Source organism: Peromyscus maniculatus, chromosome 4 (assembly GCF_049852395.1).
Source record: "Peromyscus maniculatus bairdii isolate BWxNUB_F1_BW_parent chromosome 4, HU_Pman_BW_mat_3.1, whole genome shotgun sequence".
Classification (NCBI taxonomy): domain Eukaryota; kingdom Metazoa; phylum Chordata; class Mammalia; order Rodentia; family Cricetidae; genus Peromyscus; species Peromyscus maniculatus.
Genome location: NC_134855.1, coordinates 63,732,188 through 63,804,276, shown reverse-complemented (window position 1 = coordinate 63,804,276; position 72,089 = coordinate 63,732,188). Strand labels below are relative to the sequence as shown.

Below are 72,089 nucleotides of genomic sequence, written 5' to 3'. Positions count from 1 at the left end.
GGACTCAGGGATGACTTGAACAAGACCCAGCTCTTTAGTGGGTTGTCACCACACTCTATGGGGACCAGGGCTAACAGCCTGAGGAGACTCAGAGCCTGGTACTAGGGCTTTTGTATGAGGTCCAAAAGCCTACCAAAAACAATAAAACTCACACTCAGGAATGACATCTCCTTTGTAAGAAGGGGCTAGGAATGGGTCACATAGTATCATAAGAGCACAGAGAAGCTGTGGGATTACAGGCAGCTTCAAGAGGGAGGATGAAAAGGAAAGGGAGAGGAAAGGGTCATGATAGCCCAGTCAGGTCTAAGAAAGCTTCAAGACTGCAGCTCTGAGGGTGAGGGAATGGGGTCAGTGAAGAGGTCCAGTCATAGCCTTAAAGAACATGGATAAGGTACCCTACGCCTCCAAGAGTACCAGAGGGGTGCTAGACACTCAGTCACTTCTTAGTACTTAGAGAAGTCTTTCCATGAATCAAAGGGGAAACTTGACCTAATTTCTGCTGGTGTCTGATATGCCAGGCAATCTGTGCACTAAAAGGTGAATATGTTGCTCGCAGACTGGAAATGAGGGATTGTGGTGGTATTTTATTTGTGCTTTAATAAATAAAGCTTGCCTGGAGATCAGAGGAAAAAGCCAGCCACAACACAGAAGTTATGCAATGTTAGCACACACTTTTAATCCTATCACTTGGCACGCAGGATCTCTGTGTGTTCAAGGCCACACTGGAAACAGAGCCAGGTGTGGTGGCACATGCCTTAAATTCCAACACTAGTTAACCATGGCGGTCTGGAGGTCTGTACTGACAGACAGGAAGTGTCCAAGCTGGGCAGAAAGAGGAAGTGATGTAGTTGGGCGGAGAGAGCAAATCACATGGCAGAAATGCAAGACATATAGACATGGGTAGACAGGAAGTCACAGCATTTAGAAGCTGCTGAGTTGGTGAAGTAAGGTTAGCTGTGGCTTTCTCTGTTTCCCTGATCTCTCCCAGGCTTTCACCCCTATATCTGACTCTGTGTTTTTTAATAAGACCTTTTAGAATTTCATCTACAAGGCATAGGATACCAGTGAGGCTCAGATGCCCAGGGGGAGCACAGTCACCAGGAGAGCTTATTTAAGCGAGTGGACTAATGTAAGGGTTTTTCTTGCACAAGAGCATGTTGGCATTTGGGTGCAAAGTAACCCCACAAAGTCACACCATGAAAAACAAACAACTTAAGAGATATATTGGAGAGAAACACAGTATGGTTTCTGCCTCTGTGTGGGAGCCCACAACTGACTCAGTTTCCCAGTTTGAATCTGAAGTCTATTCTGAATCAATAGCATTCAAACTTGCTTGCTTCAGGGCTGTGAGAAAGTCCTGATTAGCTCACAGGAAGGAACATACTATCTAGCTAGATGTAGGCTGCTGATGTCAGCAGGATAGATAATGGTTGAATGCCTGTGCTGTGTATTGTTCTACCTCTGTCCTTCAGGACTGTATATAAGCTGGTTGAGAAATAAACTCAGGACTGTGGGGCATTGACTGGCAGTTCTCTCAACTCTTTTCTGTCTTTTTCATTGTCTCTTCAATCCTCACACCTCCACCCAGATACCCAGTCGACCATCCGTGGGCTCCTACAGATGGCCCCTGACTGTGAGGCCTGAGCACAGGAGATTTCTGTGATGGAACACCATAGAAGAAAAAAGGAGTTCACTCCAGAAAAGTGGAAGCTATGATAAGTACAACTCTAGAGTAAAAGTGATAAGTGTAAATAAAAAAGCAAACCCAGGGTAAGAAAAAAAATGTGAATAAGTGTAAAAAATAAGTACGGGCCAAACAAATAGAAAACAAAGGTTTGTATATTTACTTAAAGATACCTTAAAGGCTAGAGGTACTAAAGTAGGATGTAAGCAACTGTGTAAATTTTTAGAATTTGTAAAGAAGATTTGTCCCTGGTTTCCTGAGCAGAGTACTTTGGACACAAATATTTGGAGACATACTGGAGTTACAATACAGTAGTATTATGATAAGCATGGTCCAGAAAAACTTCCAACAGATATTTTTAGTCTCTGGACACTCATATGGTACAGTCTAGATCTTTTTCCTAACAGACAGATGTTACCTAAATCAATAAAAAATAAATCTTCTGCTCCACCAGAGGAGCTGCTTAATATAGAAGCCTCTAAAAAGTCATCTGATGAGGATAATCAGTCAGATGCTGATGATGAAACAGAATTAAAAGTAAAAGCTGCAAAAATTTCTTCTCCACTTTTGACTATGAATGTTGAACAGTAAACAAGTAAAAAATTTAAGGAGGAGAAGGCAGGATTGATAGAATTAGAAGCTCCTTTGAGTAAAAAGTTAGAAACACTTCAAGTTTTCTCTTTGAAAAGAAGCATTCTTCTTCCTACAGTGATAGCAGGTTTAGACCATTCTAAAGATCCAACTATTAAGGTAAATAAACTTCCTATGATTGCACTGGTCCAGAAGCCTCAAGGCTCTTGGCAAACTTTAGCTATTAGTCCATTATAAGCTAGCAAAAGGAAGCAACTAATAAAGGAGAGAATATTAATGGATTTAAGATGTTTCCAGTTATGGAACAACAGGATGTTCAAGGAAACGTAGTCAGAGGGCATATGCTTACTCCTTTTAAGCAACTGAAGGAGTTAAAGTGTGCTTGTTCTCAATATGGCCCATCAGCACCCTTCAATAAAGCCATCTTAGAGGCTATGCCAACTGAATCCTTGCCTCCTGGAGATTGGAAACAGTTAGTTAAAGCTTGACTATCTGTAGGAGATTACTTATCATGGAAAACAGAATTCCATGAGCAGTATGAAAGTATGGCTAACATTAACAGAGCTCAACTGATTCTTATTATTTTTGAGAGTTAGCAGGTAAAGATGATTATAGAGATGTGGATAATCAGTTAAATTTTAACGTGGCAGTGTATGCTCGTCAGTTCTGCAGCAAAGAATGCTTAAAATAAATTGCCTAGCACTGGAAAGCAAATGGGAGATTTATAAAAAATAAGACAGGGACCTGATGAATTATTTCAAGATTTCATTTCCAGACTAATGACAGCAGCAGAAAGGATATTCGAGGATAATGAAGCTGGACTTTTGCTTGTAAAACAACCGGCTTATGAGAATGCTAATGCAGTTTGTCAAGCTGTCGTAAGACCATTTAGAAAGAAAGGAGATATTTCTGCTTATATTTGGCCATGCTCTGATATTGGTCCTTTTTATACTCAAGGGCTGGCTATGGCTGATGCAATGCAGGGAAAGACAGTTAAAGATGTGCTTTTTCAGCAAAGACAGCAGGCTCTTGATAAAAGGAGGATTGCTAGACTACCTGGAAGTTGTTTCAGGTGTGGTCAGATGGGACATCAGATTAGGCAATGCCCCAATAAGGGAAAAAACAATGGAACCTAGATTATGCCCTAGATGCAAGAAAGGGAAACACTGTGCAAATGAATGTAAGTCAATAAAAGATGTGCATGGAATTCTCTGTCGGGAATGGGCAAAAGAGCCAGCCTCAGGCCCTGAGACAATGTTATGGGGCACTCCAACAGTTCATTCCTCAACAAGAAAATCCATCCAGGACCTCTACAGAGCAACCCAAGGCAGCAGAAGATTGTACTTCAATTCCTCCTCCTACACAGTATTGACTCCAGAAATGGGAGTTCAAGCCCTGCCTGTAGGTGTTTATGGGCCTCTGCCAAAAGGCACTGGTGGTCTTTTGCTTAGAAGAAGTAGTAAAACTATGCAAGACATTTTTGTTCCTCCAGATGTCATAGATGCTGATTTTGAAGGGGAAATTAAAGTAATGACTCATTCACCCAGTGGAATTTCTGTTATAAAGATAGGACAGGGACTTGCTCAATTGATTTTTCTTCCACAATTGTAAACAAAAATTCAAGCTCTATGAGAAAAAATCAGAAGCAGGATTTGGTTCTTCTGATGCTTATTGGTTACAAGCTATAGACCCACTATGTCCAGAAATAATTTTATTTATAAATGGAAAAAGTTTGGCTGTGGATCTCTGTCTCTACCTCCATCAGTCATTGGAGAAAAGCTCTGTGATAACAGGGTATTCACCAATCTGATCACTGGGGCAAGCCAGTTCAGTTCAAGCACCCTGTCCACTATTTCTAGTAGTCTAAACTGAGGTAATCCTTGGGGATTCCTGGCAACTTCCCTAGCACTGGGTTTCTCTTTATCCCCATGAAATCTCCCTCCATCATGGTATCTTTCTCATTCCTTTACTACTCCATGCCTGTTCCAGCTTGACCATCCCACAGCCAAACACCAAGCAGAGCTCCAGGAGTCCAGTTGGAGAGAAAGAGGAATTCTATGACCAAGTGCATCAGGATCATGATGGGGAAACCTGCAGAGATGACCAAACCAAATTTGTGGAACTCATGAAACATTGGATCAATGGCTGTGTAGCATTCATGGGACTGGACTAGGCCCTCTGCATGGCAAGACAATTGTGTAGCTTGATTTGTTGGGGTGAGGCTGGCAGTAGAATCAGAATCCATCCCTGGTTCATGAGGGGGCTTTTTGGAGCCCACTACCTATGATGGGACACCTCATGCAGCCTTGAGGCAGTAGGAAGGGCTTGGTCTTGTGTCTACTGGATATGCCTCTCTGTGGGAGGCCTTGCCTTCTTGTGGAGGGGAATGGGGAGTTAGTAGGGGGGAAAGACTGGGGGAGAGCGGGAGGAGGGAAGAGGGGGATCTCTGATTAGTGTGTAAAATGAAATCCAAAAAAAACAATAAAAATAAAAATAAAAATAAATAAATGGAAAAAGGTTTTCTGGACACATCTGTGGATGTGTCTATAATTACTGCTAATCAATGGCCATCTGCCTGGCCTAAACAACAAACCATGACACAATTGCAAGGAACTGTCAGTCTCAGAATCCTGAACAAAGTAGTAATGAATTAATATGGAAAGATGAGGAGGGAAATGAAGGAAACTTCCGACCTTACATTGTTCCTCAACTGCTTGTAAATTTGTGGGGAAGAGATGTTATGAGTCGGAAAGGAATTTATTTGTGTAGTACTAATGAAGTAGTCACCAATCAAATGTTTCATCAAAGGTTATTGCCAGATCAAGTCTTATAAAAAAAGAAATGATGGATGTGTATCTCCTTTGCTTCATAGCAAAGGCCTGATAGAGCTGGATTAGGGTATTTTTAAAAGGGGTCATTGAACAGGCTGTACCCCACGCAGACCCTTTAATTTGGAAATCTGATGATCCTGTATGGGTGGATCAATGGCCCCTAACAGAAGAAAAGATACTAGCAGCCCAGCAGTTATTACATGAATATCTGGATAATGGTCATAAAGAGCCTTCTAATTCTCCTTGGAATTCTCCTATTTTTGTTATAAAAAAATAAGTCAGGTAAATGGAGATTATTACAAGATCTTAGAAAAGTGAATGAGTGAATGAAACTATGCAATTGATGGGTGCTTTGCAACCTGAATTGCCCACCCCTATGGCAATACCTAGTAATACATAGAAGATTATATTGGATTTAAAAGATTGTCTTTATACAATTTTTTTGGCTCCTCAGGATTGTAAAAGATTTCTTTCAATTTCCCTCTGTAAACTTTAAGGAACCAATGAAAAGATTTCATTGGATAGTTTTACCTCAAGAAATGGCTAATAGCTTGACATTATGTCAAAAGTTTGTAGCTCAAGCTACACAACAAGTTAGGACTCAGTTTTTACAAGTTTATATTATTCATTATATGGATATAAGGATGCTTGTAAGGATAAGGGAATTTCATTAGCTACCTACGGCCAAATACAACAAGATTTGGCTCAAGTAGGATTAATTATAGCCCCTGAAAAGGTTCAAAGAGAGCCACCTTTCCAGTATTGGGGATATATATTCCAAGGAATTAAACCCTCAGAAATTGAAATAAGAAAAGAAGAGTTAGAAATGTTGAATGATTTTCAAAAGTTATTAGGAGACATTCAATGATTATGATCTTATTTAAAGTTATCTACTTGTGATTTAGAACCTTTGAATGATATTTTAAAAGGAGATAGTAATCTTAATTCCCCTAGACAGTTAACTGAAGAAGGAAGACAGGTTCTTTCACAGGTTGAGAATGCTATTCAGTATCAACAGGTACATTATATTGATTATGATCAACCTTGGCAAGCATATATCCTGCTCACTAGACTTGCTCCTACAGCAGCAGTATTATGGCAAAATGGTCCCCTTTTGTGGTTACATCTTCCTGCTTTTCCAGTAAAAGTATTATATCCATATTATGAAGCTGTAGCATGTCTAGTGCACAAGAGTCAAGTTGAATCCGGAAGATATTTTGGCAAAGAGCCTGAAACTATTAGTGTGCCATTCACTTGACAATGTATTAATTGGTTATTTCAAATTAATGATTCTTGGGCAATTGCTTTTGCTCAATTCTTGAGTCAAATTGATAATCATTATCCTGCTAACCAATTATTATAGTTTGCTCAGATCCATTATTCTATTTTTCCTAAAGTAGTAATGCATACTCCTGTGAAAGATGCTGCTTTGGATTTTACTTATGGCTCTTCTATTGGGAAAGCAGCTTATGTGATTAATTGTAAAGGATATGTAGTTCAAACTACTCCTGCCTCAACTCAAGTGGTCAAACTGAGAGCTGTTGCAATGGCTTTTCAAGTTTTGAAAGATAATTTCTTTAATTTATATACAGATATCCAATATATTTATATAGCTCTTCAATTTATAGAAACCCTTCTTATATTAAAACTACTAATAAGCAAATAAACACGTTATTTCAAAAAATTCAGGATGTCATTCATCTAAGAAAATTGCCATACTTTACGAGACATATTAGAAAACATTCAGATCTTCCTGGTCCTTCGGCTGAAGGTAATGCTTTAGCTGATAAATTTACTCAGTTGATCATTTTATCTTAAGTTGAGCTTGCTCAGTGATCACATGCTTTGCATCATCAAAATAGTAAAAGCTTAAGAAAATAATTTGGTTTAACAAAAGAAACTGCTTATCAAATTGTTAAGAAATGTGCTATGTGTCCTCAATATTTGACTGTACCTTACCTTGGAGTAAATTCTCATGGTCTTCTTCCTAATCATTTATGCCAAATGGATGTCACTCATACTATAGAATTTGGAAAATTGAAATATCTGCATGTGACAATTGAAGGCCACTGCTCAAACTGGTGAGGCCATCAAGTGTGTAATTGCTCATTGCCTGAAATGTTTCTCCTATATGGGGATACCAAAAGTTATTAAAACTGATAATGGATCCAGATATGTTAGTAAAATGTTTTATCAATTTTGTTCTCAATGGCAAATTGAACATAAAACACATATTCCCTATAATACTCAAGGACAAAGTATCATTGAAAGAGCTCATGGCAGCCTCAAAATACATCTTTAAAAATTTTTTTAAAAGGTGAATTATACCCTCAATCTTCACATAATGTACTGATTCAGGCCTTATTTGTTTTAAATAGTTTAGATGTGGATGCTGCTGGAAAATCTGCAGCTGATCAATTCTGGCATGAAGACACCACCACAAAATTTGCTCAAGTTAAATGGAAAGACCCTTGTACTGGTTTATGGAAGGGCTCTGATCCAGTTTAATATGGGGATGAGGGCATGTTTGTGTATTTTCACAGGACAAAAATGAAGCTCGTTGGTTGATTTAAAGATTAATGCAGTGTATGGAAATATGGAAAGGCTCTGACTCTGTTTAATATGAGTACAAGGGCATGTTTGTGTTTTTTCACAGGATGAAAATGAAGCTTGTTGGTTGATTGAATGATTAGTGCAGTGTATGGAGCAGAAAGATGCTGATCCTTTTGTTGCTAATGATCATCTAGAGATGCCACAGACCTTTTGGGTCTATGTTCCTTGTCCACTAATTTTACATCCTGCAACTTAGGAAGGAAAATAAATTGTGGTTGCAGTTAATGATACCAGGCTTTTAGATAGACCTGCCACCCAAGAGTTCCAGACTGCTCACAATTTTTCTTGTATTGGATATGGTAGAGGTATTCCTGTGTGTTTTGCAAAAAAAAATATTACTTTGGAGGCATGTCTCAGAGTGTTTCCAAAATAAGTATTGGACATCATAAACAATGTACACATTATACAATATATATTGCTTCCTTAAGGTAAGTGGATACGCAATATTTCACTCCCTCAATGATTTCTTCCATGCACAAAAGAACTGTAAGAGTCTAACACAACTTTGTTATTGAGACGATGTATTGGCATTGTTCCTTTAAAGTATAACATCACAGGTACACAAGAGTATTTTCTTGATTGGTCCAAAAATCAGGAGGATTATAAAGACTTCTATCCTGTGTTTACAGCAGAATCTTGGGGCCAAAGACTGTCGGCTGGAATTAGATATTCCAGTACTGGATCTCTACAAACTTATGTTTGGAGACTCGTTGCCACCATGGAAACAGTGGCAGGACATTCTAATTGCTTGAAACCTGTTTGTTCTTTGAAAGGAACTATTTTAACGTGTGTTAAAATGTCCTGTGTTCTTTTAGTTGGTGAAGCAAATATTTTTATGAATGTTTCTATGTTTAATGTATCATGTCTTAATTGCATTTTAACTAATTGTATTTCTCAAATGGATAACCATACTCATATAATAGTGTTAAAAGAGCCTTCTTTTGTAATATTATCAGTATATATGAGTGATCCATTGTTTGATAATAAAGGATTATAAGTGATTGAAAAAATCAAGAAAGTTTTAAGTAGACAAAATCATGTTTCTGGATTTATTATAGCAGAAATTGCAGCTCTTTTCACTATGCTTGCTACTACTACTGTTGCTTCAGTGGATTTGTCCCAATCCATTAAACAGCAGGGTTTGTTAATCAATTATCAGTGATGGTTTCTATGACATTAGAGACTCAAGAAGATATAGATGTGAGAATGGAACATAACTTGAATGCTTTATATGATGTGGTGCAATTTTTTGAAGGTGAACTCCAAATCCTAAAAACTTGAGTACATTTGAAATGTCATGCTAATTATGAATGGATTTGTATTACATCTTCTGTGTATTATAAAAGTGCTACTGAATGGGAAAGAGTTAAGTCACATCTTAAAGGAATTTGGCATGATTCTAATGAATCCTTAGATTTGGCCAAATTACATCAAGAGATTACAAAAATTTAAAAAAGGCTAAATTGGATTTTGATGCAGCTAAAACACCTGATGATATTTTAGAACAATTCAAAAAGGCTATTTCATCAAGGACATCATTTACTTCACTCTTAGGTAGTGTTGTACTTATTGGAGCATGTGTCTAAGCAGGCATAATCTGTTTGCCTATGATTTTCAAGCTGGTTGTGAACTAGTTATGGAGATTGGGTTTGGGTCTCCACAGAGTAAAACTCCACACATTCCTCTGACTTGATACCAGAGGCTGGTAGCCAAAGACAGGTACGTTTTCTTTGCCTCCTTTCACCCTAAGACAGAACGTGAATGATGGAATTCATGCTCCCATGATGGGTAAGATTGGAGTGTGGTAAGGAATGATCTAAGACAGGCTAAGACCTAAGAGAGACTTAGTGGAGTCTTAAATAAATAAAAAGGAGGAATTGTGGGAACACATAACTGACTCAGTTTCCCAGTTTGAATCTGAAGTCTATTCAAATAATTACTGCAGCAGCTTTGGCCTGAGGATTTTTCTTGGGTACTCTGACCATTAAGAGTTAATAATACAAGCCGGGCGGTGGTGGCGCACGCCTTTAATCCCAGCACTCAGGAGGCAGAGGCAGGCGGATCTCTGTGAGTTCGAGGCCAGCCTGGGCTACCAAGTGAGTCCCAGGAAAGGCGCAAAGCTACACAGAGAAACCCTGTCTCGAAAAACCAAAAAAAAAAAAAAGAGTTAATAATACACTGCTTGGGACATGGCAAAATGCTCAGGGTAGCTTGAAGATCTTATTTTGGTCTAGTACCCTTGAAGCAACCAGAGCTACCAGCCTGAGAACAGGCTGTCATTTGCCCCCAGAGTCTTAAAAATAGGATAATAGGGTAAATGAATAAAAATGATAACTCTGTTTATTAATGATGTCAAAAATTGAGGGAAAAGGATTGTAAATAATAAATCTGTTCTGTCAAAGTTTATTAATGATGACTAAAATATGAGCAAAAGGAAATGAAATACATGTCCAAAACCAAAAATGATAAGATCTATGTTTTAGAACATCATGAATGTATCCCTGCTTACTAAATTCTGTATAAATAAAGAAGCACTCTGGCTGTTAGTCAGGCTGCAAGATTCTCCCTGCCACCATGGCTTGGCTCACTTCCGTCCCTCATGAACTCCTTACATCCTCTGCAGGGATATGCTCACGATAGGGGATGTCTCCCTGCATACTGATACCCAGAACACAGACCTGCAGAGGTAATCTACTTGCAGTAAGGACTAGACTTCACCCAAAGGGTTTCTTGAGACCCCTGGATAATAAATAGACCAGGAGCTAGAATGGGGTGAAAAGTTAAGAACTATAAATAAGTCATGGGTGTAGCTTGATTTTTTCGCCTTGCCCACAGTCAGGACAAATCTCTGTCACCCGCCAGTCCCACAGCCGCTCAGACCCAACCAAGTAAACACAGACACTTATATTGCTTTCAAACCGTATGGCCGTGGCAGGCTTCCTGCTAACTGTCCTTATCTTGCTAACTGTGCTTTTATCTTAAATTGGTCCATTTCCATACATCTATACCTTGCCATGTGGCTGGTGGCTTACTGGCGTCTTCACATGCTGCTGGTCATGGCGGCGGCTGCAGTGTCTCTGGTCATGGCGGCGGCTGCAGCATCTCTGGTCATGGCAGCAGCTGCAGCCTCTCTGGTCATTGCGGCGGCTGCAGCGTCTCCTTCTGCCTTTCTGTCCTTTTAAATCTCCTCTCTGTTAGTCCCGCTTATCTTTCCTGCCTAGCCACGGCCGATCAGGTTTTATTTATTAACCAATCAGAGCAACTTGACATACAGACCATCCCCCAGCACAGCCAAGTGCAGACCATCTCAAACACCTGCACTCAGGCCCATGGTCCTAATCATCCTCTATACGGACCTGCTGGGTAACGCCACAAAGAACCTGAGAATGGGCTCCCACAGGACCTACAGAACATCCCACAGCACATGGGCCTTAAAGAGTTTAAGAAAAAAGATTCTTTATAGGTATAAAACAGAACTTTTAAAAAGCTACGAGCCATAATAAGCCTAAATAAAAAAGATTCATTATAGATATAGTACAACATACTAAAAAGAAAAAAAAAAGAAAAGGGAAAAAAAAGGATTGAGATCCTTTTTCCCTGGCCCCAGAGAGTTAAGTTTTGACTCCCTCAGATAGAAAAGTCTAATACATGCCAACACTGTAAATTCCTTTCAAGCTCTGTACTTCTGGAGGCTAGCTCTCCAGGCATCAATACATAGTACATTAGGAACAGAGATATTGAAAGGACAATCAAGAAGACTGTCCAGGTTAAAGTCACAGCTCTTCTTGGAGACTGTCTAAGATGGAAGCACCTCCTGAGGATTTTCCAAAAAGAAGAGGCAACTACCTAATTCTCACCCCAGCTAGGACCTCACTAATGATGCTGCAGATTCAATATAATAAAAGTGTTGGTAAGAGAAGTGAGAAGCAGAAGTATAAAAATGGGACAGACTAATTCCTCTGAGAGAGAAATGTATATTGATATCCTTAAAAGGTCAAAAAAAGAAAATAAAAATATTAAAATTCAAGAACACAGTTTGTCAGAATTTTTACAATTTGTGCAAGACTAGTCCTTGGTTTCCAGATCATGGAACTTTGGATTTATAAGTTTGGAAAAAAGTAGTAAAATGGATCATAAAAGTTTAAATAAATAATCAGTGGTTTTAAGAATGAGATTTGAGATGTGAAAGTTAAAATTATGATATATAGGTCAAGGAAAATAAATGATACAAGGTATGCAGGTTTAAGTTAAGTCTAACGTTGTGAAGTAAGTTGTTAAGGTTTGAGTATGTGAATTTTAGGTCTGAAAATATAGTTTAAAATATGAACATGTAAGTATGTTGTGAGGGTTCAGGTAAGTGATACATGGGTCTGAGTAAGTACTCTACTGAAGAAAGTTTTTGTGAGGTCTGAGAAGTATAGGCTTAAGGTATGGGCATATGTGAAGGCTTAGATATAAAGAATGTTTTATGCAAGTTATAAAGGTCTGAGGAATGAAAGGCTTAAGCAATGATAAAAGAAATTGATTTGAGGTGTGTAAAATAATGAAAAATGTTTCAGATTTCTTTCTCTTGGTACTCTCCTGTTATATTGAGATTTAAAAAGTTCAGAGTTTTAACATTAAAATTTAACATTAAAATTTTAACAATAAAATTCTGATAAGCTATCAGTTGAGCTCTGGTAAACACTGACTAGTATTAACCTAGTCTAAAATTCAAGATTTTAAGTTCCCTTTGGCTGTTTCTAAGTATAAAGTTAAAAATGTTTCTCATTATGTTAAAATCATCTGTCTAATCTATATACATCAAGACTTCTGGAAAAACTTATGTTAATGCTTTTAACCAAAATCAGTTTTAGGTTTCCAAACTTCTGGAAAACAATTGTTAATGCTTTAAATCAAAATCGTGTTTTACGTTTCCATACTGCTGTTCTACTATCCAGAGCAGTATGTTATTTTACAATAGACACTGGATCCTCTAATTGTTCTGGGGAGGAGTGACAAGGAATGACTGGACCACATTTGACATGGGGGACTGTGAGAGGCACCCCCCAAGGCGTTTCTGGATGGTAAAGTGTTGCCTTGTTTGTTTCTTGTTGATCTGTATTCATTGGTCCAATGTTGTCCTTTGCCACAACTTCTAGGTAATCCAGAAGGTTAGGGCCTTTTATTTGGGTCATCCCTAGGGAAAAAAAAAAAAAAAAAAAAAAAAAAAAAAAAAAAAAAACATTGTTTCTAGGAATGCTCTGTCTACAATTTCTTCATAGATGGCCTGGTTTACCACAATTAAAACACTGACATTTTGATGTCTCATTAGACCTTTGGAAATCCCCTCTCCTACCCAAGTCTCATCATCATAGTTAAGAGACTAAATATTGACTGTGTATTGGATCTCTCTATTTGACCTTTGAAAGCCCAATTATCTTTTTACATTCTAATTGGGCATTTTCAAAAGCCAAAGATTCAATTAGTATTCATCTAACTTCTGGAACTAATCTCATTCTATTTACAGCTTTAGTCAATCTCTGCAAAAAGTCAGTGAAGGGTTCTTTTGAGTCTTGTATAACTTTAGTATGTGACTGAGTTCTTTTTCCTGATTCTTGAATTTTGTACCAAACATTTAAGACTGCTATTTGGCATAGGAACTAGGTGTGTTCATCAAATATAGCATGACTATTTGCATCAGCATAACAGCCCCTGACAAGTATTTGATCTTGGGAAATCTCAAAACCTTTAATTTTATTTTGTTTTTCAAGGGCCCTAGCTTCTCTCAACCAGCTTTTTGATTCTAACTGAGGATCATATTCTCATACTGCTGAGACTAGTTGATTCCAGTCGTTTGGAGTGATTCTGTTTCAAGAGGACCACATACTCAACATTTGCCTCACATATACTGAATGCATACCATAGGAAACTATTGCTTCCTTAATATTTTTTAAATCTTCAGGACATATAGATTGCCATTTTCAGTCTGCATATCCTTTGGGATAATTGTTATTTGCTGGTCTTTCATAAACAGTAACAGGATAAATCACGGTAGGTGTGCTAACAACCCTGGGCAGGTCATCTCTAATTTTGTAATGTAAAGGTGAGGTTTACTGCCCTCTAACTTCTGTCTGTAACTGAATGTTCTTTTTATCAGTCGTAATAAGTTGTTCTAAGGCTTGGAATCTATTAGTAGTTGTCTTTTGTAGGGTCTGAACCTCCAGAGCAGTGAGGACATCTAGAGCCTTCATTAAATCAGTTAGTTTCTTGTTCTCATCATTTGTATATACTTCTAAAGCTTTTACATTATCTGTCAAGGCTGCTTTGTCTTCCATGGTGACAAACTGTCTGGCTTGCAAATTACCTTCCAAAGCTAGTGTTCTTTCTGCAAATTTTTCATGACCATTTTGCAAAGTCATTATGATTTTAGTCAGTTTCTTGTCTTTGACGTTGTGATCAAACCACCTTTTAAAGGATAAGTTATAAATTGCCAGACTAATAACATTTATAGCTAAAACTGTGCCCATCCTAGTTAGGTTCCTTATTTCTCTTAGCATCCCATCCACAGCAGAAATGAGCAGGTTTCTAATTGCCTACATCATATTTCCTGCCATTGGTGTGGAAACAGTATACAAATTGTAAACTTTATATTCATTTATTTATCAATCTAAAGTTTAAAGTTATCAAATAATTGACCTCAGTTAAAAATCCTCGGAAGATTGTCATAAATGTAATAATCTTGGTTGACCTGCAGATAGACTTGATATTCGGATGGTTGGTTCATGCAAAGATTTTAGGATGTGGGCCACCAGGCAGTGGGATCGGGACCTGTCCCTAGTTCATGAGTCGGCTTTTTGAAACCTAGTGCCTATGCTGAGACACTTTGCACAGCCTTGTTGCAAGGTGAAGGGGCTTGGACCTGTCTGAGCTGAATGTATGAGGCTCTGCTGACTCTCCATGGGAGACCTTGCCTTGGAGGAGGTAGGAATGGGGGTGGGTTTGGGGAGGGGACTGGGGGTTGGGAGGAGGGAGGACAGAGGAATCTGTGGTTGGTATAAATAAATAATGAGGTTCCGTCAGTAGGTGTGGTAATTGTGGCACCAAAGTAGGTTGGCTCAAGCTAACTCAGGTCTGACTCAGGCTCTAGGAGTCGACTATCCTATGAGTTAAAGACCCACCCAGGCCAGCCCCCAACCTGGTACATGTGAATAATAGCTGGTGCTCAAAAGGCTGGACCACTGTTAAAACAGGGTTGGGGGGACACTGGGGAGCACTACCACATGTAGCTTGAAAGCCTGCGGGATGCACCTGGCCCACCTGGCAGTATGTGCTGGGCCGAGGCAGGAGGCAGGAACAGGGATGCTCCAGGACAATCTGTTGCAGGCACTATTCAAAGTCAGGAGCAGGGGTTTTAAAAATCTAAGTTTGGGTGTAAGTGAGCTGACCCCATATTATTTGAAATTCCCATGATGAAAATGGCATTTGCTAATCCAGCAAACTATAAATTTTAGTGTGCTCAAAAGCACTCCATCATTGTCAAATGAAATCTGTATGTACAATATAGCTCCTGATCTGGATTTAAAGTTCCAATTATATTAAATGCTCTAAAAAGCCGATGGTTCACATTCATGGCACGCGGCCTTCTGCCTCCCATTCTGAACAAATGACTCTATGGCACATTTGTTCTATAATATGAGTTAATATGATAAAATATATGTTCTTCTATGTTAAACATGACTTTTAGATTGCCAGAGGGTGGAATGGCACAATAGACAGCTCTATTAGGACCTAGTGGACACAGCCAAAAATTGTTTTCCAGCCTAACTTTATTGTTGCTTGAGAACTGGGTATAAGACTTAGTTGGTGCTTCTTACACATTTCTTCATTCTTATTTTTCCAAAAAGTCACTAGCCTTCCTTACCATTTTATTTTGGATGCATATAGTATATTTTATTTCACTGAGATACTGGTGGAGAAAACAACATTTTCAGAGAAATGTGTCCTGTGTCTTATTTCTAGAAGATTTAAATATACTTTTGAATTGATGTTGGAAAAAAAAGATTATTTGAGGCTATTTGGATGAACTACATTTAATTTTTTATGTGAGAAGTGTATGGGTTTCAGGAAAAGTGGGAATATCTTAGTTTGAGCATATTGTCTACTACTACATGTGGTTTACTATAGGATGTAATTGTGAGGTTGTTTTTAGGAAATTTTTAATTATATAAGGGTCTTAGATAAGAATTTCTGACATGTTGGTAAGTTCACTGTCAGGATTTTCTGCCTTTTACCATTTGACAAATTCATAACTTACTGTTTTGTTTCAGAACATAATGAGATTAAACAAAGCACTCAGCGATTGTGGAGACTGATGGGCCCATCTATGGAACACAAGTGAAGATAATGGCTCCCTCTCTCCCAGAATCTTCCACTAACCAATAAATAATTCAGTATTTAAAAGTGGACTAATGACTTGTTCCCTGATTAATTCTGATCAGAGAGCAGTCAGCTAAGTCTATAACAGTCATTACACTATTGCATCAGTGGGTACATCTTTCTTGTTAGGTTGGCATTGTAGTTTGTAGAGTTAACAGCAGTTTAAGAATGTTGATGCCAGTTAGGCAGTGATGGCACATGCCTTTAATCCCAGCACTTGGGAAGCAGAGGCAGTTGGATCTCTGTAGCAGGAATCTTAAAAGGTCTCATTAATTAAATCAAACCTAAGGCCAGTCAGTTATTGGGGTAAATGCTGGAAGATCAGAGAGGCAGAACAAGCCACAGCTACCTCACCTCACCAGTCCCTCAGTTGATCCTGTTTCCTCAGACTGGAAACCTCTGAGTCCTCATCCAGAATGAATCTCAGCTGAACTGCTGCTCCATAGCCTGAAAGCTTAACCAGCTAAAAGCTTTAAGTTTCTGGTTTTCACTCCTTACATACCTTTCTGCTTTCTGCCATCACTCCCTGGGATTAAAGGCTCACTTTCTGGGATTAAAGTCATGAGTCACCATGCTTGGCTGTATCCTTGAACACACAGAGATCCAGGTAGATCTCTGCTTCTGGAATGCTAGGATTAAAGGTGTGAGTGCCACCATTTTCTAGCCTCTGTATCTAGTGTCTCTTCTGCTCTCTGACCCCAGATAAGTTTATTAGGGTGCACAATATTTTGGGGAGCACAATACCACTACAGATCTCAGTGAGTTTGAGGCCAGCCTGCTTTAAAAATCAAGACCCAGGACATCCAGGGCTGTTACACAGAGAAACAAACAAAACCAAAAATAACAACAACAAAAAAGTTGATGCCTATTCTTCCTTATTAGCCTACACATAGAAATTTCTAGCACTGATTAAGCTAGCAAGTAGAGAGAAACTATTCAGAATAATTACAGCTTGTTTTTTTTTTTTGTTTGTTTTTTTGTTTTTTTTTTGTTTTTTTTTTTTGTATTACATATTGTAGGGCCTAGGATGTCTTCAGTAATAGGGTCTTACCTATTTCTGATGGGCTATCAAGAAAAATAGCAAGAGCATATATTATTTTTGGAGCCCCTTGGGCCTCTATAACCAATGACACTTATGGGTTTATTCCATCATTATTCAACCAGTCAGGATCTCTTCCTTCTAATTCTTTTTTAGTATATTTTAGTTGGATGTTAGCTGTTAGGTTTCTATATTGGCTTTCATACACACTTTATTAGGTACAACACCTTCCCTCCATGCCTACTGATTTCCCTCTTCTGTCACATTTTCTCTTGCATTACATTTTACCTTTTTTTCTTTCATATCTCTTTTGCTTAAGGCAGTCCTCCACACTGGTCCTTTTCTAATTTCCTCTCATGCTCATCCATGTTTACACACATAACTAGGACCCACAGGTTAGAGAGAACATGAAGTATTTAACTTTGCAGGACTAGATCAACTCATTCAGTACACTTTCCACTTGTCAGTGGAAATAAATGGGCTGTTCACATATGACTGTTCAAGTGAAATGAGAAACCAATATCACATAATCATTTTCATGAATCTCAAAATCACAATTTAACTTTCAAAATAAATATCCTGTTATACGTGTGTGTGTGTGTGTGTGTGTGTGTGTGTGTGTGTGTGTGTGTGTGTGTGTATGTTGTGCAAGTGTGGTTTTGTAGCAAGAGGTCATGAATCTGAATTAGAATGAGGAGAGGGATATGTGGGAGGATTTCTCCAGATGGAAGGGAAGGGGCAATGATATAATTATACTACAATCTCAAAATATAGAAGAAATAATTTTTTAAAAATGAGGATAAACATAGACCAAGAAAAACCAAACAAACAAAAAGCCAGTGTGGGCTTATGAAATGGTTAAGTGGATAAAGGTGCTTGATACAGATAAAATCTTGCCCCTGACGATCTGAGTTTTGTCTCTGTAATACCAGTGGTGGAAAGAAAGAATAAACCCTTGTCCCCAAGCTGTCTTCTGACTTCCCTCCATGTACCATGCTATGCAAACACACACACACACAATGAATGAATGTATCAAATGATGTTAAAAGTAAAATTGTTCAATTACAATGTTATAATTAGGGTTTTTATTGATTATTTCAAAGAATAAAATAAAGCGGGAGGCAAAACAGTGTTTCATTGGAAGAAATCTGATAATTTGCCCACAAAATCACATCTCAAGTAGTCATCCTGTGAGAAAGTTTTCTGGTAAATATGCTTTAAGAATTCCTCCATAAGGGTCCCCAGAAATCCATAAAGATGCCTCCACTATAGACTACTGGCAATGGTCGAGAGAGTGCCTGAGCTGACCTACTCTGGTGATCAGATGGCCGAACACCCTAACTGTCATGATAAAACTCTCATTAGTGACTGGTGGAAGCAGATGCAGATGTCCATGGCCAAACCCCAGGTGGAGCTCCAGGAGTCCAACTGGCGAGAGAGAGGAGGGATTATATGAGCAAGAGATATTGAGACCATGATGGAAAAAGCACAGGGACAAATAGCCAAACTAGCGGAAACACATGAACTGTGAATCAATAGCTGAGGAGCTCACATGGAACTGGACCAGGCCCTCTGCTTAAGTGAGACAGTTGATGAGCTTGAACTGTTTAGGAGGTCCCCAGGCAGTGGGACTGGGACCTGTCCTTGGTGAACTGCCTTTTTGGAACCTAGGGCCAGTGCTGAAATACTTTGCTCAGCCTTGGTGTGGAGAGGAGGGGACTGGACCTGCCTCAACTGAATATACCAGGGTGGACTGAATCCCCAGGGGAGACCTTGTCTTGGAGTAGGTGGGAATAGGGGGTGGGCTGGGGGGGAACCTGGGAGGTGGGAAGAGGGAGGACAGGGAAATCCATGGCTGATATGTAAAATTAAATTAATTATATCATAAAAATATTTATTTAAGAAAAAAGAATTCCTCCATAAGGACTCTAGAACTGGGACTATGTGACATAATACATGCTAACAGTTTGCTGTAAGATAAATGGGAATCATTTAATCACAGGATTCTGAATACCTAGCCTCTACTTATGAGAAGCAAAATTTAACCACATAATTGTGTTCAAGAACAGTATTGAAATAAAAATATTCATTATACATTTCATCAATGTAGTTTTCTATACAGAAGAAAGAATTCATTTGTGAAAAATGTTACATGAGAAAGATGTTCTTAAAATAATTTCTAATACATAAGACACTAATAATTTATAATATATAACACACTAATAATCAAAATCATAAAATATTTATAATTTGCAACCATGTACATTTCGTGTAGATTTGGATTAACAACTTAATTTCGTTCTGTCATTTTTTAAAAGTGTATATTATTTATGAACCAAATTTTCTCCATAATTTCTTCATTGCATCTTTTACATCTTTGTTCCTTAGACTGTAGATTATAGGATTCAACATGGGTATCACAATGGTGTAAAATATTGACACTACCATGTCATGATTTGAAGCATAACTGGAACTTGGCCTCATGTAACTAAAGAGGATTGTACCATGGTAAATAGACACTCCCGTGAGGTGGGAGCCACGTGTAGAGAACACTTTTCTTCTACTTTCAGCAGAATGCATGTTCAGAATGGCAAAGAGAATGAATCCATAGGAGATCAGAACAATCAGGATGGTGATGATCTCAATTAAACCCACCAAGTATAATAGGAGAAGCTCATTTGTGTGTGTATCAGAACAAGAAAGAGCAAGCAATGGAGGTATGTCACAGAAGACATGCCTAATTTCATTAGATCCACAGAAGGACAGACTGAAAGTGGCCACTGTGTGTATTGCACCATGCAGAACTCCACCAGCATAGGAAGCAATTATGAGTGTCACATAGACTCTGGGTGACATGGTCACTGCATACAAAAGTGGGTTGTAGATGGCTACGTAGCGGTCATATGCCATTGCTGCCAACAGAAAGCATTCTGTGGTCCCTAAAGTAACAAAGAGAAGCATCTGTGTTGCACATCCAAGGAATGAAATTGATTTATTTTCTTCCAGGAAGTTGACCAACATTTTGGGGGTAACAACTGTAGAATAGCAGGCATCCAAGAAAGACAAAACACTGAGGAAATAGTACATGGGGTTGTGTAGCCGAGAATCCCCAATGACCAAAACAACCAATCCAAAGTTTCCTATCAGAGTGAAAAGATAGATAGCAAGAAACAGTAAAAATAGGAAGACCTGCAGTTCAAAGTCATCTGTGAAGCCCAAGAGTATGAAAACGGTAGCTTCTGTCACATTCTGTATGGGAATCTTGTGGACGTCCACAGCTGATGCTAATCTTTCCATTTTGGTTTTGATGTATATATTGCACATGAAAAAGTCCCATATAAAAGCTGTCTCATTTTGTCTATGTTTGGCTCTTAGGGCATAGTGACCTCCTTGGTAATAATGAGGTGGGCAATGAAAGGTAATTTTTATGAAAGCAGACAAATTTCACTATATGAGGTAAAAGAAAAAGATAATTACACTTACATGTTTAATTTGTAAAATTAAAAATCCAGCACTTAAAGTAGATTTTTATACAAATAGGTTTCCACCATTCCCTTCAAATTATATTGCTTTTAAATTTCGTTTTTATTATACATTTTTTCTTTTAAAATATTATATGTATGTATTTCAATATCTTAAATTGAACTAGAATTGCATCACACACACATACACTTTCTTTCTTTCTTTGCCCCTTTTAGATATCCTACCTCCAAAATTCTCCCATGTCCTCCTACCCACACTCTCAACTTAATAGCCTATTTTTGTTTTATTGTTGTTCTTACAAATGTAAATATGTAAACACAACCTCTGGCGCCATTTTTGTTCTTTGTGTGTATATGCTTTCTGGCACGGCCATTCCACATCGGACAACCTATGAGAGGCTTGTACCTGGGAGAGGCTAATTCTCCTCCCAGCATGAACTAGTTACTTGTAGAGCTGTCTAGGTGTGGGGTCCCATGAAAATTTCTCCTCTTCCACTCAACATGTCCATTGATGTTATCACTGACCGGGTTCTATTTGTGCGGGTCTTTTGATTTTCAAAGATTCGTAAATGAAGGAGAAAATTCAAACTATTATAATGGGAAGTACACACCTGTGTAGTAGTCTTCTACGTGCTGTAAATACATCAAATATTATTTTTTCATATTTTGGGTTTTTAAACATGAGAAGGCAAACTCCTATCACAGGTAAATTTTAAAGGGAAATTCATACCAAAATTTTAAAGAAGAATAATTTAAAAAAATTCCTTGTATCTCTACTGAAAATATCAAGAAAACACAATTGAACACTAATTGAACCTACTAAACATTCATGGGGTGATTTCTGCAAGTGACTTTTTTCTTCCTGCCTGTCATAGGCTAAGAGTTTATAAAATATTAAAAGCATGTATGTACACATGTAAATATATACATTAAAAATATGAAGTGTGCTAATGCTTGCCAAATTAAACTGAACATTCATATCAATATGGGAAAGAAATAGAATTTATGTAATTTTAGAATGAGAAGGAAATCATGTAGGTACACTGTCCCAGATGGATCTTCAAAGTCTATGTGAGTGTTTTGTTCTAGTATATAGATTACTTCTGTAAATATCTGACTAAACAACAAAAAATGTTTTTTCACTTTTTAGAAGATCATAGAGTAAAATATAAAAATGTAACCAAATTTAATTTGTGTAAACACAAATAATTTAAATATTAAAACCAGAATGCATGGAGGTATGTTAGTACAAAACATTGTTTTTGGTGGTTATTTTAATAAATTAGTTTATAAAGTCACCTGATCAATTAATTACACAAATATGCAAGATATGCATTCATGGACTTAGAAAAATACACTTAAACTATTCCTATTATCTCTCTTTTCTCCCTTTTCTTTATCTCTCAAGATTGGTAAAGGAATTTATTAAAAAATGTTTACTGAATAGGGAAGGAGAAACTAAGTAATCAAATTAAAAGAAACATAATTAAAATAATCAATATGCAAATGAGGTTTCAAAATTTATTAATACTTTCTTAAACAAACATAACAAAATACATGCTAATTGCTATACACTAGAGGACTGTCACCTATATTGTAATTCTATGACTTTGTTGTCTCATCAAAGGTCTAAGATAAAGTACTTGTAGAGGATTAAGAATTTCATTCAGAGTCTAAATCCTGATGGGAGAGTCTCACAGACAGGCTACAATGATAGACAATGTGTACTTAGAAAATGCTAATTAATAGTCACACTTGACTCCTTTTGCCACATGAACATGGAAAATTGCAGAGAAAGATTTTATGGCTCCATTATATTTTCTAGAATAAAAGATTTAATACTTTGCAGTATACATAAATATGAACTATAAATCCTACATCTTATTCATATAACACAATGCTAAGGACATATGAAGTGACTGTTCAAATAAAGCATTGAACAACTGGTAAAACACAAACATTAAAAACATATGTATTATAATATCTTATTTTAAAATTAAATATAATGACTCTTTAAATTACCATATAAGAAGATTAGTCTATTGCTATCACATTTTGGGGGGCTAGGAATATGTCAGCACAACACTATGTATTTCCTTAAATTATTGCAATATTTTGACCAAAAATTTTTAGTAAATATTGGTTTGATAATGATTGGAAAACAAGAATATGTTTTCTGATTTGATGTAAATTTTATTGTCAATCACTTTTATTAGAGCATTAAGTGGAAAACTGTAAGAACTTTAGACAAGCCAGGGAAAATACCAAAGCATGCTAGTTTTTTACAAGATTAAAGTTGAAAAAATGTATTTCTCTTAAGCTACACTCAAAGATAGTAGAAATTTTTGTGTCATACTTTTTTAAATAGTCTTATTTAAATTAAATAATTCTATTTAATACAGATGCAAAATTAAAAATTTTTGAATAAGGAACTTTAACTACAATACTCTCAATCAATAAATACAAGTTAAAAATAAATTTCTCAATTTTCATGATCAAATCTATGGCAATAATATTGGAAATACTAAAATCAAGATGAAAATTATACCAAAAAGTATCTACATGATGTGGAGCTGCTGTAACAGGTTATAAATCATGTATTCATTTCTCTTATTTGATTTACATAATAACTTATAAAATTATATAGTGTGATATAATCTTATACAAAAAGAAACTGAGGATCATCTAGACATATAATGTATCCTTGTCAGATCATTATCTAATAGATAAAGCAGCATTCAATATTTCAATTCCTTGTCTGCACACTGCATACCTTCTCCATGACCATACTATGTCTTCATTGCCAACTGTTATAACTGGAAATATCACTCCATAAAAATAAAAGAAGATAACACTTTCCTTTGACTTATTAAATGAAAGATATGCACAGTTCAGAAATAAACAGCTAAAATTATATCTAAATGCATTGCCAGTAAAAAAAATTTAAGATTCAAATAACTATGTCAGAAATCAAAATTAAAGAAAATAAGTGATTCAGAAAATATTCTATACAAAAAACCATTAGAAATTAATTTTATATTCTAATTGTTTTCTTTCATGAAAAACATTAAAATGAACTTCTATGGTATAGCAAAATATGTAAGTAATACTTCATCCTTTCCCTTTCTCTTCTCAGAAGACAGACACTGATTCAATTGCAATACAACTCTCTTTAAAAGGGTCTTACTTATCATATTTAAGTTTTCAGACTTGTCCTAGAACTTGAAATCCATTAGAACGTTTAAAACATTTATGCATGAAAATAAAATTTGCTTACCTACAAAAATGAGCTGCTTTGTGAGTTAGGACATGCTCTTGTTGCAATGCATATAAATGTTTAAGCCATCTTGTCCGCACTTAAAGGCTATCGTGATGCCCCTGGGATGATCCATGTTCTTCACTGGGACAGAAACTTACCAGGTTTTTTCTTTTCAATTGTAAACAGGTGAATGATCCTAGAAAAACAGAGCAAACCCTGAAAATGATTACATGGAGGCAATTTTGTCTGTTTAAACTAAATATCCTCTCAAACAGGAAAATTAAGTCACTCATAAAAGCCAAATTTTGAACTCTAGTTCTAATGACCTATAAACCATCAAGTTCGCAATCATCTGGAAAATGATATAGTGACACTGCTGGAATTTAGCATTTTCTAATATAGTTGATTTGCTTCGCTTTAAAGTTTCATGCTTTTAAATGGTATGTAAACTAGATGAGAAGAATAAGACAAGAGAAAAGACATGATGAGAGTGATAGGAAATGATGGCAGAAGAGATAAAACAGAATCAGTATACAGATAACACTGTCCAGTGCAATACATGAATATTCGCTCTGCTGGAAATTTGAATTTCAAATTTTCTGTTCATAGAGTTAGTCATTTTAGTGTGTCAAACAGTTAAAATAGTTATAGTTCACATTTGAGTCCTATACTAGTATTAGCTTCTTTCTTTGTTTGTTTCTTTTTAAATTCACATTTTATTCCCCAACATATCTATTTGTTAACAAAGTATCTGGCGTAAAGCATAGAAATCCATGTCTTTTCCAATTGATCTCAAGATTTCTCACCTAACATTGCCGGGTATTAGTCACTAACATAGTGTATTTAACATAGTTCCCCCAAGTAATACCAATTTCATCACTCAGCTGCAAGTAAAACTTAATGGACTCAAAAACTCAAATTAATATCTGGTTTTTGCTTCATCAAACTCACAATCAAATCATACAGAGTAGAATAATTTGAAAGAAAAACTCATGTTACTACTTAAACATAACTTTCCCCAGTTGATACAGATTTTGATTGATAGAAAAACATATATAAATATAAATTTTCAAAAATGTTTTATTTGCCGGTCTCCAAAATTTAATGGGCTTATTCCTTAAAATATTGCATACACACACACACACACACACACACACACACACACACACACACACTGCACACACAAAGGTTTTCTAATATTTCAATTTCTTTGGAGAGCCTTGGCTAATTCAATTTCTTCATGGCTCTGGCTTTCTTTATTCTACAATTTGATTATTTTTAGATTGTTAATATTTTTCCTTTCCCTTCTCTAACCACATCCACTTACATTCAAATATATAGATTCCTTTTATTCATGTATGCTAATGTTGAGTCTTGAAAGCAATTCTTTATCATCAACACAATAAGTGTAAACACATATTATATTGCTGGTACTTTGTTAGACATTTCCTTTTAACTTCACTTCTGAAAAAAACCTCACATATCCATGTACATTCTTCATCTTCTCTATTAGAAATTTGAATCCTTTAATTGTCCATTTGTTGAGAGTTGGAGAATAGTCTTACCCAGAGACGAACACAGCTATTGATTATCTAATACCAAATGATCAGCACTGAAAATATACATGAGTAACTTTACACACTGATCATGTTATATTTAGAAAAAAAAAATATATATATATATGCATATAACAACAACTAATACAAAAGGAATGAATTTGAAAGAAAGCAATGGTGAGTATATGTAGTGTTAGGAGGGAAAAAAGAAAATGGACAAATGATCTAATTATATTATAATCTCAAACTAAAAGAAAAATATTTTTAAAAATTAGGAAAAATGCATAATGACACTTGTATGTGAAAAACTACTTTTGTTATTCATTCATTTTTATTAAAATTAATTTTAATGCAGATTCTTTTATCTATTTTTATTTATTTATTTATCTATTTATCTATTTATTTATTTATTTATTTATTTATTTATTTATTTATTTATTTATTTTACATCCAGACATCAGTTTCTCCTACCTCCTGTCCTTCCGGTCACTCCCCTCTTCTGCCTCCTAATCCACTCCTCATCTATTTCATCTGTTCAGGAAAGGGCAGACCTCCCATGAATATAAACAAAATGTAACATATCAAGATGCAGTAAGTCTAAACACCTCCCCATGCTTAAGATTTGGCAAGGCAACCCAGTGTGAGGAATAGGGTCCTGAAAGGGATCGAAAGAGAGAGACAGCCCCTGCTCCCACAAAAGGACCAAGCTACAGAACTGTAACATACGTGCAGAGTGCCTTTGTCAGTTCCTTGCAGGCTCCCTGGTTATTGGCTCGGTCTCTGTGAGCCCCTATAAATCCAGGTTAGTTGAGTTTGTGGATATTCTTCTGGTGTGCTAGACCCTCTTGACTTCTACAACCCGCTCTCCCTCTCTTCTACAGGATTCCCTGAGCTCAGCCTGATGTTTATCTGTGGGTCTCTGCATCTGTTTCCATCAGTTGCTGAGTGAAGCCTCTCTGATAACAATTGGACTAGGCACCAATCTATGAGTGTAGCAGAGCATCTTTAGGCATCATTAACTTGACATTTTTTTCTCCAATTATGTTTGGTTCTTCCTAGCTCGTGGGGTCATCCAGCCTCTGGGTTTTTGTACTCCAGGTAGTGTCAGGGATGGCATGGGTTTCAGGCTAGACCAGTCATTGGTTGCCCACTCCCTCAATCTCTAGTCCACCCTAACTGCAGAACAACCCATAGGCAGGGCAGACTGTAGTTCAAAGATTCCGCAGGTGGGTTGGTTTCCCAATCCCTCCACTTGAAGTCTTACCTGGTCACAGGAGATGGCGAATTGAGGCTACATATCTGCTTTGCTAGGAGTTCTAGCTGGGGTCATCCTCCAAGATTCCTGGAAGATTTCCTTGCACCAGGTTTGAACCTGACCCCCAAATTTCCAGTAATGTGTTTCAGTACCCTCACCCTCCGTGCCCCCACAGCCCAATTTCTCTTTTTCCCAACTGTGCCTGCCCAAAGTCCACTCATGAAATCTCTTCCTTTTCCCTTTCTCGAGAGATCTGAGCATCACCTCTTGAACACTCCTTGTTACCTATTCTATCTGGTTCTGTGGATTGTAGCATAGTTATCCTTTATTTTACAGATAATACCCACTTATGAGTGAGTATATGCCATGGTTGTCTTTTAGGGTCTGGGTTACTTCACTCGGGATGATTTTTTTTTCTAGTTCCATTCATTTGCCAGCAAATTTCATGATGTCACTGTTTTTAATAGCTGAGTAATACTCCCTTGTGTAAATGTACCACAATTTCTTTATCTATTCTTTGGTTGAGGGACATCTAGGCTATTTCTATGTTCTGGCTATTATGTATAATGCTGCTAAGAACATAGTTGAGCAAGTGTCCTTGTGGTGTGACTGGGCATCCTTTGGGTATATGCCCAAGAGTAGTATGGCTGGGTCTTAAGGTATAGATTGATTCCTACTTTTCTAAGAAACCCACCATACTGATTTCCAGCACTGGAGGAGTATTCCCCTTGCTTCACATCCTCTCCAGCATGAGCTATCACTGTTTTTTCTTCTTTTTTATTATTAAGAAACTTCTACTGGGCGGTGGTGGCACACACCTTTAATTCCAGTACTTGGAAGGCAAAGCCAGGTGGTTCTTTGTGAGTTTGAGGTCAGCCTGGTCAACAGAGTGAGATCCAGAAACAAGCGCAAAGCTACACAGAGAAACCCTATCTCGAGCAAACCAAAAACCAAAAAACAAACAAACAAACAAACAAAAAAAAAACATTTTATTTATTTTAATTACCAACTACAGACCCCCCTCCTTTCCCTCCTCCTGCCCACAGGTTTCCCCCCAAACCCGTGCCCCATTCCTCCTTCCTCAAAGCAAGGCCTCCCATGGGGAGCCAGTAGAGCCTGGTACATTTAGTTGAGGCAGGTCCAAGCACTTTCCCCTCTACCAAGATTGTGTAAGGTGTCCCATCACAGGCACTGGGCTTGAAAAAGCCAGCTCATGCACCAGGGACAAATCCTGGTCCCACTGCCTGGGGCTCCTTAAAAGTCCAACCTAAAAAACTGTGCCTGTGGTGGTATTGTGTTCCCCAAAATATTGTACACCCTAATAAACTTATCTGGGGTCAGAGACAGAACAGCCACTAGATACAAAGGCTAGAAAATGGTGGCACTCACACCTTTAATCCTAGCCCTCCAGAGGTAGAAATCCCTCTGGATCTCTGTGAGTTCAAGGTCACATTGGAAAAGGCCAGGCATGGTGACACATGCCTTTAATTCCAGAAAGCAAGCCTTTAATCCCAGGGAGTGGTGGTAGAAAGCTGAAAGGTATTGATTTTATTAATAAGGCTTGATTTTATTAATAAGAACTTTGAAGATTCCTGCTACAGCCTTGCCTATGCAGAGGGCCTAAATCAAGTCCCATGGGGGCTCCACAGCTTCATGAGTTCCCACTAGTTTGGTTTAGTTGTCTCTGTACATTTCCCCATGCTCATAGAATTCCTCTTCTCTCTTTATCAACTGGACCCCAGGAGGTTGGCCTGGTGCTTTTTGCTTCACTCCACAAAAGGGGAAACCCCTGCAGAAATGTAACAATCTCCTCCAGCCTAGATAAAAGTGTTACTTTTTCAGCTCCTCCTTGCTCAGTCGGCTAAGGAATATCTCTGCCTGGTTGTTCTGTTCAAGCTCCCCCTTGCTGAGTCCACTATGGGACATCTCAGCAAGGTTCTCTGTGCCAGTGAATGAAGACATTCACACCACAAAAACTCTTTTGAGAAAGATATTTATTTGGGAAGAAGGAATCCACTTAAAGGGGTTTAGCAAAGCTCAAATGTAGTAGATCTCTTGGAGAGGAGCAGGATTGTTATATCCTGCAGGAAGACCATCCCCCTCTACACCAGGTATAGCCTGACTCATGAATAGTCAGGATACCCTTCCCTGCTGAGCTGCCCTAGGAGCTCCAGGCATGACTCTCCCTAGCAGTCAGAATACCTTCCCCCTCCACAGCGGAGCTGTTAGAACTATCCTAGCAGTTCAAGATGTCTCCTGACTCCCCAAGGAGTCAGGGTACCTTTTCCCAGGGGTGCAAAACTCACATTTTCATGCCAAAACCCAGGAACCCATACAGTTGCAACAGTTACTTACATTTGGTTTTAGCTCTTTGAAAATCTGGTAGAAATTTGTGCTGAAACCATCTGGTCCTGAGCTTTTTCGGTTGGAGACTTTTAATGACTGCTTCTATTTCCTTAGGGGTTATTGGTCTATTTAAATTGTTTATCTAGTTTTGATTTAACTTTGGTATGTGGTAGCTATCCAGAAAATTATCCATTTCTTTTATATTTTCTAATTTTGTTGAGTACACGTTTTTGAAGTATGACCTGATGATTCTCTGGATTTCCTCATTGTGTGTGTTTATGTCTCCCTTTTCATTTCTAATTTTGTAAATTTGGGTGTTCTCTTTCTGCCGTTTGGTTAGTTTGGATAAGGGCTTGTCTGTCTTGTTGATTTCCTCAGAACCACCTCTTCGTTTCATTGATTCTTTGTTTTGTTCTCCTTGTTTCTGTTTTATTGATTTCAGTTCTCAATTTCATTATTTCCTGGCATCTATTCTTCCTGGGTGATTTTGCTTCTTTTAGTTATAGAGCTTTCAGGTGTGCTGTTAAGTCATTGGTGTGAGATTTCTCCATCTTTGTTATATGGGCATTTGGTGCTATGAATTTTCCTCTTAGCACTGCTTTCATAGTATTCCATAAGTTTTGGGTATGTTGTTCATTAATTTTCATTGAATTCTAGGAAATCTTTAATTTCTTTATTTCTTCCTTAACCCATTGGTGATTCAGTTGAGCATTATTCAGTTTCCATGAGATTGTAAGCTTTCTGTAATTTTTTGTTGTTGAAATCTAACTTTTTTTTTGTTTTGTTTTGTTTTGTTTTTCGAGACAGGGTTTCTCTGTGTAGCTTTGCGCCTTTCCTGGGACTCACTTGGTAGCCCAGGCTGGCCTCGAACTCATAGAGATCCGCCTGGCTCTGCCTCCCGAGTGCTGGGATTAAAGGCGTGCACCACCACCGCCCGGCTTGAAATCTAACTTTAAACCATGGTGATCCAATAAAAGACAGGAGGTTGTTCCATGGGGTGCTGAGAAGAAGTATATTCTTTTGTGTTAGGGTGAAATGTTTTGTAGATATCTATTAAGTCCATTTGAGTCATAATATCTGTTAGTTCCTTTATTTCTCCTTTAAGTTTCTGTCTGGAAGACCTGTCCATTGGTGAAAGTGAGGTATTGAAGTCTCCCACTACTAGTGTGTGGGGTTTGATGTGCAATTTAAGCTTTAGTAATGTTTCTTTTACAAATTTTGGTGCCCTTGTATTTGAGGCATAAATTTTCAGGACAGAGACTTCATCTTGGTGGATTTTTCCTGTTATAAATATGTAATGTCCTTCCTGATCTCTTTCAATTGATTTTTGTTTGAAGTCTATTTTATTAGATATTAGGATAGCTCTACCAGCTTGATTCTTAGGTTCATTTGATTGGAAAGTCTTTTCCCAGACTTTCACTCTGAAGTAGTGTCTGTCTTTGAAGTTGAGGTGTGTTTGTTGTATGCAGCAGAAGGATGGATCCTGTTTTTATATCCATTCCATGAGCCTGTGTCTTTTTATAGGCAAATTGTGTCCATTGATATTAAGGGATATTAATGATCAGTGATTGTTAATTCCTGTTATTTTTTGATGATAGTTTTGTGTGTTTCCCTTCTTTGGTATTTGTTGGTGTGGGATTATCTATTACCTGTGTTTTCATGGGTGTATCTAACTTACTTAGGTTGGACTTTTTCCTTCTAGTGCTTTCTGTAGGGCTCGATTTGTGGATAGGTAATTTTTAGATCTGGTTTTATTATGGAATATTTTGTTTACTATCTATGGCAATTGAGAGTTTTGCTGGGTATAATAGTCTGGGATGGCATCCATGGTCTCTTATTGTCTACATAACATCTGTCCAGGACCTTCTGGCTTTCAGAGTCTCCACTGAGAATTCAGGTGTTATTCGGATGGATCTGCCTTTACATATTACTTGCCTTTTTTCCTTTGCAGCACTTAATATTTTTTCTTTATTCTGTATATTTAGTGGCTTGATTATTATGTAATGAGAGGACTTATTTTTTTTGCATCCAGTCTATTAGGTGTTATGTAAGTTCTTGTATCTTCATCAACATTTCCTTCTTTAGGTTGGGAAAGTTTTCTTCTATGAATTTGTTGAGTATATTTTCTATGCCTTTGATCTGGTATTCTTCTCCTTCTATCCCTATTATTCTTTGGTTGGTCTTTTCATGGTGTACCAGATTTCCTGGATGCTTTTTGTTATGACTTTGTTGGCTTTAATGTTTTCTTTGACTGACAAATCTATTTCCACTATCATATCTTCAACTCCAGTGATTCTCTCTTCTATCTCTTGCATTCTGTTGGTTATGCTTGCATCTCTACTTCCTGTTCATTTTCTCAGAGTTTCCATTTCCATTATTCCCTCAATTTGTGTCTTCTTTATTGTCTCTATTTCAGTTTTCAAATCTTGAAGTGTTTCCTTCTCCTGTTTAATTGCTTTTTCTTGGTTATCTTGCCTTTCTTTAAAGACTTTATTGATTTCTTCCAATGTTTTGTTTGTCTTTTCCTCTGTTTCTTTAAGGGAACTTTTAATTTCCTCTATTAAAGAACTCTATCAGCTGGGTGGTGGTGGTGCACGCCTTTAATCCCAGCACTCGGGAGGCAGAGGCAGGCAGATCTTTGTGAGTTCGAGGCCAGCCTGGGCTACCAAGTGAGTTACAGGAAAGGCTCAAAGCTACACAGAGAAACCCTGTCTCGAAAAACCAAAAAAAAAAAAAAAAAAAAAAAAAGAACTCTATCATCTTTTTAAAGTCATTTTTAAGGTCAATTACTTCTGCTTCTTCTGCATTAGGATGTTCAGGTCTTGCTGATGTTGAACCACTAGGTTCTGGTGGTTCTATATTGAACTTTATGTTAACTATATATTTGTACTGGCATTTATCCATCTCTTCCTCCACTCAGTGCAAGTACTGTCTATGTCTGAGGGAGCTGCTCTTGGTCTGATCAAAACTCTTGGTCCAATCAGAGCTCTTGGTTCAATCTGAGCTCTTGGTCCAATTGGAAAATTTTGTCGGATTGGAGCTGCTCTCAGGGAGCAGCTGCAGTCTTGGAGGATAAGTGGATTTTGGAGGGTGAGGAGGGGTGTGTAGATTACAGGGTCCAGTGGGGGATGGTGATAGTCCAGCCTGCCTGCAGGAGTCCTGCCTGCTGGCCTGCAACTAGGGCTGCAATGGGTGGGGGTATGGGCGTGTTTGTTACTCCCTGGGCATAAAGCCTAGAGGCTGGGGTGATAGGCGAAGAAAACAAGACTCACCTCTTGATCCAATCAGAGCTGCTTGTATCTGTCCAGATTGTTAATTGAAAATTTTTAAATGGATAGTTTTCAAAGTTCTTAAAATTTCAAATAAAACTATTTATTCAACTAGCTATTTTGGTTACTGCCCACTTGAATTCTTGCTAGCTCTATGAGTACATTAAAATCAGGTATTTTCAGAATACTGCCTATATGTTATACTAAGAGATCTTGGGAAGCAGTAAAAATAGAGAATATGTATTGATTTGTTTTGAAATATTGGATCTCAAACACAGGGCTTGATTCTATGTATGAAAGGCAATGACAGTATACAGGCAATGATTCTAATCAAGTAATATATTCAGCCTCTGAGTACTCAATTCTTATAAATAAGCAAAATGGTTCCTGTGTGTATTTGTGTCTTTATTCTACTAATATTTATAGTTAGTTCAAAAGAAGTATGATCATGCATCTATCAATAGAGAGTAAGGAAGTATCTGTCATAGTCACCAATCCATGTTCTTAGATTTTGATGTAATAACTACAGAACAAAATAAACTATACCTGAGTGAACATAGCAATTATTTCATCTTAATTCCTATTTCATTATGTTTGTATATTTCAATGGGCTATAAATACTCAGATACATCTGAGACTCATGCTTTTATTTATTTTCTGAGGAATAGGCAAATGAGAAATTCAATGAACTCTGGGGCAAATTGACAGCTATCAATATTTTATCTTTGACAATTATCAACTATGGAAGTTGCTATAATATAAATTACTAAAAATTGTATAAAATTTCATGCCTAAAGTAATTGTTCTATAATGGCTTCTAGAATTCTTCTTATACTTGCAAGCTTATTTTATGTCAATGAATGCCAATGTACTTGGAATTTTATTTCTTCTGTTCAAATTGGGTTTATTAAAATATATTTGTGCTAATTTTAGGACTAAACCCTGTTATTCAGTTTTCAAGATTCATGATTTTCTATAGATAATTTTAAATCTTTTGAAAGTTTACTAATATCTTCCCAACTACACTCAGTATAGCTCTTAAATTAGCAACTGAAATATAGTTCTCATGAAAATCTTAACTCTTATGATTCATAACCCACCAACATCACACTGTAGTATTTAAAGACAGCTGCAATATTTAAAAGAGAGCTGAGCTTGTGTGTATGTGTGTGTATTTTGTGTATACATGCACACCTAAGCACATGCATGCATGTGTGAGTATGGAGGTGTGGGTATGCATGTGGGTTTGTATATTAAGGGCACCTACTAAAGGGCTCATAACCATCTCTAATGCAGTTTTAGGGTATCTGATGCCCCATTGTGGCCTCTGCATGCACCAAAAAGGTATATGGTACACACACACACACAAAGACATTTATTCATGTAAGATAAATATAGCTTTAAAAAGACTTTAAAGAATAATTCAGGGATATAAAAATATTTCAGCAACAATCATAATTTAAATATATTTCACTGAATTTAGTATATATAGGTTCATTAGAATCAGTTGGTTCATCAATTCTATAATTTGAGTTATATTAAAGATTCTTTTTTAACATAATTTGACTGATATTTGTTACGAGTTCATAAAGAAAATATTTTTGTTCTTGTTTCATAGATGAATAGATTCCATGAAATTGTTATATGACATTGATATTATTTTTACTGTACTGATACTGATATTTTTCCTGATGTCAGAAGTCACTAATACTTGTATTTTTGTGATTAATTTGGAAAAGCTAACATATTTATTATGTGTATCTAAAGGCATCCTGATGTTTTGAGAAACGGCATGAATTCACACTGCTTAGACATTTATATATTTTGCTTGTTTGAGTGCTATAAACATTCACAGTGTAATCATATCACCTTCTTGTAATCACCCCAGAGAAATCTAGTCACTGTCAAACAATATAAACACAAGTGTGGATATAGATCATGTCCTTTAGACTCACCACATTCCTCTTCCTTTATTTACATTATTGTAGAGCTATAGTTTAGAGATACAGTCAACTACTGCTAGAATTAATTTTGCAGAATATCACCAAAATCACTGAACTGGTATTGAAAGACTTCATGTGCAATGCTCAAGTGCAGGTTATCTTCTTCTTCCTGTTTCTAACAATTTACATTTTCACTCTCATGGGGAATTAGGACTGATTGCTCTGGTCATTGGGGATTCCCTGATATACAAGCCCATGTATTATTTTCTCAGGGCATTGTCTTCAGGAGACACATGCTATTCCTGTGTTACCATTCCATAATTGTCATAAATGTCAGAGAAGAAGGTAATTCCATTCATTTTCTGTGCTGCACAGATGTTTCTGGCTGTTACTTTTGGAACCACAGAATGCTTCTTGTTGGTCACCATTGTGTATGACTGCTATGTGTCCATCTACATCCCACTGTTGTATGTACTAAGCATGCCATCAAAAGTTTATGTGCCACTTATCATCACTTGTTATGCTTATGGAGTTCTGCATGCTCTTATTCACACTGGGGCCACTTTCAGTGTGTCCAGTGAAATTAATCATATTTTCCGTGACATCCCTCCTCTACTGAAAATTTATTGTTCTGACATTCAATTCAATCACCTTCTCCTCTTCTTCTGTGCTTTGTTTATTGAGATAGTCACCATCCTGATTGTCCTGATTTCCTATAGCTTCATTCTGTTCACTATTCTGAGGACATGCTCTGCTGAAGATAAAAGAAAAGTCTTTTCTATGTATGGTTCTCATCTAACTGCAGTGTCCATTCGTCTCAGCACTCATGTGTTCATGTTTATGAGACCAAATTCCAACTATGTCTTTGAGCATGACATGGTAGTGTAGATATTTTATAGCATTTTTATTCCCATGCTGAATCCTCTCATTTACAATTTGAGGAACAAAGTTGTAAAGGAGGCATTGAAAAACTGTTTGAAAAAAATGACTTATTTATAATTTGTTTCCACTTCAAACCTAGTAGCGGAAAAGTTTGTCAATAATGGGGTAATAATGAAAATATTTGCTTAAGTGTATCAATATAACAATATTGTAGAACATTTTCATTAAATATAATAGGTAATTATCATTTCTGCTTCTTTAATTGAAGTAGAGTCCATTTCAGCCATTAGATTTCTATAATGTCCATACTAATATGTTTATATACAAATTCTACACATATATATGCTGATAGGAAACAACACAAAATTGCATGCGGATTTTTCAGGCATTCTTTACTTCAAAATCCTGGAAATGATTTTCTGTAATCTTTAATATAATTGGTTTCTTTGACTGAAATTATAAATAAGTTTAATGTTCCAACTAACTGAATCTCATCATATGTGTAATCCTAAGTAAGCTCAGTGCTCCAGTATCCCAGGCCATTTTCCAGCAAGTTATAATTACCTGCTTCTGTCTTATGCAATCTGTCATGTGCATAGTTGTATGCATCAACCTTACCATATCTGGCTGTTTATGATTAGATATAATAAAGACAAATCTATGTGTGTTTTCACTGGGTTGACTAATGAGCATTATTTCATTCCCTATAGTGACAAAAGTAAACCATGTTCATAGATATCTACTATTTGTGTATATCTAAAGAATGAAAGTTATAATTGACTGTGTATATGGTTTTATACTTATGTATATGTGTTTATATTATTTAAAATTTTTACATTGAGATTATAATTTGATTACATTTTATCTCCCTACTGTTATCTTCCTTCCAAAACTTCAATATATGCCTCCTTCTTTCAAAGCCATGGCCTCTTTTTCCATTAAATGTCATTATTAGAATATATGTCTATATATATACATATTGCATACATATATATTCTCAAATATATGTTGTTCAGTCCATATAATGTTCCTTATATGTATGTGTTCAGGGATGACAATTTGGCACTGGATAACAAATTAGTATGCTCTTTTCTGAGAAAGATTATTTCTCCTAACCCCAGGTTTCCTCAGTTGCCTATAGTTCTTAGTGAATGGTTAATGCCTCCTGAGCTTTTCTCTGTTCAGTTTGGCAGATTCACTGGTTTCATCCTTGTTCAGTTAACATTTGGGCAGCCATGTTGCTTATTTATTAATCCTGAATAATCACTAGTAACAATCTATAAACATTTGTCCTTATACCAACAGATGAATGTAGTGTTAACACCTCATAAAGGAAATTTCTCTTTGAAACAGAAGGGACCATTACAGAAAACCACAATTAATCAAAATGTAGAGTTGTGGAGCCCAGTTCCAATGCACATATCTCCAATACAACTCACTCACCTCAGACTCAGGAAACATTGGTGAAGAAGTCATGGGATGATTATATGAGTGAGAAGATCAAAGAGTTTGCTCTGAGGTTGTCTCTAGAATTATCAGCAGAAGAAAAGATTGTCTAAGTTTGAAGTTTGAACATTATTTAGCCAGGAATTATCACGCCCAGAAGATATAGGAAATGGAAATCACAGTACAAGTCATAGAACACTCCTTATGAATAATTGATCAGGGAGGTTATCAGTACTCTAAAACAACAAAGGTTATTGTCATTGCCCTTGGTTGCCCACTGTGATTACATGGTAATCCTATTGCCAAAAGTATCAAATGTATAAGCTCTATGCTATACATAAATCAATCTCAAATGGACTGAGAAACTGACTTCAAGATGGCTAATTCTACACTATCAGAAGATATTGTATAGGGTGATAAGAAGAAAATGAAATCAGTGGTCAAACAGAGCTGAACACTACATGTAGCAACAATGACCTGCCAGGCAAGATCTGCCCAGTGGTGCAATAGAAAAATGACTATCAGAACAAAAAAACTCTTTTCTGATTGGATATGACTCCTGGTCCATGGAAGAAATTTTATGCCTGATCCTGTCCAAAACCCATGGTTGATGGATTCATAGACCTTAGGGTAGAACCTGTTGTCATACACTCACTAAGTCATTATGCTTCCAATTTGTCTTATAAAATTTTATATTTTTACCTGTACACTTTGGATGCTGTAAACCTTAGTCAGAGAAGATATTTTTGTGGTAAACAGCAGTAAATGCAGAGATACTTAACTGGCCAAAATGTTGAGACTATGATACTGAGAAATCAACAATAATGGAACATATATATTAAGCCCCAACCACCCAGACTAAGGAAACATTGAGGAAAAAGAGGCAATAGGGAACATAAGAACAGAAGGATGAAGTAGAATGCTGACAAATGCTGTCTTCTGAAATGAGACTCTTGAAGTCACAGTAGTTATAATTACCTACGCAAGATCAAGCCAGACAAAGTGCTGGCAAGATGGTGTGAATGATCTTGAGCCATGCTTTCATGAGAATTTTTAGCAGTTAATAGATAATAAAGAGAATCATTCTTTTTTTTTTTTTGAAGTGATCTCTGCAAGGTTTCCATGCTCTAGTTGGTGACCCTACATCCATTCATATATGGACAACAGTAATTGGATTTAGTAGGTTAAAGAAAAAGAGAATAAAGTCACAGCATTGGGAGAGAGCATGTTGGGGTGATATGACAGTAGTTGGGGAAAGGAAATGAGATGTGAGTGTGATCATATTTCATTTCATGAACGTCTGAAGTTCATGCAAATAAAGAAAAACTTTTAAAATGTAAGATATCCACTGACAATTCAAAATTATAAAGACTAATGAAGTTTATACATATATAATTCAAGAACCTGCATCATGAAAATGAATTAGAAATATGATGAATGACAATCAATGATTTGAGAGAATACTTATTGGTATGTTCACATTGAATCAATAAATGAGAAGTTGCTAATCTATGGAACATGGAATCACAATTACATAATATGAACTTTCAGTATGATTTACCAACCAAAAATATAACATCATATAAGCATTCTTATTTAGACATGAATTGATACAGTTTTAAGACTGAATGACTCTCTTTTGAGGAGCCTGTAGGAAAGTTCTTAGTTATGCTTCACGTTCTTGCTTGCTCTTAATACCTATGCTTAAAATAGCTGTTGATGTCTTTCAATAAATCTCAACTCTGTCCAAAAATATAAAGACAGACAGAAAGAAAATAAAAAAGAAAGAAAGAATTAAAAGTTGATGACTATTTACTGATAAGGATAAAATGGCAAAAAGAAAATAGTTCAGCTTTTCTAGTAGGAACAGAGCCACAACAAATATTTTGAAAAACAGTAAGAAAATTTCAATAAATATATGTATTTAGCAGAGCTAGAAAATTCTGTCTAGATAAATGAATTATAACAGAGTCAAAACAAACAAAAACAAAGCAAACAAACAAATGAAAGTCAGGAAATGGTACCCAGAGAAGAAAAAGACATGTATAGAGAAGGGCATTAGGGAGTACATTACAAACATTATCTAAATTTCTGCTAATTAGAGTATTTTTTGCTTAGTATGTAATTAGTGAAGGACAACAGTAGACAGTTCTTACACGTGCAGAAGAAATAATTAGAATGACATTCAGAATTCAGACAAAGAATAAAGTGTTTATGAACAGTTCTATATTTTAAAATATAATTTTAATGTTTATGGCTATTATCGTGATTTAAATAGTCATTTAAAAATAAAGACCAAAAGGACTGAGAGATGGACTAGGGGTTAAGAGCTCTTGCTTTTCTGCAGAGGATTTGTGTTTGGTTCCCAGAATCTCTGTAAGGCAGATGAACATGACCTATAAAACCTTAGCTCTAAGAGGACTTGATGCCTTTGGCCTCTGAAGGTTCCTGTACTCACATCCACATATCCACATACCTATACAGAACAAAAACTAAATTAAATTTAAAAAACATGGACTGGCTAATACAAATAGCAAATTATTCTTATTCTTTGTGGAAAATAAGTATATTCTACTCTAGGAGACAATACAAATGTGTTGTTAAAATTGACTTGAGAAGATGACTCGGGGTAGATTGTTAGACAACATATTATTTCATTCCTCTGACAGTGATATGGGCAAAAGAGAGAGGAGAAGACACAGGAACTTAGGGACAAACTAGTTTGGCAAGCACAATGGGGAACAAATATGAAGAATGTTTCAATAAAGTAGAAATATGAAGAGCTCCATATGTGTGCCATGACATGTGCAAACCTGTAGTCTCACACATATATAAATAAACATATGAACACATACAAAAATACACACACATGCACACATTTTTATATTTCAAAAATTTATCAGAACTTTTAATATTCATAATTTAAGTTTAATGTATTTTTGAAAAACTTGGGTAACATAAATATAAATTCTCATTGCATATAAATTTGTTTAAATACAAAATTATGATAACTTATTAAATATTTTTAATTTGTTTCATGTTACTTTTATTATAAAACAGAGATTTGCTTCACTATATAATTAATTAATTAATTTATGTATTTATTTATTTGTTGGTTTTTCGAGACAGGGTTTCTCTGTGTAGATTTGTGCCTTTCCTGGAACTCGCTTTGGAGACCAGGCTAGCCTCAAACTCACAGAGATCCACCTGCCTCTGCCTCCTGAGTGCTGGGATTAAAGGTGTGTGCCACTACCGCCCGGCCTTTCACTATATAATTTATTTTAAATCAAAATTTCATTGTCATGTTATAAACTTCAACTTCAGATGATGCAAGTTTGGGTCTTTTTTATTTTTATTTTTATTTATTTATTTTTTTTAATTCTCTATTGCATAGGGTCACCCAGTACCTGACCTTTTGCACTGGTTTATTTTGCTCTGCAACCTAGTGTCCAGGTTCATCCTTGTTATCACATATTGCACTTTTTAAAAGATAAGTGATATTTCTTTGTTTGTGTTTACATTTAATTTATCCAGTCATATATCGATAGATAATACACTTTCCATATTTCAGACTTTCACAAATGTTCTACAATGAATATAACATATTAACATCTATGACATCAATATAATTTTCTTTTGGACAAAAGAGTTTGGATTGCTGGCATACACAATTACTAAATGCACAAAGTCACAGATGAAGATACCTTGTTTCTGACAATTAGTGGCTAACTTCCTGGCATTTCATTAGGATTTCAAATGCTTTAGGGATAATCTGCAAATTGTGTGGCATCTCCTTAGGGGGAGTCACAAAAGGTGAAAAAAAAAATCTTTAAATTGTGCTCAACAGTGCCCTGTTAAAGAACACATGGATGACTCAAGAGAAGTTTCATTACAAGTCACAATGACAGACAGTTTATATGTCCAGAATCTAAAGCAATCCTGAGTTCACACTGGCTTCGCCATCATATGTAAGTGACTGTTTCTGATGAAGGTTTTGTGGTTTCTGTTTCCCGATGATATCTGAGGAACAACTGGACTTCTCTTCTTTTCTTTTATGCCTCCCCTTTCAGATTATATTTGAACATATTGTAATAGGATGAGACAGTGAGCAACACGTTAACATGTAATTTGTGTTGTCTTAGAAAATATTTAAGCTTGCATAGACGTACATATGTGTGCTTATAAATGTAAATTATTTTATTTATCATGAAAGGAAAAAATGATAGAAAGAGATGATACAAAAATGTCATATGTTTTTATGACATATACATATACATATGAAACCACTGTGCTTGTACACACACACACACACACACACACACACATGTACGTACGTGTATATGTGGCAAAATTTAAAGCTGTAAATTTCAGTCTTCCATTTGATATTTCTCCAAATATTAAGCTACTGACTTTTCTTCTTTAGTGATCTTTTCAAAATAATTTTAAAAGTTTAGTGTTTTTATGGGGTTCCTGATTATGCTACCGAATGAATCTTTGTTTCTTATGGTTTATCTTGTGTTTCTTTTCTTTCTGTTTGCTTGTTTTGTCCAGTTATGATCTCTATTTTTATCTTATGATATTATATTTTATTTTATTATTTTCCCTTAGGAACCTGTTTGTTTTCTAATGAGAGACAGAAATGGAGTAGATCTAGATGATAGGTGAGGTAGGGAGGAACTGGAAGAAGTAGAAGGGAAATGGCAATCTGGACATATGTGTGAGTAAAAATCTATTTTCAAAAAAGGGAAAAGATAAAAATAGAAATAATTTTCAGCTTGTTTTTTTTTGTCTTTGAAATGTTGCACCAATTCATCCAAGGGAATTTCAACAGTCTCTATTGATAATGATCTGTATTTTCTGCCAGCTTCCTCTGATTCCTCCATATTCCTCAAGGTTCATATCTATAACATGCATCTGTTATCTACAGAGAAGGATAGTTCATATATAGTTAAAATGCCTTTAGAGGAAAAGTTAATATGTTTAAGTAATTTTATATTAATGTAACTTGCATTATATAATATCCAAATATTTGAGGAAAGGTGGTTTTTTTTTTTTTTTTTTTTTTTTTTTTTTTTTTTTAAAGAAACCCACCAATTCTGCTCATCCAGTATGAGAGCATGGGTTGGTGTTTGCTGTGGACTTAAGCTGCATGTATGTAATGGTCTGGCTTTACCTGTTTCTCACATTTGCTTTGTTGTAGCCCTGAAAAGGATGTAGCATCCCTCTGCAGAAACATGTATGCATACATTTGTCAAAGAAAGTTTCTTCAGGTTACTATTAATTAGAAAAGATATGAAACCAAGAACCGTTATATGCTTGATGGTTGAGAAATATGCTTAAGGGTCATAGGTATCTGAATCACTTCATCATCTTCCTTGTTTCTCTACAACTCAACAAGGAAATGTTGTCATTTTAGAATTGAGTAAGGGTTCTGTCAATCCTTTGGACAAAGAAAGGTCAGTGTGTACACCTAGTTAAGGTACAGCATAGACTCTAAGTACATACCCTCATTTGTCACTTTACATAATAAAGACACTGTCCATCATAATGCCTTACATATTTTTATTGATACACATTTTTTTCTCTTTTATTGAAAGATATTTTTCTCACACAATATATTCTGATTATGGTTTCCCCTCCCTCTGTTACTCCCAGTTCTGGATGGTGATATCTTCTCTTGTCTTTGTTAGATATGTGTTCCATTCCTTGGTTTCTGTTATTTCCAATTCCCTCTCTGATTCTTAGAAGAGTGCTGTGGCTGTGAGTTGTCTGGTAGAGAATTCTTCTGAGATCCTGCCAGGTGTGGCCACTGGGGATTCCTGTTGGAATGTGTTTCTTGGTATTGGAGCTGACACTTAGGGATGGAGATGGGAAAGAAGTGGGAAGGGCTGGGGGGTTCTACAGGAGAAAGGAAAACAGGATGTGCCACCAGGATCTACTTAGTCCCCTTGGGACAGAGAGAGAAGAGAGGCCACAGCAGGTGGTAGACACAGAGTGGGAAAATTGGGAGAAACATTTGGAGGAGAATGAGAGTGGACATCATCTACTTGTTTCCATATGGCAGGATCACAGAGAATGCCTGTGGGAATTGGCAGCTGAGATAAAAGGATAAGGTGGTAAGAAGGCTCTAAGGGAAGATATGCATGACCCAGTGGAGAGCAGAATGGGCACAGGAAAGGGGAAGGCCACAGTATGTGGTCTGGCACAAAGCTAGCGGTGAAACTTGGAGATTTGATTTTATTATGAGTGCTAAAATGTTCAGATCTACACCTGTCAGTGTAAGGAATTTTAAGGACCACATTAGGAAGTAGGATGCCTGAGCCATCATGACTGTGTAGTTACTTCCACAAGCATTCCAGCAAGAACCCACCACATGCCTAAGGCAGTGGCTTACTCATATTCTCCCCTATCACAAAATCATCCCTTAAGATGCATTGCCTTTGGGCCACCTGGGCTTTGCTAACCTGTACTTCAGCTATCTGACCACAAAAGTGGCTCCAGAGTAAGGTGCCACCTGCACACTCCCAGATAGAGAGTGAGAAACACTCATGGTGTTCATGGTGGATGATTACATCCTGTGGTCAGCCAGTGCTCCATGCACCTTCTAATGCTTAGGACTTCCTCCTCCGCTTTTCTTGTCCTGCTCTAGACCTTCTCCACTTCTCCCTCTGATTCTTCATTCTCGTCTCTTACCCTGGGCTAGTAAGAAAAGGAGTTAACCTGTCAATCTCCCCTCCTCAGACACTTTGGCACATTGTCTCCTTCTGAACCTTCTCTAAGCGCCCCCCCTCTCTCACACACACACACAATCACACACACACAATCACAGCATCATATGGATATTTTGTGCATACATCCATCAATTGTAGTGTTCAAGCTTCTATCCCTGCCTCCAAAGCCAAGCCCTGTGTATGAGGTTGGGTTCATCCTTTGAATGTAATTTCTTTATGCTTCAGCTGCCTACTCTGTAAACTGTGGATGAACGTAATAGATACACTATGGGATGCTGTGATTAAGTGATTTATATTCTAAACTACTACATATAGAAATTGTACTTAATGCTGTAGCCAATACTTTAATAGGGTTCCTGGAGATAAGCCATCACAGTCCCTTTAGAGTTGGCAGGGCTCCTTCTCTGCTCGTAGCCAGTAAACATCAGAGCTCAGTTCTTTCTATTTGAGTGGAAGATGTGGGAGATACTCTTTAGCTATGAATGCCTCACTTATAGGAGACATCCTTAGTCTTCCCCAGAGAGACTAAGTAATAGAAACATGGTGGCAGTCATATGTCCTGGTGCTATGAAGGCTTTTCTTTTGCTTGGAGTCCCAGATGGCTAGACTCATACATCTCCTAGAGATTGTTCTGCTTAGAGCATAAGAGTTTTGGCAAGAGCCTAGACCTGGTTGAGTCTCTCTGGGCCCTTCTGAGTCTTCTTAGTCCTATCAGTCTCCACCTTCTCTTCTTCCTGATGATTCTGCCACACTGCAAGCTGGGCTTTCTCCAGAACAACAGGGCTGGGCTTAAAGCTGCAATTCTTGAAGCTGGCCAAATGGAGAGCAGAGTATGCTTGACCCCGGCCTTGTGAAAATGGAACCGTACCCATGACTCCCAGAACGAGCAGAAGCTGGAGCTTCTCTCAGAAGCTATTTTTTGAATCTTTGTAGACTCAGCCTTTACCCAGTGTCACAGCATCAGATTCCCATCATCACTCGCCCTCTCCCTACTCCTTGATTATGTGCATGAAGTGTTTCTCCAGAGGAAGCTAAGCAGGCCCACAGTTTATCTTGGGGTAACCTGTCATCTGTAAAAATCTGAGAATGACCCAAAAGAGTTCACAGGCACTTTTGTCTAAGTCAGACACTTGTCTTTAATACACACCTGGACACTGTTCAATACATACCTGGACACTGATGAATTTCCAATGAATTTGTTTAAGAAAAAAATGAAACAGATTTCTGTCACATATCTTCTGAGATAACCTTTAAGCCCTCTTTCTACCTGGTCTTGTCTTTTAAAACTATGTAATGGCTGAAAGTACCTAAGTGGTCTAGTGCACTGCTTCTCCATCTATGGGTTGAAACTCCTTTAGGGGGTCAAATGATCCCTTCACAGGGGTCTGCATATAAGATATTTACATAATGATTTATAACAGTTGCAAAATTATAGTTATGAAGCTATGACAAAAATAATTTCATAGTTAGGGATCATGAGGAACTGTATTAAAGGGCCTTAGCATTAAGAAGATTGCAAGCCACTGGTCTAGTGTGAGACTTATTTTCTGCATGAAGTGGCTATGGTGTTCTAGGAAATGTTATAGAAAGTGACTGATACATAGTAAGTTCTACCTAGGAGCCATTTGAAGAAGTAGGCACTCCTGAGCAGTTATAACATTCATATAATGTTATGGATGTTGAACATAAAGTAAGTCGACTTGTAGGTGTCACTGTGGATGATGGTCATAAATATAAAGTAGAGAAAGAAATAAAGTCCTAGAGATTGATGCCATTATGCTAAAGATTAAGATGTTTGCTTGAAACAGCGTTACAGATATTAAGAATATATGCTGTACCATGTAGGAAGCTGGGGAGCTGTGTCAGGATGACAAGCCATGATGGTTGCTGGTTGCTTCTAATAAGAGAAGAATGTGACTGTCCTTGAGACTTTGGAGCTTTCAGTTTCTTGGAAGTATCTGCTCTACAGCCTGTGTCCTAGACATACCAGCATGTTTTTTATATTATTCTACCCATGTTTTTGTAACTGTAGACTGCTTTTTTTTTTAATAAAAAGTAAATCATTTCTCATGTACATTACTGATACACCAGAAATTAATTGTAGAACTTTTGGAGCCTTATGAATATTCTTGTGTAGCTATTTTATAGGTAAAATTAGCCACAGAATGGAGCTAAATGAGGCCAAGTGTTGGCTTGATAGAAATGAGAGGGCTGGAAATAGGCAAAGGTTTCGAAAGGAATAAGCAACTGAGCTGTAGCATTTCAGAGTCTCGGTATATTCTTTGAATCATGAATTTTAAGGTGCTGGGAACATGGTGCAGCTGATAAAGAGCCTGCCGTGCAAGCAGGAGGACAAGAGTTCAATCCCCAGGGCCCATGAAAGCTGAGTGCAGTGTCCTATAATCCCAGCTTTGAAGAGACAAAGGTAGGTAGGTCCACGGGGCTCAAGGCCAGCCACTTTATCCAATCAGGGAGGCCAGGTTCAGTGAGAGACATAGTCTCAAAAAATAAGGTGTAAGTGACTAAGAAAGATTGACACCAACTTTTCCCTTCCAAGCACTCATCTGCCCACACACCTGCAATGTATCCACATACATATGTTCACAGACATACACATACACACACACATGCACACAAAGGGAACTTCAATACACAGTAATTTATTTTGAGTTACTGTAGTATAATGTTTAGGATGCTAAACTGGAAAATAGCAGTCATCTCTTCATTTGCATATGAATAGATTTAATAACTGATCCCATGATCCACATTAGGGCACTCACTCACCTAAAAAGGTTGTCACAACCTGTTGACTTGTTATCAGCATTCTTTTGTATGCGTGTGTGTGTGTGTGTGTGTGTGTGTGTGTGTGTGTGTGTGTATCTTTCCTTCACCCATTCTCTATCCATTAGGAAACAGTAGAATTAGATTCTCACCTATTATAATCAAAACATGTATAGACATTGAAAGATTTGCTTCTGAGAGTAAAGTCACATTAGTTGCATAAAAATTTGTATTTTTCACTATTTCTAAATATTTTCATCTACAAAGGTATGCTTAATTTCAAATATTTAAAATTTGAAAGTTTGGCACTGTTTTGAAAACATTACCTTGCATAACTTGAAAGGTGATACTACTGGAATGTAATGATTTTGTTATTGTGTCTTTGTCCAGATAGATTTTCTAATAAAAGTTGATGGAATAACAAAACTTCACAGTGGTGACTGAATTCATCTTGATGGGTATCAGTGAGCGCCCTGAACTACAGGCCCCATTGTTTGGACTGTTCTTGGTCATCTACATGAGTTCAATGGTGGGAAACTTGGGCATGATCATTCTCACTACAGTGGACTCCAGGCTACAAACACCCATGTACTTTTTTATCAGACACCTGGCAATCACAGATCTGGGTTATTCTACAGCTGTGGGACCCAAGATGTTGATAAATTTTATTGTAGATCTAAATATAATCTCCTATAATCTTTGTGCTACACAACTAGCTTTCTTTCTTGTGTTTATAATTAGTGAACTTTTTATTCTGTCAGCAATGTCCTATGACCGCTATGTGGCCATATGTAAGCCTCTGCTCTACACTGTCATCATGTCACAAAAGGTATGTAACGTACTGGTGGCAATCCCCTACTGCTATTGCACATTTGTTTCGCTTCTAGTTACCATAAAGATTTTCACTTTGTCTTTTTGTGGCTACAATGTCATCAGTCATTTCTACTGTGACAGTCTCCCTTTGATATCTTTGATCTGCTCAAACACTCATGAAATTGAAATGATTATTCTGGTCTTGGCAGCTTTTAATTTGATTTCCTCTCTCCTAGTTGTTCTTGTGTCCTACCTTTTCATCCTCATAGCCATTCTCAGGATGAACTCTGCTGAGGGCAGACGCAAGGCCTTCTCCACCTGTGGGTCCCATCTGACGGTGGTCACTGTCTTCTATGGGACTTTGATATTCATGTATGTGCAGCCCCAATCCAGTCACTCCTTTGACACTGACAAAGTGGCTTCGATCTTTTACACCCTGATCATCCCCATGTTGAATCCCTTGATCTACAGCTTGAGGAACAAAGATGTAAAATATGCTCTACAGAGGACATTGAGAAAGATATATAGCATATTTTCTTAAATACTACATACTTGAGGAGTTCTACCAACTACAATTGGATAAACATCTGTTGTCTTTTGTCAGAATGTTTACCATGCACAAAAGAACATATTTAAAATTTGCTTTCCTTTGTACTAACACATATCATAATGTTATAAATACATCAGTAAAATGTATTTGTCTTTTTAAAAATTATTTATATATATGTACATATTTCAGCATGAGTGAAGAAAAAGAGGACAACTTGCAAGATTTATTTCTCTACTTCTACCATGTGGACCCTCAGGGTAGAACTCCACAACAAGGCCTTCAAACTGCTAAGCCATGTCCTTGGCTCCCCTTCACAAGAGGGATGAACTGTAGCATAATAATAGAGAAATGTATCTTGTGTAATAGCTCTATACATTATAACATGAAGAACATTGTGTGTGTATGCTATGTGCATGTGAAAAACAGTTGTGGGTGCATATAAGAAATTGATTTGCTCTTTGTAACATTGCTTTAGCAAGGGATTTCTATCATCTATGTGTATTTATTTATATATTTCTTCTTTTCAGTCAGTATAATACTTCTGTTTATACTTCTTATGTTCCTGTGTAGATTGTTTTAAAATCACATTCTGGTATGTTGTCAGCAGACTCATGGTCACACAATAACTAGAAAACTATAGTATATACATAGGCTCAAATGCCCCTATGCTATCTGGAAGTCTTAAGGATTTTGTTTTGTTTAGTTTTGGTTTGATTCTTTTTTTGTTTGTTTGTTTTGTGTTTGGAAGCATAATTGCTTTCATATACAGCTCAAGAGATTCTACTAACATAACACAACTGACATTTGGTGACATAGCATCAATTTGGTATCTAACTTTGTCTAATGCAGTGTACTTGTGCATACTAGTGAATAAGCTCATAATATACTTCTTGAGTTCTGCCATAGAAACTTCCAAAATTATGCTTTTTTTTCTTATGTATTGACTTGTTTTTACGTCCTTAGTGCCTATTTTTTTTTCTAGTGGGTAATCACTACCTTTGCTATCAAAGGGAAAATAACACCTCATTTTTGTGATGGTCTATTTGTTACACTCACTAGCAGAATATAGCTATTCTGTGTTGAATGTGTAGAGTGGGAACACATTTTGTCTACTTTCCTAATGTTTTCTCTGTATACCAATGCACAGAGGACTTTTTCTGAGTATATCATTTAGTAACAATACATGAGAAAACATAGGCAATACTATCAGTTGCTCCATGCATCTCTTCTAGTGGTCTTGCGGTGTTAGATGCATTGATGGTCGTGCTTTCTGTGTTTTTGAAACATTTGATATTTGGCAACCTATCTAAGCTCTGTCCTGTCTTCCAGGCTTCATCATTATTTAACATCTTTGCTCTTCAATTTACACTATAAAGAGAATAGTGTTTATTATTAATATCATGCAATAAATCATCAGAATATCAAATCAAGTACTAATACATATACTTTATTATATTACTAAAGTAATACATATATTGTCTTGTGCAAAATATTACTAAATCATCATGTAATTATTCTATCTATTATCAATTTTTTTTTTTGACTCACAGATTTTATTTACATTTGTCTACAGTATCATTTCCTGATGAAATGAACTAGAGTACAGCTCAATTAAACCAAATCAAATCATAATCATCTGAACTGTTTGTAAACTCCTATTAGCTAAATTTATAATCTTGTATTTGCCTAGTACAGCCCAAGTTTTAAATACAGAAAGCACAAGAACAAACCAAGGCTAACACGTTGGATCTAGAAGATCTGGGCAACTCAGAAAGTCGACTTTTGAGAAGTCTGAGGCACAATTACAAGAGAGTAAGAGTTCGTGTGCAACCTACAGTAAATGCAGCAAGGAAAATAAGACAAAAAACACAGGAAAGCTTGTAAAAATATTACGAAAATATTTCTACATACGATATTTTGTTTTCATCTTTAGATCAGCTGAAGTGAAAAACACTCACTTTAAAATAAAAACACTTTGTTTGATCTGCCTACTAAACATCTTAGAATGCTTCACTTATTTAAACTGGAACAGACAAATACTAGAGGGAGAAACAGGAAAACAATTCCTGTAACAAGGAGGCCCAGCACAACTGCTGGCCCCTTGTATACTTACCTTGCTTTGCTGCTGGAGAGACTGTTAGAAGAAATCTTTTAACTTTTAAACCAGAGAACAAAATGGATCTCAAGTGACCAGATTTTAATTTTAGAAATAAAGCTTTGAAAGCATTTTAAGCCATATGTTTTTTCAGGTGAGAAAAAAAAATGATTTTGCTTAAATCATGCAGAAATAAGAATTCTTCTGTTACTTGGATATCTACAGTGTTGAAAAATCACACATCTCAAGGCAAATGTTCACTTAAATTCACGCCTCTGTCAGCCTGTCACCGAGAAATAGGCTTCAATAGCTTTCTTCAATTTGCTCATTAACTATGATTTATCCTTTTTTTTTAAAAAAAACCTTTATCAATCAAGTACAGTATCTGGAAACTAGATTTAAAGGATATCCATATTGCTTAAACTTTTATTTCAGATAGACATTCTGAAATAAGATGGATAACTTACTCCTTCTGCAATTGCTAATATCCTCTTGCAATAAAAGTGGTATAAAGCTGATAGAGAGAATGATTCTAAGGCACCCTCAGCAGAGAGAACTGAAAGTTTATGGTTGTCAGCTTTGTGATGTAGTTAACTTCTGGTAAGAAATTACTGGCACAGGTAAACAACATAACCTGACTGACTACTTTTCCCATATGAACATGAATTGGTTATATATTAACCTTGCCCATGTGTCTGAAGTCTAGGCAAGCCCAGGCAACCCTGTCTCGGTCAATAGGACATTTAGAAATGAAAAGGACAAGAAAACAAAGTATTTTACTACAGCTGTTTTTAAATGAAGCAAATGGTTGTAAATAATGAATAGAACATTTATCTGGGTAACAGTATGGCTTAAAATGCAATTGACTTTCAATTTCACAAATAAACACAGTTGTACTGTTTTGAAAAGCAATAAAGGCATGCACCTCTACTAGCAGATGTAGCACTTCTGACCAAATGAGACATCAACTTCCTAAAAAATATGCTTCATGCACTGTATTCAATGTTTTTTAAAGATGTAAATTTTAATACATTATTTCTTTTTTGAACTTGAACGGGAACCAGAATGGGTTGATCCGGAAGACGACCTGTGGTGCCTTTCGGGTGACCGTGATCTCGTTCGTCTTTTTTTGCGAACAGCGGGTGAAGAAGGTCTAGAGCGACTCCTCTTCCTGTCTCTCTCAGGAGATGATGAAGAACTCGAGTAAGATCTTTTTCTTGGGGAAGAAGAGCCCCTGTGGGACCTGGAGCTGGATCTTGATTTCGAACCACGGGATCTGGAATGTTCTCTGGAACCGGAGTGAGACCTTGACTGCGAGCTGGAAGAGCTTCTTGAACGGGACCTGGACCTGGACCTTGAACTTGAGGGGGAGGATGAGCGTGATGAAGATCTCGAGTGAGATGATCGAGACTTTGAGCGACTCCGTCTATTTACTTTCTTTTTGTTACTATCTTCTTCTTCACTGGCATCAAGATTGTATTTTGAGAGATCAGCATCATCTTCATCCTCGTCCTCATCCAGCTTATATTTAGACAGATCTTCATCCTCATCCTCTTCTTCTCCCTCTGACTCTTTATCTTCGACTTCCTTTAATATAGATGCGGGACCAACTGCCTTCCCCCTGTATTTTTTCTTTTTACGTCCAAACTCATCATACTCCCCATCAGATTCTTCTCTTTCTATATATTCAACATTTTCTCTTTCATTAAAACCACCTCCATATCCCGTTCTTTCTTCTAACTTAGCATACTTTGGAGTATTACACATGTTACACTCTGATCTTCTGGCCCAATTCACATTACTGCAAGTTTTGCACTGCCAGTCATTTGCACTAAATAAGCCTCGGCTCTTCTCTGCCAGCGTCTTTCCAATTTCTGTGCCCCCAGCTTTCATCATCTTGGCTTCAGTTGTTTTCTCTCGACCACATCTATTACAGCTTGTTCTCCTAGCGAAGTTTACATTTCCACACTTCTTGTCAGGGCAGATCCAGTCTCCGTCACTGACTCGGAAATTCTTGGTCGACATCTTGGACGCCAGCAGCACGGCCGCCTATTATCAATTATTTTTATTTAGAATTGCATGACACATTTTCATGTAAAAAAGGAAATATTTTAATTTCATAGAAAATATATATATGGTGTGTGTGTGTGTTCACAAGTGTATTTCTGTGTGTGATATATATGTGTGGTGCATGTATTCCACAGTATGGGTATGCTTATAAACACATCCATGCAGAGGCCAGAGCAGACTCTGGTTTTCTTCCTCTCTAAATTCACACTTACTGCCTGGGGTTGGGGTCACTCAGCGACAGAAAGCTTCTCACTTCATCATAGCTGACTGGCCAGTGTTCTCTTTGGGTCTGCTTATAAACATCTAGAAATTCAAGGATTATAAACATTATTTACCATGCCTAGATTCTTATGTGTATCTGGAACTGTGAACTAAGGTCCTCATGATTGTAGAGTATAGAGTACCCACTGAACCATCTCCCTAGACCACAAAAAAAAATATGGTTGGAAAAATGTAGAAATATTAAAATTTACTCTTAATGGATATGATATATTAAGGTCTATCTACCTTCTTTCCTTCCTTCCTTCCATCCTTTCTTTCTGTATGACTTTTTTTCTTTCTTTTTAAAAAATGTCAAAGCTCACCTTTATCTGTAATCTTCAAGCCTTAGTCAATGAAATGATGTCTCCACACACACCCTGGAACTGTTTAAATGAATAGCATTTAAAAATGTTTTATATTTCCATAGGTCATATCTAGCCAATAACTTGCATAACTATGGGAAAATTTGAATATCTCTATTTGAAAAATACACTGTTAATATGCATACTTAAATGTGGAACCTCTAAAATGAGTGTTGATTTTACTTTTGTTTTTTCAAAGATGATTAACATGAAATGGGCAAGAAGTTTAAAATTTTTTACTAATGGTATTTTACTAATCAATTTACTAAATGATGATGATATTTTACTAGTTTTAGCAGTTTCTCTTTCATTGTTATATACTTTTAGAATTTTTGAAACAGAAATTATAAAGTATGATATAATTAATAGAATTAGGATATAGATTTTATGTAAATGTTTTCGTCATTAGCATTATGCAAATTAACATTGCAAAAATATCCTCATATCCTCACCAAAGCCTATTTAACCATGTTTCCCTATTCCCCGCCTTCCTCAGCTCCTGCGGCTCAGTTTTTCATCTATGTACTTTCCTACCATACAAATTCTTGTAAATGATGCTCAGTAAAGATGAGCTTGCTGTCTTGGATGTATTTAACTGTTTCAGGCTTCAAAACCTTGCAACTACCACAACAAGCTTTCTTGGGATAGTCATGTGAGCCTACCAAAGAGAACACCCCAAGACAATGGATAAGATACAAGGGTGTTTGAAACTTACTAACAGGGAAAGCCAACAGAGTAAAGAACTTTTGCATAGGGAATCAAGTGCATATTGGTTCGGCAAGGTCCAGGGACAGTTTGATAGCTTAGTTACGCCTATCCAGAGTCCTTCTGCAACAAAATTCAAATACTGCCGACCCTCTGTACAGTGCTGCTACATCCCAGTACCTGCGGCCAGGCAAGACTCATCAGAGGGTCAACCTGTAGTGTTGCAAAGGGAGAGTTGGCTATTCCACAGTGCCCCATTGTGACCACTTTGCTCACCACAGAAGAGGAGTTTTCTGGGGATAGCTGCAGAAAGCAGAAACATGGATAGAAGCTTTGATCTCTGACCTTGGGTTGCTGATGTCACTGCAGATGTAAAGTATCATTAATGCAATACTATTCCCTTGTATTCTATTCTCCTGATCAGGAGAATGTAACCAATGGTCTTGGTAGAGACCTAGCATTATAGGTAGGTAGGTCACTTAGATAAGAGACTAAACATAGGAAGTAGAGTTCACTTTAAGCTGTGGTAAACAAATGGATGGAATAATTATCCCTTTAAAGATATACTGTATTTTCCCTTCCTTGAAGTTTTACCCCCAGCACTGTTGCTGGGAGATGCTAGGAGGTTAAGCAAGGTCCCTGTAATTATTCTTGTTTAAATTTTTTTTTCTCTTCTGTCCTTTTCTTTTAGAAGTTGTTCAGACCCTAAATATTTTTTAAGGGGGGGAGGGATTCTTCCTTTTTCTCTTTCTTAATGATGCACTGAGTTTCCTACACTATCTCTAAAGATCCCCTCCCCTCCATGGGGCTCCTTGTCTACTATGAAGCTGACTTCCAAGTTGTCTTAGCTTAGAGAGAAAGGGTTCTTACTCCCACTTCCTCATCTTCCTCCTACTGTCAGGCGTGAAGGTCTACAGAATACCTTCCTTGAAGTTTTTATCTAAACTCTATTAAAAGTCCATTCCTTTTGAGTTTGTTCTTAAATTATTTTATTAATAACACTAAAAACCTTATGGAAACCCTGTTTCCTTTATATCATCAGCATTCCCCTCCAGTGACAGGTTTCCTCTGCAGATAATGGCAGCTTACCCTGTTCCTAATGAGCCTGAAAGTGGCTGACATTATCTAGATATTGCCTCTAGGTCCCCTTACACTGAAATCAGCAAGAACTTTGTCAATGGAAACAGATTTTTCTCAGAGGCATGGCAATAGATACTGATACAATTTTCACAGGAAACATACTCATATATTTTACCATGATAGGCCTTCATTCATCTTTTTTCTTTGCATTTTATTGTGCTAACATCAAATTGGTACACTAGAGTACTATGGACAAATGCTTCTTATAAGTTTATATCAATACATTTTTTTGTATAACTGAGATTCCATATTTATGTTAATGAATACTCATTTCTCATACCTCTCTTCCTTTGATCCCAATATTTGATTCTATAAGATTGCATTACCCTAGACTCCTCATGAAGATGGCAGCCAGGAATATTTGTCCTGTAACTGATATATTTCATTCAGGGTCCCGTCCATAAGATTATCTTTGTTGTTACAAGTGGCAGGGCATCATGCTTTAAGTTGAGTAATTATCTATTTGAAACTGCCAATATTTTTGGATAAAACTCAGAAAAAAGTTTTAAGAAAGAGGGAAAGAGAGAAATAAGTTGGTTAACAATTGTCCCTGACAATTATTAGACCATATGAAATACTCTAGGGTAATCAACAAAGTACTCAGCAATTCCTTAGGGAGAGTCTCTAAAGATTAAATAAAAAGTATAAATTATTCTAAAAATTCCATGTTAAGGAACACAATAAAGAATTAGGAGAGGAGCCTTATTCCAGGTAACACAAAGACAGAAAGTTTCCTGAGGTTCTGTGTGTAGACAGTGTCAGTGGCAATGGCCACCTGCTGCTGGTGCCTTCTTGCTAGTAGGAGTGACCATCTCTCACCTAGTCTGTGATACTTGCTTTTCCATGATATGGAGCTGCGGCCAGACCCATCTGCTCTATTCTTTATTTTTATTTTTTATATTTTGTATCTTCTAGTAAGTAAACAGCATGGGAAAACGACACTTGTTGTTTCAGTTTGGAAAATATTTGTGTTTGAATATAATTTTACATACAAAAATGGTAGAAATGAAGAAGAGGAACCATTGATTAAAAAGCGTAGACTGGATGGTGTGATGTTTGCTTGTTTTGTTCATGTTTTGAGAGACAAATTAGGGAAAATAAATCATTCACTCTCCTTCCAAACAGTTAGGTTTTTAGAGGCTGTAGATATTTTTGTCTCTCAATCATTTATAAATAAAACTTTGTGTGAGACTCATTGCTAGTCTCCTTGAAATACTTAACATGCTATTAGTATCAAAAGATTTTTTTAATATTCAGTTCTGTGGTAATGGCACCATGCCATTTGTTTCACGGTGAGAACTGAACAAATTTTTCTTGATCATGGTGGCATAACACAAACATAAGTACTCAATATGAACAATAAAATGTGAAAGAGCTATGTATTTCTTTTCATTGGACTTCATTACAGCTAAGATGATACACCATCATCCCCTTTTACTTAGAAGGCCATACATGCTTATTAGTTGCATCTAAGAGTGTTGTATTTCATGATTATAAACCAAACAGCACCAAGAACCAGAAGCAAGACTTAAATGCTATTTAATTCTGCATTTATTTAAGGTACTTCCTCTGTGTAATGATCTGATATGCTTTCATGTATAAGGAAGAGGCATAAAGCGAGAGCAGGGTATAAGGTAGTAACATTCATGCAGATGGTATTCTATGAAACGCGAAATTATATACAATCAGTTCTGTATATAATGGTGTAAAATTGTGTGGTTGTATTTGCAGGGATGGTTGGTTTCCTAATTTCTGCTGTGAAGTGTGTAATTAAAAAAAAACTTAAGAATATTGATGGCTGTAATTTTTGACATGAATTAATAGCTGTTTTACTTTGATTCATTTTCCTGATATGATATACTTAGTAACTTCTATACTATAGCTTTATTCAGATTTTTAGAATAACATTGCTACAAACATATAAATAATTTTTCATGCTATATAACACAGAGGATTCCAAAAATTCACTTAAACATTCACATATATTTATATATGTTTGTGTGTTATATTAATATGAATATATGGTATATGTCACATTTTATATATACATATATAAACACATTAAACATATGCAATGTAGAATTATAAGATCAGTTACTAAAGGTCAATTTTTTCTGTTTTTAGAATACCATTCTTGAGAATAAAAGGAAATTTTATTTGCCTTAATTGCATAAACACCAAAACCGGTGGTCTTTCTTTTTACTAAGATTGTAAATTACACCACCAGGATTCTGTATAAGAAAATTCATATGCTTTGCTGCAAACAAATACACATATTTCAATAAAAATGAGAATGTACTTGGACATGAATATTTTTTAGGATAATTCATATAAAGATAACTCATGCTTACATGGTGATGACTGAATTCATCCTGATGGTCACCACTAACCACCTGTTCTCCATTCACTCACCATTAAAAACCTGACAAAGAATGGAAACACACACATACACACATGAACACACATAAAACTTTTTCAATTAAATTACTCTTACCATTTAAAAATAGAAATACATACATAAATGTGTAATTGTTGATAATGACTTCTATGTACTATGGAAAATTTGAGTAATTTTACGATACACTTTCCTTCCCAACAACACAGAAAGATTCCTTTCATATGAGATTATATATTTTTAGACAAATTGCATACACAAAGTAAACTCTGTGTAAGCAAAATGAATATGGATTCAAGATCATATCTATATGATACATAGCTGGGTTATTTTTTCACATAATAACAATGTAATGTGTCATATGATCTCGAATTTTAAAAGTATTATTCTAATATCTGCCATTTTGAAAAAGACTTTTGGGATGACTAACTGTACTTATAAGAACTATATAGAATTATTATTTTCTTTATTAATATAACATTTTTAATGACCAGCTTTCTTATAGCCCCAGGCTGCACTCAAATTTACTATGGAGGCAAGTATGATTTTTAACTCCTCATCTTCATTCTTCCAGCTCCCAAATGCTGTGATTGTAACACACACATCATCATCCTTGACCATTAGATACTTAAAAATATATTACTATGTATTAATTGTAGAAAAACTAGGTCTGATAATGACATATTAAATGCACATGTGTTAAATCCTGATCACACTCTACTCCACATTACCCTATTTTGTCTCTCTCCACTACTTGCTATTCCTCTGTCTCTTCTAAAATAATGACAATGTTTTAATTTATGGAATACTATGTACTTTATAAATTCATCCATAGAAATGCTAATTCAAGTAAGTGTTTAATATTCCACATTTTTAAATATGTTATTAATATCACTAGAAATTGTATTTATATAAAAACAATAGCTAGAAAATGTGAAATGTAAAATAACAATTTACAAATCCAACATTATCTTTATTCTTTTTATATTTTTAATCAAATTATAATAATATTTTCCCCACTTTTATTTTCTAACCACTCCCATGACCTCTTCCTATAACACCTCCCATGATCCCTTGCTCTCAAATAGATAACCTTGTTTTCTGTTATTAATATTGTTACACAAACACACATATACACACATTCCCAAATACATAAATAAAACCAGTTGAATCTTTGTTGCTGTTGTTTGTGTGTGTGTAGCTTCATAGATAACTACATTAGTTTGGACAACCAATGCAGGGACTCATTTCCCTCAGTGGTTATTATTTGCCTGTAATTTTGTGTAGAGATAGGACACTGTAATATTTCCCCTTTTAAATTGGCATGAAGCCCATTTTTATACACAAATTTTTTAATATTCAAGTATTATTTTATGTAAACTTATTTACATTGTCATAAATTTTTGTCTATTTTATTTATCTATCCCATCTAGACATCATAGACCATATATCTGTTATATGTACCTATGTCAATTTTTCAAATACATAATTATTGATAATTCAGATTGAATTTTTTGAATGCAATATGATATTCACTGTCTTATATACCCTTTAGGTATTACATGTCAGTGGAAGCCTTACTAGTGAGTCATATAAATATCAATATAAATATAATGCTATTATCTGTTAAAATGTTCTATGTTGTTGAGAAGCACTCATCTGTATGTTCATAAATATGTAGTTGTGGTTGTCTTCTTAACAAAATTGTAAAGTGTATATCTTCAAAAATGCACACACATACACACACACATACACACACACACATACAGAGACACACAGAGAAGTATCATATTTCAGTGGCATTGCATAATGAATGTTTTGCATGCTAAGTATTTTTAAATTATTTACTATAATATTTTCTTTAACAAATACTTTTTTTTGATACAGGAGAATGAAGGAACACAATCTCACAGTAATGACTGAATTCATCTTAATGGGCATCACTGACAACTCTGAATTGCAGGCCCCATTATTTGGGCTGTTCCTTGTCATATACATGACCACAATGGTTGGCAATTTGGGAATCATTGTTCTTACCACAGTGGACTACCATCTGCAAACACCCATGTACTTCTTTCTCAGACACCTGGCTATTACAGATCTTGGATATTCTACTGCTGTGGGACCCAAAATGTTGGAAAATTTTGTTGTAGATCAAAATACAATATCATTTAAACTTTGTGCCACACAGCTAGCTTGCTTTCTTGTATTCATTGGTAGTGAGCTATTTATTCTATCAGCAATGTCCTATGACCGCTATGTAGCCATCTGTAAGCCTCTGCTTTATACTGTCCTCATGTCACAAAGGGTATGTTGGGTTCTTATGGCAATGCCCTATCTCTATTGCACAATTGTGTCTCTTCTCATCACAGTTAACATTTTCACTTCATCCTTCTGTGGCTACAATGTCATTAATCATTTCTACTGTGACTGCATCCCCTTGCTGTCTCTACTCTGTTCACATGCAGAGGAAATAGCATTTATTGTTATGATCTTTGCAACTTTTGATTTAATCATCTCTCTCCTTGTCATCTTAGTGTCCTACATGCTTATCCTCACAGTAGTTCTCAGGATGAACTCAGCAGAGGGCAGGCGCAGGGCTTTCTCAACATGTGGGTCCCACCTAACAGTGGTGACAGTGTTCTATGGTACTTTGATATTTATGTATGTGAAGCCTCAGTCAAGTCATTCCACTGACATTGATAAGGTGTCTTCAATCTTTTATACCCTGGTTATCCCCATGTTAAATCCCTTGATCTATAGTTTGAGGAATAAGGATGTAAACTCTGCCCTTCATAGGACTTGGAGAAATATTTGCAATATCTTTTCTTAGAGGTTTCATGCAACATTAATCCTATGTATCTAGGACAAATGTGAACCATTTCTAAGAGGGTACAGAAAACACTTATTGCTCAATCTATACTTAAATATTGGGACTGTCAGTTAAGATTTAAATTTATATGTGCCATAGATATTTCACTAAATATTCATGAAAAGTCTTTGTATTCCTTGAGAAGAAGTATTGCTTTATGGTATAATAATTAAGTATCTACAGTACAAACTAGGTTTAGGGTCTCAATATCATAGAAGTAGAAACCACAGTTGTATAATGTGTTTCACTGAGGAAAAACTATAGGTATGATAGAGGAACAACATATTATATGTTATTTGTAAATGCTATTTCCCATCTTTACAGTTTTGGCTTTATCTCATTTGTGTGTTGAATAACTGTTTTGTATAATGGTCACTCATTTTGAACTCTCAAAATATACAAATTATTACTTAACATACAGTCTATTGGTCATTATATGTTTGTTCACATTTGCCAATATCACACTTTTAAAACTAACACTACGTTTTTGTGGTCCACTGAAGGAAGAATTTGAGTCATTTCTTTTCATTTTTTTTATACAATAGTGATTCAGAAAAATTAAGAAATCCTGAATGAAAATATAAATTATTTAAGGATTATGAGAATGTTTGTTGAAACACATTTTGTGATCTTAGCTTTATAACATAATTAATGGGGGCACTTTTGTTTTTCATTTAAACAGTTATTAAGATCATTGAAAAATTCTTATGAATAAGATATTAAAGTGAAAACTTACTTTGGGAAGTAATTCTTCCCTAACTTCCCCAAACCAGACTAAGCCAGTTAGACTCCTGAATTCTACTAAAAATGTAGGGAACAAAGGAGTTTCTATTCTCCAGAAATTCTTCCAGTTTAACTTCCAGAATTATTTGTGGGTAGTTGTATATGAAGTTCTATTTGAATATGAAACTTATGTTTGGTTTAATATTAAAATTTCCTTCTCGTTAATCACATTAAGGAATTAAGAGGAAAGCATTTTCTTGACCTCTAATTATTATTGTCATATACATAAATAAATATATAAATACAATGTTCTGAGTCCCTTTACTGTTGCTCTTATGTATTTGTGTTTAGATTGTATATGTGAGATTTCATCCACATAGGTTGACATGTTAAGTAGTGTTGTCATCATGCAGGTCTTGTTAATGAGGTCAAATTGTTGAGAATTTATGAGTACAACTTCTCTGTCATTTATAGAAAAAATTATCTCACAGGAGACCTCTTAGTCTTTTGATTCTTACAGTCTTTCTGTCTCTTCTGTAATTTTTCCTAGGTACTGGTGATAGTGTAGATGTACCAATTATGGGGTGGGGTGCCACCCCACATTCAATTATTATCTGTAGTTTAACCAGTTGTGGATTTCTATACTGGTTTCCAGCTCTTACTGAGAGAAGCTTCTTTGATGAAAGGTAAGTGCTATGCTTATTTGGAAGTATAAGAATAAGTGTTTAGAAGGCAGTTAGAAATCATGCTAATTTAGGAAAGAAGCAGGAATAGGTTCTCCTCTAAGGCCCATGACCTCACAAGCCATGGACATTTGACTGAGTTTCCCCCTATTGATGGTACCTTAAGTGCAACTTTGTAGCTATTGGTTACCCTAAATTAGAAGTACTACATTTATAGCATTGGGTTGTATTGCCATGCGGGTCAAGTTTGTGCACCATAGGCTTTGCCACTAATGAAAATATTCATCATTTTATCCCTTGGCAGTTCAGATATTAGGAAAGTCAGTCCTCACTGAGGCTTCCAGTTCAGTTCCAGCTCAGTTCCTCCAACTCCTATGTTCATTACGTGTGGTAGACACATCTTGGTTTTAACATATAGAGAAATCAAACTTGAACAGAGCTGGAAGATTCTTATCTGCAGGGTAGATTTCACAAAGAGAGAAAGAACTGTTTTAAGCTTCTAGGGGAGAAGCTGCATCAAAGGCTTGCCCAGCTATGACTCCTATGAAGTATAATATGAAACTTTTGGGCAAAATTTACCCACTGCTGACTACCAATGGGGTTACCACCCCCTCTGATTTGATGATTTGATTCAAGACTGGCTTTATGGGAAGGAATCCATAGCAGCTACTGTAAACCTGGTTAAAGTACATACACACACACACACACACACACACACACACACACACACGCATGCACGCACGCACGCATGCACTCACGTGCACGCGCACACACACACACAAACCACAGACCCTAGGAAAGGCTTATCACTCTTGTTTAATTGAATTGATACTAACTCAAACTGTCTGCTAAAGACTTAATAAACACTCCAGTTAGCCTTGATCAGAGAAGCTGAATAATTTCAAATGCAGTCTCTAATGAGATGGAAATAAGGAACTGTTGAGTGTTCAGGTGTAAATGTGATATGTATTCAAATGTCTCTAAATCTCAGGGAATATTGTGGTTGAAGGGAAAGAAAAATTAAGAGCCAGAACATAGGGAGAAGGGTTGTGCAATATTGTCCTCTGAGTATAAATAACAGAGCCATTTCAAACATGGTCTCTCCAGAGCTGTATTTGTGTCCACTGGACTTGCAGAAGACTAAAGTCATCCACAAGTCACACATGAAAAGGGACAATCATGTGGCTGAAATATTGGCTAATGGTGGATTCTTGGAGAAGAAAAGAAATCAGATTCTTGGGGAGGGGAAGTTATTATCTTTAGATGTGTACCCAGTGCTGAGCTCACCAGGCCCAATAGCAAATGGGCTCTGGATAAAATAGTGTGTCATACAAATAACAGAAATACATGGACAGTGGAAAGGAACCTAGGGAGAAAAGGAGAAAATTACAGGGTTAGGTGGGAGATAAAACCATGTCATGGGTATCAAGACTAAGAATGGATGATAGACACATATGAAATTGTCAAAGAAATTATTTAATTAAAAGAAAGAAAAAAATCTTCAACTGTGTTCATAAACTTGGATATCCATATTCACAGACAGATAAAGAAATGAGACATTCCATTTATGCTATATTCATAAATTATCTCAAGTTGGATTAAAATCTTATAAATATGATTGAAATATAGAGCCTGAAGAGATTGCTCAGAGACAAACAGCACTAGATGCTCTAATAGAAAACTCAGATTTTGTTATCAGCATTGACACTAGATGACTTACAACTACTACCTATAATTCCAGTTCCCGGGGGCTTCAATACCCTCTTCTGAACTCTACAGGAACATGTCAGCATGTAATATACCTATAGATAAGATAGAATACACACATACATTAAACTTAAAAACAATATTATGTTTTTGTTTTTGAGGTTATTATATAATTACATTTCCCTTCCCTTCCCTTCCCTTCCTTACTCTGAAACCTCACCTATAACACCCTGCTCTCTTTGAAATGCATGACTTCTTTTTTTTATCATTTCATATTTCCAAACAAAACCTTCTTAATCTGAATGATGTTACTTGTATATATGCTTTTAAGGCTGACCATTTGGTACTGGGAAACCAATTGGTATGCTCCTCCCTGTAAGACTATTTCTCCCACACCCACTACTCCTCAGTTTCATGTAGTTCTTTGTGAAAGTTGAGGCCTTGTGGACATTCCCTCTTTCACTTTGGCATGTCTATTTGTGTCATCCTTCTTCAGTTCATGTTTAGGCAGTTATGTTGATGAGACTTTATGGGTAAATTAAATTTAAAAAAAAAAGAAAATTGGGTAAAATATCCTAAGGAATCAAAAGGAGAAATTCCCAGGACCTTAGGTTGAGAAGGAACCCTTCAACATGTCTCCAAAACCAAATAAAATAGTTAGATATGGGGAATTTCATGAAATCAAGGAAAATTTTCAATGAATGCAATCAATGAAGAAATGAAAACTTAAAAGCAGAAGACTATTTTCTAATCATTTGGCTATTACAGGATTGACAATCAAAAAGAATAAGAAACTCCTAAAACACAAAATGAGCAGCTTGTAAAATTACTTCAAAATATTTTTGCAAAGAAGAAAGTAGATACCAGTTGTGTAAGAAAATAGACACGCAAATTTAAAGAATCCTAAACAAAGGTCAATGAAGTATATCTACTCAATAAATAGTAGCAGCACATACATCTGATGCAATGTTAGTATGTTGACTATATAAAGAACTTGGCAAAGAGCAAATAGGAAAAAATGTTCTTTGTATTTATTTGTAATCCAAAATATTCTGCATTTACCATTTCCATACCCCAAATCTTGACTGATTTTAAAAATTTGATTCATTTTTAAGATTTCCATATGATAGACACTGTTGAAGAAAGTTGACTAGGGAAACTACCTATGGGTGAATAAAAAATGAAAACATACACAGAGTCAGCAATGAGGTAGAGTTGACATGAAGGTTGTTGGTGTAGTAATGAGACTAAATACACAAAAGGCTTGATTTTGTTTGGGACATAGTGGTTCAAAGAAAACAATAGTCAAAAAACTGAATTTTAATCTCAATATAGAGTAATGTTGATTTAATTAAAGAAAGAAAGCTGCTGTATGGGTAGAAAAGACAAGACTGATATTTCTTAAAAAGAATTTCTTGAATCCTGTTTCCCAGGTTATGTATGCAAATAGATTTATATTTATTATCCAAAGACATTATAAAATGAATTTATAATAATATAATACAACTCAATTCATCCACACATTATTTTAGTAAAATTGCCTTTACCTCAAAAAAGAAAGAATATCCAAGTTAATAAATGAGTAAATGATTCCAACAGATAGTTCTGTTTAAAACAAAGAAACACACATATGGCCAAAAAATGTAAGAAGAAAAAAATTGAACATCTTTACCATTCATGAAAAAAAAGGCATATTTTAAGTACATTTGGATTCATGATCAAGTAAACAAATATCAACAAATGCTGGTGATGATGACTGAGACAAAGAAGTAGTGAGAGGCAATCTATCCGTGGCTGGTAGGGATGGAGCTAGTGGAAGATCCATATATATATATATATATATATATATATATATATATATATATATTTCAAAACTAAACATAGAGCTGCCATAAGATCTAGCTATACTTCTCTTGGGTATGTTCCTGAAGAAATGTGGATCAATTGCTAGATACATTCATACCCATGCTCAGTGCTACACTACTCACCAGAGATAAGACATGGAAATAGCCTATTAATAGTTGATTAGATAATGACAATCTGGAGTATTATTCAGCCATAAACAATGAACCATGTGCTCTGTAGGAGAATGAACATCATTAGAGATCCTTATGCTAGGCAAAACAACTTCTGTAGACAAGATTACAGATTTCTCACAGGAAAGTCGAAAAAGAAACTAAGAGGAACATGGAAAGTCAGCAGGAACAGCGACAAAAGAGGTCAAGGGGAGATGAAAATAATTTGCATGTATATAATGAAACCTGCCATTTCATTAAGTACATATGCATGAAAGCATAGAGGAAGAAAAAACATCAACATTATTAAAGATCAATTTACTCTTTTATTATGAAGTTAATCATTATTATGGTACTTTGAACTAACAGTTAATTGGATTGCATCCTCATTTGGGATATCTCCTTGGGCTCCACCACAGTTGAATAAGTGAATATATTCAATTTAAATTATTTTTATTCACAATAAAATCATTCACTTGTTGTTTGAGTAGTGTAAGTTCAGACACTATTAGATATTGTTGGAATCTAGGTCCTAGCATTTCAAGAACCAATGCCATTTTGTCTATTATATCATCAAATAGTAGATACTTTAGATTTTTTTACTTCATGTTTTTATTAAAATATCATGTATTGACAAATGTGCCTATAATTTAAAAAAATCTCCACTGAAAGGAAGAAAATAACTAGAAAATGTTAAACTTATTTTGTTACACAAATTAAAAGTGTCTCTTATAATTTGTATGATTTTATTTCTCTGTTGTGTGAAGTTATCTGGAAGGAAGGACAATAATTAATTTATCAATAGATTGTCAGAAAACAATTCATATCCAAACAGCCAGAATAAGGTATTGTGACATCAAGAAAATACTACTACTGTAAAATTTATGTCCTAACTATGAAATCTAGTAGTCAATTAAAATTACTTTTTTTTCTATTTTAATTATTTGAAATTATCAAAAAACATCAAGACTCGGATTTTGATTGAATTCCATGGGGCAGAGAATGAGGGTTTTTTCCCAATTAAACATTTTATAATAGTAGACAGTTTTAACAATAAACTTGAGAAATATATATATACTATAATCTAGACTCTAAACTAAGTTGTGGCTATTGCAAATATTAACTGAAATTTGCTGTACAGTAAATAATGTACATAAACTTTGTGCCTGAAATGTTGTGCCTGATAAATAAAAGTATGTTAGCATTTCCTGTTCTCTGGCAAATTAACTTTTAATCATGAGACTTAGACCAGTGTAACTTTCTCTTCTCCAACTAGAGGAGATGGCTATCTCACAGGACATATAGCTGAAAGTCCACATTTACTGAAAGCATCAACAAGTGTGATGGTATTATGTTCTCCAAAATATTGTGCACCCTAATAAACTTACCTGGGGTCAAAGAACAGAGCAGCCATTAGATACAGAGGCTAGAAAATGGTGGCACTCACACCTTTAATCCTAGCATTCCAGAGACAGAAATCCCTTTGGATCTCTGTAATTCAAGGCCACATTGGAAACAGGCAGGCATGGTGACACACACCTTTAATCCTAGAAAGTGAGCCTTTAATCCCAGGGAGTGAAGGCAGAAAGCACAAAGGTATATAAGGTGTAAAGACCAGGAACTAGAAACATTTGGCTGGTTAAGCTTTTAGGCTTTGAGCAGCACAGTTCACCTGAGATCCATTTGGATGAAGACTCAGAAGCTTCCAGTCTGAGGAAACAGAATCAGCTAAGGAACTGGTGAGGTGAGGTAGCTGTGGCCTTTTCTGCTTCTGTGATCTTCCAGTATTCACCCCAATAAATGGCATCAGGTTTAATTTTATTAATAAGACCTGTTAAGATTCCTGCTATGAACAAGCCTATAATAATGTAGAAAATATCACTCTTATTACTATCAGGTATTTATTGTTTAAGTATCACTTTAATCCACAGAAGTTTATATGTTTACTCATGTATGTTGATGCTACATGAAACAAAAGTTTACATATGTGCTGACTAAGTTTATGTCCACTTAACACAACATACAGTCATCTGAGAAGAGGGAACCTCAATTAGCAAAATGTCTACATAAGATTGGGCTGTAGGCAAGAACTTTCATAGTTCATGATTGATGGAGAAGGACCCAGTCCATTGTGGAGGTTGCCACCCCTAGGCTGGTGGCCCTGAGTTATATAAGAAAGCTTATATATTTGCACAAGCTATGAGGAGTAAGCCAGTAAGCAGCACTCCTCTATGGCCCCTGCATCCAGTCTTGTGCCTCTAGGCCCATGACATGATTGAATTCCTGCCCTGACTCTCTTCAGTGTTAGACTTTCAATGATGGACTATGATGTGAAAATATAAACCAAATCAACTCTTTCTTCTTCAACATGCTTTTGGTCATTATGTTTTATCTCAACTAAAAAACACACACACACACACACACACACACACACACACACACAATTACATGTGTGTTTGACATATTTAAATCTCAATTTATAGATTTAAATATTTTCAATTATAAATAGCATAATAGTTGTATCACAATGGCATAATAAAATGCATAATCCAAAGGAAAATGAAAATAATAAATCCCTTTTTTCAGAAATTCATACAATCTGGCTTACATTTGTTGGTGCCTTATTGTTGTTCAAATCAATCAGTTCTTTTTTTAGGTCTGTGAAGCAACTTGATCATATGCTGGTTCAGTGTTCACTAATGGGGGTGCTTAGATTCCTGGATGTTTTCCCTGAGCTTCACACAAGTGAACTTTTTTTAATTATAGCATCTATATTACAACAGTCTAACTTGGGGCGGCGGTGGCGCACGCCCTTAATCCCAGCACTCGGGAGGCAGAGCCAGGTGGATCTCTGTGAGTTCGAGGACAGCCTGGTCTACAGAGCAAGATCTAGGCACCAAAACTACACGGAGAAACCCTGTCTCGAAAAACAAAAAAAAACAAAAACAAAAAAAAACAAAAAAAAAAACAAAAACAAAAACAAAAACCAACAGTCTAACTCATTCTTTAAATGTTCACAGTATGTAACAACTGTGCATTCAAGTTTTCAAGATTGCATTGAAATCCAAGTATAAGAAAAGAAAAATGTGGGGCAGGAAAGTTGGCTTAGTGGTTCTGAACACTGGCTGCTCTTCTAGAGAACCTGGGTTCAATTCCTAGCACCCACAATGTAGATCACAACCTTTTTATTAACTAAAGTTCCAGAGGATCTGACATCCACTTCTGGCCTCCAAGAGCATTGCATGCATATAAAAATAAAAAGTAAATCTCAGGTTTTTTACAATAGTTATCCAGTTATGCTTCTCTCCAGAATTATTTAAGGCTGCTTCTAGCATCATTCATGTACACTGCAAGGACTGCTTGAGCCAATAAGGTCAAGAAGCAGTTCATTCTATTTCTCCATCTTCATTTATTAATTTTCACATTTACTCCTTTTAAGTAATTATAATGTGAATTTACTGTGTCCCTAAGAAATTCTCTTTCATCATTTATTAGAGAAGACAACTTAATATTCAAAATGAAAAAGTTATTGAGAAGTATGGAAAGAAAGAAGACAAAGAGAAAAATTACATAATTAAAAAAATTAAAATACAGAGCAGTGTGAAGAAGCAGCGAGAACGACCCCCGACGGACCAAACCCGCGCACTGCCGCATCCCAGTGTTCAGTGCTGATGTCCCCCCGCCACCGCCGTGCCCAAAAGAAAGGCTGAAGGGGATACTAAAGGAGATAAAGCCAAGGTGAAGGATGAGCCACAGAGAAGATCTGCAAGGTTGTCTGCTAAACCTGCTCCTCCAAAGCCAGAGCCCAAGCCTAAAAAGGCCCCTGCAAAGAAGGGAGAGAAGGTCCCCAAAGGGAAGAAGGGGAAAGCTGATGCCAGGAAGGATGCGAATAATCCTGCAGAGAATGGAGACGCAAAAACAGACCAGGCACAAAAAGCTGAAGGTGCTGGAGATGCCAAGTGAAATGTGTGCATTTTTGATAACTGTGTGCTTCTGGTGACTGTACAGTTTGAAATGCTATTTTTTATCAAGTTTTATAAAAATGCAGAATTTTGTTTTACTTTTTTTTAAGCTATGTTGTTAACTTCATTGTTTTTTTGGGGAAGGAACATGTGTTACTAAGAAAATGTCTCTCAAGCTGGATTGGTGATGGTTGATGTTGAAAAACATTTTTCCCTGCTAATATTGAAAGACTCCTCTTGGCTCTCAGGAGAAACCTCCTGGTGTTGACATATGTGACCATCATGGCCTAGTGTGGGAAACTCTAAATTTATTTCTGTGTCTTCCTCCCCTGTACCATCAACATAGACTTAACTCTCTTCAAACCAGAGACCTGTTGGAACCTGACCCCCAAAATTGGTTTTGCCGGTCTATCAGGCAATCTGGACTTTGCAGTGGTATCATTGTGTCCTCAAATGAGCAGCAGTTCCTTTTATAAAAGATCGTTTGGTTTCCTGAAAGTCAGGGTCGGCTTGTGAAAAGTTGTTAAACAACATCCTCAATGTGAACTGTCAGCCCTCACTCTAAGCTCTCCCCCTTTTCAAAGCATCAAATGAAGACTCATGGGGTTTTATAGTGGCTTTCTGATTTTGGTAGTCTATACAAGAGGGGAGTTTGGAAGTTCTTGTATACGGTTAATGACTGTCTGCCCATGTCCTGCCTGAAAAACCATGATTGTTTATGGAAAGTATCTTTAATAAAGCTGGATACAGTTTGGCTTGGAAAAAAATGTAAAATACAATAAAATAAATGCAGAAAAATAAAAGGAAGGCATGTATTAAGATTCCAGAGATCCTTTTAATTCAGGCAATCTATGTACGGTTTGAATTTCCCACACAGTGGCCCTTAGAAGCCATTGTATACAGCTGTGAAATTGAAGCCTAAGATTAATGTGGAGTTAAGTTCATTTGTAGGTATATGAATAAGTATATAGAATGCAGTTATATTATGTTAGGTTTTTGACCTGGTGGGAATAGGTTCTCATTTAAGATCCATGAAATCTGTAGCCCCAGGCAGTTGACTAGATTTACAGTACTAGGCATGATTTCCTTTCTGTTGAGCGGGCTTCAGTCTGCAAAGATACGAGAGCTACTATTGCACCTGTAGAGACAGTTTGTTGTGCTGGTCCCTGTGGTTTCATAGGCATCCTAGCTGGGTAAAAATATTGACTGCTTCTCCACTTTGGGAGCTTACATTGCATCTCCAGATATTATGAAAGCTAGATATCAGGAACAAATTTTCCAGTCAGATGCAGCTCAAATATTTATAGTCCTATGTCCCAAGTACATAGTGTCTTTCTTCAGCAATAAGGACTTAATGTTTAGCCTCTAGAAACCAAGGACAGTACAGCAATAGCTTATATTATTTGGGAAGTCTCTTAGAATTTCCTGATCAACAGCTCAAATAGATGTTTCTCATGCCTGGTGCTAGGATTAAGTTAGATGGTCCTCAAGTAGTATTGCTTTATTTAAGTTATGTATTTAATAAAATTAGTATATATTTATTTAATATATATGTACATATGTGTAGATATCTTTGTGTCTATGTGCATATGTTATATAATTTTACATAAAAATAAAATAATGTTTTAAAGACTTTTTCAGACATTCTTAGTGCTATTTATCTGTCCACTTTCCCTCTCTGCATGCCCCTCCCCCGTTGCTCTCTCTCTCTCTCTCTCTCTCTCTCTCTCTCTCTCTCCCCTGACCATATTTATGCCTCTTCCCCCATTTCCTCCTTCCTAACACTTGTATTCCCCTATGCACCTCCCACTTGTCCTCCTATACTTTCCGTGTTTCTGTGATTACTATAGAATATATACTCACATAGGAAGACCTGGAGCTGGGAACCATGGATATGGGAGATCATGAAGCATTTGTCTTTTGGGATCTGGGTTGCCTCATGCAATATATTTTTTTTTTTATTTTCATCCATTTACCCACAGATTTCATTTTTACTAACATCTGAATAGTACTCCATAGTGTATATGGACCTCTCTGTCATTATTCACTCACCAGTTAAAGGACATTTATAGATTGTTTCAATTTTCTAGCTATTGTGAATAGACCAGCAATAAAGATGGATGAACAAGTATCTGTTGGGGAGCATGTCAAGTCCTTTGGGAATGTACTAAGAGGTGGTATAGCTGTGTTATAAGGTAGATATATAGAAAAAAAGAAACTTCATTCACTATTGGTGGAATTGTAAATTGCTGCAGCCATCCTGGAAATAGGTATGGAGAATTCTCTAAAACCTAAATATAATCTACAATATATGCAATCTTCTTTCTTATACAGTTCAGGGCTTCCTGCCTATGGAATGGTGCTACTCACAATAAACTGACACAATTAACAATCAATATAATCTTCCATAGACATGTGCCCAAACCAAAATTGTGTAGATCAATCTTCATTGGGATTTCTTTTTCTGAGGAAACTCTATATCTGTCTGTGTAGATGACAATAAAAACTAAAAGGCGCCCCGACTTCCCTTCTGGACCAGAGGTGAGTACCCGGGTCCAACCCGGACCCCATCATTGGGTACCAGCCACTCTGGGGAGGCCTGCCCAGCTTGGCGCCGGGTTCTGGCCACCGGGCAGCTCCCCTTCTAGCCCCACCAGGAGGGATCCCCTTTTCCGGCCCCCCTGGAAGCCCCTGCAATCTCCGCGCCCTGCTCCCACGCCCATCTGCCCAAGACCCCAGCCACTTCCTGAGACTTAGAGACCGGCCCCCAGCTCCCAGCCTGCCCCCGACTTCCCTTCTGGACCAGAGGTGAGTACCCGGGTCCAACCCGGATCCCATCCCTGGGTACCAGCCGCTCCGGGGAGGCCTGCCCAGCTTGGCGCCGGGTTCTGGCCACCGGGCAACTCCCCTTCTAGCCCCACCGGGAGGGATCCCCTTTTCCGGCCCCCCTGGAAGCCCCTGCAATCTCCGCGCCCTGCTCCCACGCCCATCTGCCCAAGACCCCAGCCACTTCCTGAGACTTAGAGACCGCGCCCTGCTCCCACGCCCATCTGCCCAAGACCCCAGCCACTTCCTGAGACTTAGAGACCGGCCCCCAGCTCCCAGCCTGTCCCCGACTGCCATTCTGGATCAGAGCCTGCCCCTGACTTCCCTTCTGGACCAAAGAACTGGACAAGAGAACTCCCTTTTGGACAAGAGAGAGAGTCTTCCTGAATCTGTCAGCTCTTTGTGAAACAAGTACACTGATAAGACCAAGAAGGAACCACAAGGAGATGGGCAGACGTCAAGGCAGAAGTACATACAGCAAAATGAAGAGCAATACAGCATCACCAGAACCTAGCTCGCCTCCAACATCTAGACCTGAACACCAAAAATTGGAAGAAGCAGAAGAAAGTAGCCTTATGAGTAACTTCATGAAGAAGGTAGAGGCTTGTGTAGAGGAAAAGACAAGAAAATTGGAAGAACGCTGTAAACAACTAGAGGAAAGGGCAAACAAATTAGAAGAAAACAATAAAGCCCTCCAAGAAAACAATAAAGTCCTGGAAGAAAACATTAAAGTCCTGGAAGAAAACAATAAAGCACTGAAAGAAAATCATGAAAAAGCAATGAA

At 36.5% G+C, this 72,089-nt stretch overlaps 5 protein-coding genes and 1 pseudogene across 5 annotated transcripts; 4 read left to right on the top strand and 2 right to left on the bottom strand.

Annotated features, from left to right (window-relative positions):
• Nucleotides 1–19,504: 19,504 nt before the first annotated feature.
• Nucleotides 19,505–20,473, bottom strand: LOC102903539 (olfactory receptor 5T3-like). The gene has a single exon (XM_006989713.4). The coding sequence runs from the start codon at nt 20,471–20,473 to the stop codon at nt 19,505–19,507; it is 969 nt and encodes a 322-aa protein (XP_006989775.4).
• A 14,143-nt stretch (nt 20,474–34,616) lies between these two features.
• On the top strand, nt 34,617–35,174 carry LOC102923744 (olfactory receptor 5T7-like). The gene has a single exon (XM_042275563.2). The coding sequence runs from the start codon at nt 34,617–34,619 to the stop codon at nt 35,172–35,174; it is 558 nt and encodes a 185-aa protein (XP_042131497.2).
• An 11,364-nt stretch (nt 35,175–46,538) lies between these two features.
• On the top strand, nt 46,539–47,480 carry LOC102903239 (olfactory receptor 8K3-like). Its single transcript, XM_006989712.2, is given in 1 exon segment — nt 46,539–47,480. A coding segment is annotated over 1 exon segment (942 nt).
• A 2,861-nt stretch (nt 47,481–50,341) lies between these two features.
• Nucleotides 50,342–51,628, bottom strand: LOC143272921 (uncharacterized). The gene has a single exon (XM_076569851.1). The coding sequence runs from the start codon at nt 51,607–51,609 to the stop codon at nt 50,617–50,619; it is 993 nt and encodes a 330-aa protein (XP_076425966.1). The 5' UTR covers nt 51,610–51,628; the 3' UTR covers nt 50,342–50,616.
• Nucleotides 51,629–58,408: 6,780 nt separating this feature from the next.
• LOC102902936 (olfactory receptor 8K3-like) lies at nt 58,409–59,350 on the top strand. Its single transcript, XM_006989711.2, has one exon. It carries the CDS (start codon nt 58,409–58,411, stop codon nt 59,348–59,350), a length of 942 nt encoding a protein of 313 aa, XP_006989773.2.
• An 8,845-nt stretch (nt 59,351–68,195) lies between these two features.
• On the top strand, nt 68,196–68,499 carry LOC102923434 (non-histone chromosomal protein HMG-17 pseudogene; annotated as a pseudogene).
• The last annotated feature ends 3,590 nt before the right edge of the window (nt 68,500–72,089 follow it).

Coding starts and splice junctions, on each gene's coding strand:
- LOC102903539 (XM_006989713.4), bottom strand. CDS start 20,473: ATGGAAAGATTAGCATCAGCTGTGGACGTCCACAAGATTCCCATACAG.
- LOC102923744 (XM_042275563.2), top strand. CDS start 34,617: ATGTCAGAGAAGAAGGTAATTCCATTCATTTTCTGTGCTGCACAGATG.
- LOC143272921 (XM_076569851.1), bottom strand. CDS start 51,609: ATGTCGACCAAGAATTTCCGAGTCAGTGACGGAGACTGGATCTGCCCT.
- LOC102902936 (XM_006989711.2), top strand. CDS start 58,409: ATGAAGGAACACAATCTCACAGTAATGACTGAATTCATCTTAATGGGC.